The 72,089-nt window shown below is 42.8% G+C and overlaps 2 protein-coding genes and 1 non-coding gene across 4 annotated transcripts; all 3 read right to left on the reverse strand.

Moving 5' to 3' along the window:
• Positions 1-3,913: 3,913 nt before the first annotated feature.
• Dmp1 (dentin matrix acidic phosphoprotein 1) lies at positions 3,914-10,082 on the reverse strand. 2 transcript variants are annotated; one of them, XM_075943077.1, is made up of 5 exons: positions 10,029-10,082; positions 9,517-9,564; positions 7,537-7,569; positions 7,322-7,366; positions 3,914-5,991 (listed from the first exon to the last, which is right to left on the reverse strand). In XM_075943077.1, the coding sequence occupies exons 1-5, from the start codon at positions 10,080-10,082 to the stop codon at positions 4,657-4,659; spliced, it is 1,515 nt and encodes a 504-aa protein (XP_075799192.1). In that variant the 3' UTR covers positions 3,914-4,656. The 2 variants fall into 2 exon arrangements, with proteins under 2 accessions (XP_075799192.1, XP_075799193.1); XM_075943078.1 differs by lacking the exon at positions 7,322-7,366.
• A 25,237-nt stretch (positions 10,083-35,319) lies between these two features.
• On the reverse strand, positions 35,320-40,580 carry Dspp (dentin sialophosphoprotein). The gene is made up of 6 exons (XM_075943486.1): positions 40,524-40,580; positions 39,522-39,608; positions 38,411-39,364; positions 37,181-37,709; positions 35,648-36,904; positions 35,320-35,500 (listed from the first exon to the last, which is right to left on the reverse strand). Exons 1-6 carry the CDS (start codon positions 40,578-40,580, stop codon positions 35,439-35,441), a joined length of 2,946 nt encoding a protein of 981 aa, XP_075799601.1. The 3' UTR covers positions 35,320-35,438.
• Positions 40,581-56,481: 15,901 nt separating this feature from the next.
• Positions 56,482-56,611, reverse strand: LOC142833216 (small nucleolar RNA SNORA76). The gene has a single exon (XR_012907353.1). It is a non-coding gene; the product is annotated as a small nucleolar RNA SNORA76 (small nucleolar RNA).
• Positions 56,612-72,089: the final 15,478 nt, after the last annotated feature.

Consider the following 72,089-nt stretch of genomic DNA (forward strand, 5'->3'; position numbering starts at 1 on the left):
AGAAAAAAGAAGAAAGGTGCACAGATAATTTGGGTTACTTGTGACAACGTGAAAGCTATAAAACACGAAACGTGTGTACTTTGATGAGCCGATAAAAATGATTCCAACCGCTACTATAGGAAATGTACGTGCTTGCAGCGCATGGTGTGCGTGAACCGTGTCTGGGACCTTGTGCTCCGGGGCGAGTTGGCTGTGCCCTCTATGGCGCCCTGGATAGCCGCCTAATGTTTGAAAGCAGAGCAAGCACACTCTACTCTCAGAGAGAAACTCTCAGCAGTGCCCCTTAACTGTGCACACGGTTTCTAGAAAATGGTGGAAATAGGTCTTCATTTTTCCCCTTGAAAGACAATTATCATCCCATCTGGAATCCCCTTCTCAGGGGATCAGGAGGTTCTCGGCGTGGGCTTCTCTTACTTGCACGGTGGCCTTTTGAGACAGCACAGAAGACTGTACTTGGTACTGCCGGCCAGGAGCAGAGTAGAGCAGAGGTGGCCCCTGGAAGGAGATGCGGTGACACGATAAAGTGATGGTGACAAGCGGTTCACCTTCCCCTACGCTCACAGAGCCTTCTTCCCCACGAGGAACTCCCAGCAGTCTCCAGGCCTGCCCTCTGTAAAGGCCAGACTGTGTTATCCAAGGCAGGGCAACGTTCCCTGTGGTGTCAGCTCCACAGCCGGGCCTCTGAGCAGTCGCTTCGTGTATATTCAGTTGCTTCAAATAGCAGCCGTGATCTGTGCCAAAGGCAGGCAGGTTCCTCACCATGGGCCCCCTACTCTGAAGACCCTTCTCTGGCGCTGACTTCTGTCTGCTGTGTCGGGTACAAAGGCAGGGGGAAACCTTGTACTCATGTAGATCCTGACTTACCTTGACAATGAAGCCAACGCTGATAGAAAAACAGCGAGAAGAAAACTCAGAGAAGTCCCGGCTTTATCTAAACCAGAGAAAGTCAGTTTCTCAAATATCAAAACATCTTTGTTTGGGGGGGGGACGTTTGTTTTTCGTTTGTTTTCTGATGACTGGCTGTTTAATTATTATCATCTGGGGGCTAATGAGGTTCATATGCCTGGTACCAAACGCGGCACCGGCTTCTTGTCAGAGGAATCGAGCATACCTGTGACGCTGAGGGGTGGGGGTGCTGGGATCCAGTTCAGCAAATAAATCGGGGTTATAGCTTGTTTAGTGTGTTTTCTTCACCTCTACACAGGCCTAAGAGTAGTCAAAAGGTCCCAGAGTTGACTATTACAGCATAGTACAAGCTCGCTACACTGGCTACATTTTACAATGACCTGGTACTGTAAAACACCATCAAACCCAAAACTAATGCCAGGCTGATTTTAACCCCAGGACCTTTTTGATAGAGCCAGAGCAGGAGCTTTTTAAAGGCCCTGGGGGGAGCTGCAGGCCGGCCCGGGAACCGCCATCGTTAGAGGCATACAGTGGGGTAAAGGGGTTGTTTGCCACCTCCTCTCATTTTCCCACCTGCACCCAGATAGCAAAACCCGCTGCTGTACATGAATTTGCTGGATCTCAATGTAAAGTTCTGATGAATAACCACCGTTCTTATGCAGTAATTTACCAAGTGGTTTCAGGCCATCCTACAGAGCAGATTACATGCTGAGGAGTCCCTCCCTTGCCCACATTTTCAAAGGCCAACATTTTACTGATTTTAACTGAATTTTGTGCATTTTTAATGTCACTTTGATAATTCAGTCTAAAATCAATTTCATCTGAATAATATTAAATAATAAATAAATAAAATTAAAAGCTAGGAGGGTACAATAGTGTTAAAGCCCAGTAAATACTTTTCTCTTCTGCTAGTAAATAAGGAAAAGATACTCAATATTTGAGTTAAGAAACAGGATATTATGCAATTACAAATGTAGTCACATGTTCTCTGACTCTACATATACATATTATATTCATATATAAAATGCATATATATTAATAAGGATGAATATTAAACTGTGTCAATGAGTTTTCGAAATACTGTCAGGTATGCCTCAGGCACCTAAGAGGCCCCAAAATGGGACAATTATCTCTGAAAGAGCTCTGAGTTTGCAGGAAGCCTGACAGTCACTACAAAGAGCCTAGAACCCAGACACACGTGTATGAGCAGGCTATGGCAGAATAACTCCAGATCATGCTCCAGGCCCCCTAACTTATAATCTCAAAGGGAAGGATTAGAAAACACGCGTGCATAGTTAGGTATGTACATGCACGAATATATCCTCAAGGGAATGCAGCTTTGACCTTGAGAGGGAAGACAAAGGGATCAGACCTACCTCCGGACTCTTTTAACTCAGTGGCGGGAAATTCATAAGCACTGCACTGTCATCTGAAGGGAAACAGAGTCAGGAGCCCGAAGTGCTGAGGGGAAATGATTCTCCTCCAGGACACAAATGCTTAAGGATTTTGTTTTCCTGGACCTTCTAGAATACACAGATGGGCATTTGAAAACAGTATGAAGTAATACTGGTCTCAAACATCACAGGTTTCTGTGAAGGCCTCCGACCAAAGCTAAGAATCAAATCTCCTCTAATTAGTGAACTATCACAAATACATACATTTTTTATTTTCAGTTATGTGTATGTCTGTGGGGGAAGGGACAGGTGCCCATGAATGCAGGTGCCACTTGGAAGAGTACTGTGGAGAGGGAGTTACTGTTATAACCTGCTGGCCTGGTCTGTCACCTGGGGACAAGCACCACCCACTCCTAACCCTCACCCCCTTTTCTGCCGAAACAAGCAGATATCCTCCCACCAAGGCCCGGGGTGATGTGCAGTCCCTCGTGAGACCGGCCTTTGGTTCCCCATGTCTTTTTATTTATTTATTTATTTATTTTTGGTTTTTCGAGACAGGGTTTCTCTTGTGGTTTTGGAGCCTGTCCTGGAACTAGCTCTTGTAGACCAGGCTGGTCTCGAACTTACAGAGATCCGCCTGTCTCTGCCTCCTGAGTGCTGGGATTAAAGGCGTGCGCCACCACCGCCCGGCTCCCCATGTCTTTTTAAATGATAGCAGTTATGGGCAGTTGTGTGATGGAGGAAGGTCATTGGTTAAAAAATAAAGAAACTGCCTTGGCCCATTTTATTGGTTAGAACATAGGTGGGTGGAGTAAACAGAACAGAATGCTGGAAGGAAGAGGAAGTGAGCTCAGAGACGCCATGCTCCCCTCTCCCGGGGAAACGCGATAGCTCTGCTCTCTGAGGCAGATGGCGATGCAGCCAGCCACCAGGTCAGACATGCTGAATCTTTCCTGGTAAGCGCACCTCATGGTGCTACGTAGATTATTAGAAATGGGTTAAGAGGCTGAAACTAATGGGCCAGGCAGTGTTTAAAAGAATACAATCTGTGTGTTGTTATTTCGGGGCATAAGCTAGCCAGGGGGCCAGGGGGCCGGGACGCAGCCCCGCAGCCCCTACTACAGTTGTGAGCCACCAAAGGTGGGCATTGGGTCCACATTCAGGTCCTCTCCGTGAGCCAGATGAGCTCGACCCCAGTAAACCATCCCTCTGGCCCTCTGCAACATATCATTTGATCATCCTGCTAGCGTACTTCCAAAGACATTTTTCATGAAGTAATTTAAGGGAAAAAAAGATTTTTATATTAAAAGATTAAACAAAATAATTGGAAATGTTTCAAAAATAAGGATTGTCTACCTTGAATATATTCTAGTAAACAAAGGCACCATAATAAATAAGCACACAATTCCTTGGGGGTATTATTATCTTTATTACAAAACAAATACTTTTCCATGAGGTAATACTTCATTCAATAGCATTTGAGGAAAAAAAAACAAAGAAAAAGAGTCCAGCCCTATGTACAGAATTTTGCTATGTGCAACACATATAAAAGACTCGGGGTAGTTTGGAAAAAATAAAGCTATTTTTATTTTTAAATTATTTTTTTCCTCCTAACTCCCCACCAAATTTTCCATTTCATCATCAATAAGGCACTGTTTACAGAAGGCCCACAAAATCACTGAATGGGGTAAATTAATTGGGAAAAAATATTTATCCAAGATATCCCACTGGGCCTTGGTTTGAGAGTGCTTTTACAAACCAAACATTTCACTGGATACGATTTAATAATGGTTATCTCAAGAATAAATAGAATTATGTTGTCTTCAATGGAGAATCCTAGGTAACCCTGCAACTCCAGTCCTTGCGGCTGTGAAACCCTCTCATTCTCCTAAGCGAAGCTGGTCCCCCTTGCTGAGCCGCCATGCACTCTGCACAAGCCTCAGCCATGGCACGGGCTCCCTTCAGTGTTCCCCTTTAATGTTTTCATTTTGCATATCTCTCCGTAGGCTCCTCGGGAGCAAAACTCAGCCTGAAGCACCTTTCCGTCCCAGGGACCTAGTGCTGTGCCTAGTACTTAACAGAACCCCCAAAACGGTCGGGGCTAGTGAGTCGGGGCTACTGGGCGCACACATCCCTATGTTCGTGTTTACTGTGTGTGTTCATGCCACGTTACTCAAACTTCTAGGGAGTGGGTGACTCGCTAGGACAGTGTAGTATTAAACAGTTCCTCACGGAAAGAAATGGCCCTGGTTTTACTTCTGATCAAAACATCAATAAGTTATAGTTGCAGTGAACTCCCTACTCCTAGGCCCCCAAGACTCCTTCCTCTGAGAGCCATTTCTTACCCAAGCTAATGCTAGTAACCATCTTGGCAATCGTTGTCGTCTTGGTCCCCGATGGGTTTGTTGTGGTAAGCATCCACCATCAGTTTCCTGCTGTCCGCCTCCATGTTTTTGGGATGGCTGTATTCCTCGCTGCTTGAAGCATTCTCTACAGAGTTACTCTCTTCTTTGGATCTGCTACTGTCCCAAGAGTCGCTGTCCCCCTCTTCCTCAGAACGGCTGTCCTGCTCAGACTGGCTCTCCTGGCTCCTGCTCTCCCTGGAAGCGCTCTCAGACTGGAGGCCTTCCTGGCTGGAACTCTCCCCATCCTGTGCTGACTCCTGACTCTCCTCTGAGAGTCTGAGGCTCTCACTGGACTGACTGTCAGCTTGCTCCTCTGTGGACCGGCTTTCTGAGCTGGAGAACGTGTTCAGGATGTCCTCCTCGCTGGACTCGCTGTCTTCCTGGTCTCCCATCTGACTAGTGTTATCTGGGTTGTCGCCCCTGGACTCCCTGGCCACCCCCTCCTGAGACTCGCTACTGCTTTCCTGGGATGGCCCGTCAGCCTCCTCGCTGGACTCGCTGCTGGGGTCTTGTCCCTCTGCACTGTCTTCCTGGGACTGACTCTCGGCTGTGTCCTCCTGAGACTCGCTCCTGCTTTCCTCCTTGGACGCCGTGTCCTCTGTGGAGTCGCTCTGGGTTTCCCTGCTATTGCCATCAGCGAGCTCACCTCCGTCATCTTCCTCGGAGACCTGGGACCTTCTAAAGGACTTGCTGCTTGACAATTCCACAGATTGGCTGTCATCTGAACCCTGCGTGCTCCTGAGCTCATGGTCCGCTTTTGATTCTTTGGACCTGATACCGGCGCTGCTCATTCTGGAGTGGCCCCGATCGCTCCCGGTACTTTCAGGGTCATCGCTCAGCATCCCTGCATCATCGAACTCAGAACCGTCCCCGTGGCTACTCTCGCCCTCGCTGCCACCTCCTACCCAACGTTCCTCACTCGCACTGTCCTGAGTGGAGTCACCTGCCTCACGCTGGTTGTCTGCCTCCTCCTCACTGCTGTGGTCCCTGCTGTCACTGGGGGCATCTTGGGCATTGTTTTCCTGAGAGGTGCTGTCTTCACTGGATTGTGTGGTGTCTGCGGAGTCCTCATCACTGTCCAGTCTGGAGCGTCCTCTCCATTCAGGCCCTGGGCCATTGTCCTCGTCACCAAAGGTGTCATCTCCACTGTCATCTTCGTCATCTTCCTTATCAGCTTCTGTCCCCACACTCCTAGGGAGACCACCGGCAGGTCTAGAAGCAGACTGGTTACTGTCAGTGTCCATGTCCTCTTCAGACTCAGTGCTGTCACTGGGCTCGTCATTTGCCTGAAATGAAGGTAAACAGCTCTGGTCAGGGTCCAGGAGCTGATGGAGAGGGCACTCTCTAGAGCGGGTTCTGTCTGCCTTTCCTCGTATGTTCTCACATCACGGTCAGAACTTAAATGAGGAGGGAAGAACGAACTGACACTCAACTTCTCTGTCTGTCTATCTATCTATCTATCTATCTATCTATCTATCTATCTATCTACCTGTCTATCATCTATCTTTATCTACCTATTAACTATCTAGTATTATTTATCTATCATCTATCATTATCTACCTGTTATCTATCTATGTATTATCGTCTGTCTGTCTGTCTGTCTCAACAGTGTTTTATCCTGTAACCCATGCTGAACTTGGACTTGCTGTGTTGCCCAGGCTAGAGTTAAACTTAGGGTGATCCTCCTGCCTGAACAGGCATGAGCCACTGTACCTAGCTACTTTTTATTTGATATGACATATCCCTCAATGCTGCAACCCTACCCTGCCTCGTTAATTATACATCACACCTTTCTCAAGCAGCCTTTTCTTATCCTCCCTTGAGAAATGACAGAGCGCCAAGTCGATAAATCATGAATCCTCTCCTAAAGGGGCGTTTCCCCAAAGGCTATGGTATTGAATCTCTCTAACAATCTTTGGTGAATATTTAGTAGATAAGGATAAGCAGGCTTGGCCCTGTAGAGGGTACAAAGCGGGTCTGTACTGCAGAAAGAACCACAATCCTGCATCACATGACTGCTTGAGCATAGTGATGGGACAAAGCTTGGGAGAGCACTCAGTGGAAGAGCCCTCGCTTTCCTAGTATGAGATGCTGGCTTTGATCCCCAGTGCACACACATGATGCTTTTAAATAAAAGATATTAGCTTTCTGGCTCTCTTATCCCCCAGGATCACATTGGGACTGTCTTAAAGAGACAGGCACTCCTAAAGCAGTTGTTTTTATTAAGGTCATAACTTATGTAACATATTCTCTCTGTGTCTCTGTCTCTCTGTGTTTGTGTGTGTGTGTGTGTGTGTGTGTGCGTGCACACGCGCGCATGTGTTTTAGTTGTTGGTTTTTCCCCCTTATTTTGTCTCTCCCTCTTTTTTTTTTTTTTTTAACTAAGGGACATTTAGGGACACAATGTCCCCGGTGATAAAAAGGGAATGAACAGTATGTTCACATTTGAATTTTATTCTCTCACTTTTCCTTTTTTATTTTATGGGATTGTTTATCCCGCATAACCAATGGTTAGAAAATATTATATTTAGAACTGCTGCCAGGTAATTTAATCGCCCATGATTTTCCTTCAATTCCTAAGCAGCCAGAGAGGCCAAGGGAGCCTTGTTTAATTACCTGTTCCTCTGAGCTAACTTTACTCTCGTCTGATGACTCACTGTTCTGAAAGAGAAAAGAATAATGTTTATTTTTCTTTTGTAATTCCCAAGAGAAAATACGATACACATCACTGGCTCAACATTTATTTTTACTACTTTCAGAATGGCGAAGGGGAAGAGGGTATTAAAGTTACTTTATAAGACATGTATGACAGAAATAAGTAAAATAGTTACCGTAGGTGGTGGTGGTGACTGAGCCACATCACCCTGCGTAAAGGAAGAAAAGTCGGTTATTCTTCGGAAGTGGTTAGGCTACTGCAGATATTTAGAATAATCTCAGCTGATTTTTAAACTTGAAGGTATCATACTTTTGTATTATGATAAAATGTCTAACATCTGAGGTGAAATAAGTAATAACTTGAGATATATGTTGAAATAAAAATGACAGATTTCTGTATTTCTGACATTTCACCCAGTGCGGCTGCTCTGAAGTTGGCTGCCCCTACAACAGAAGGAAACGTAATATAGAACAACATTAGTCACAGTTAGCTTGCTGCTTCCTGACGCTGGCCTTAAAAAGAGCCATGCGGGCCTTGACAGTCATGTGTCCTGGGAACTCTTAAGGCTCCGGTGATCTGGAATGCTGCCTGGATACAGAAGGTGGGCAGCTCTCTTCGGCTGACTGACAGTTCCTTATTCATATATGAAGAACACACTGTGGCTGTGAGAATGGACCCCACCAATAGCATGGGAACATCCTTGCTGCTGTTCAGTATGACATAATAATCCGAAGAAATAATCCATTTTGAGTATTTCCACCTTGCAAAATTCAAGAATATATAAAAGTGAATAGAGAAAGCCGCTAAGCCCTTTGTGGAGTTTGCAGAGGAAAATGACATCAGAGGCAAACATTAAATGTCATTGAAACAGTCACCCTTGGGTTTCTTTCACTTTCTCCAGTCTCAGAAGCCTGAGAATTGGTGAACACATTCTGCCCTGTCCCCCGACCCCACCATCTCTGCTCTTCGCCTTTTCCTTAAACACAGAAAGGTCCTATGTGACCCAAGGCACTACATAGGAAAGGAGACAATTGCTAATGGCACGTCTTCCACCTGCCTCTCAACAGTGCTAGTCTGCGGAATCTCAGAGAAAGAGCTGCCAACAGTTGTCTTTGCTCCATAGTGCGACAAGCAGGCCCAGGTGCAAATTACCCCGGCCAGCAACTACTGGGAATTAGCAGCCAGAAGAGAGCAAAGCAATGGTGTTTTTCTCATGACGTCAGAGCAAGAAATAACCTGTACATCTCTGTTTAAATGAGAGAGATTTACAGCCAATGGACAGAAGTCCACAGTGTGTCCTGCGATGCCTATTCTCACCCTACGCAGGGGCAGGACCCAACTCCAGGCTTCCAACTTTGTTTAGTAAGTTCTAAGAGCGTTGGGCCTAAGCTGCATCCTATGAAAAAGCCACCAAGAAGCAAAGCAATGAGCACCGCTCTCTGAGGTAGTGTTTAACCTTGACCTGCAGTGCCAGTCGCGGGAACGGCAGACCTCCTGGCCCTGGCTCCTTTCTTGACCCGTCAGCCACAGTGTCAGAAACTTAAGGTCTCCCTCTACCGTTTAGTAAGCATATAACCTGGACAAACGACATGAATCCCTGTGCCTCCATTTCTGCTGAGTACATAGGAAGTAAAATATGCCTAGTTCATTGTGCCGATAGGAAAATGAGAAGTAGGGTTCATAAGAAATAGAACTCTGCCTGGCAGTGGTTCCTGAGTGACTGGCGGTTGGCCGCTAGAGTGACTGAGAGTTCAGCACCCAGTGGGCATCGCCATCGTAAGGCCTCTAGTATCTTTTCATTCTTCTTTCCTCACTTCTGGCTTCTCTTCTCCTTGCCTCCTAGACAGCTCTTGTTTGCAGACGTCAAGTTTCGGTCTCTCCAGAACAGCTGGCTCGCTGTTAGTCATCCCCCCGTACCACGGTACCCGTCGTTATAAGAATGAAACTAGAAAAGGTTCCCTCATCCAATTGCACTATGTGGGAATGAACATTGTTTTCTTATATGAATTAAAAGTCATAGTTCTTACTACTTAGAGCTTAGGTATTTATAAACTTTTCATTTATCAAAAATTTTATCATTTGCCATTGAGTCAACTAGGTTATACTAATCACTATTAAAATTGAAATATTTCAGAGCATTTTATTTTCTACTCACCATCCACTCTTTCGAGCTCTCGGTTTCAGTATTTTGATATCTGGCAACCTAGAAAGAAGAATATACACAATAAACCTGCAGGGAAATTCTCAAGGCAGCATTTATTAACCCTTTACATGCTGGGGCAATGAAAGGTGACTCTTAACCTATCTTAGGACCACGTGGGGGCCTTGCTGAACTTCTATGTCCATTCTTTGAGAATCTGGGTCGTGGGTCTGAGGTAGGATTGAAGAATGCGAATTTCTAACAGAGCCTAATTAGTGCTGATTCTGGGACTCAGGGTGTCTCTCTGAAGACCACTGCTAAAAGGATGAAGATGAGAACAGCAGTCGTAAGAATGGAAGTAACCTGAATAAGAAATAACTTGGCCAGTGTTTAAAGAAGACAGCCTCCCAAACAAACGACTATGACCCTTGTCTTACTGAAGCATGCACAACCAACTGGTTCAAAGTCACTGAAAGCAATGCTGTTTCCAGTACACACAAGGATAATATCTCTACCATTGTACTTACTGGGAGAGCACAGGATAATCCCCAGAGGAACATAAGTAGGATACCGGTCTTCATATTTGGATGTGATTCCTCTACCTGTAACGAAAGTCATGGATGTTTCACTTCAGAATACAGAAACCAGGGTGCTTTTGCTTTTACCTTGTTCTCTATCAGAAAAAAAACAAAAACAAAAAAAGAGCCTCTTAAATATGCTCCTCTTCTGATGAATGACTAGACAGAGAATGCATACTGTACCTCTATGGCAGAATAGCATTTGACCATAAAAGAGAACGCAGCCCTGATATGTGTTACAAAGCAGAGGAGCCTTGACCGCATTATACAGATTGAAAAGGAGGCCTCTAGAAAAGACCACAGTTGCATGACTCGTTTATATAAAGCGTCTAGAATGTGCACATCTTTAGACAAAGGAAACAGATTTGTGGTTCTCGGGGCTTGGAAAGGTAGGGTGTTGAGAGGTGATGGCTGGAAGGTGCAGATGTCTTTGGTAGGTGATGAAAATATCCGTAAAGGGGATAAATGTTCACATCTGGGAATGCACTGAAAACCACTCAGCTATGCGCGTCAAACAGAGGAAGTGCTATACAAATTACACCTCCATTTAAAACATCAACGAACACCTCACTCCTCAGAGACAAAAATACCTCAAAAAGGACACCTACAAACATTTCTGCATGAACTCATAAGATACAAATGAGAAAGTGCGTAGAGAATAGAGAAGCTTCCCGGTAAATCAAAACGCTTTATAGTAATTCTGTGCTGTAGAATTACAGAGCAGCTAGCCAGTTTATTCCCCTAAAATCAACACCCCCTCTGTCTCTCTGTCCCCACCGTGTGTGTGTGTGTGTGTGTGTGTGTGTGTGTGTGCGCGCGCGCGCGCGCGCGCACGCGCGCGCAGCACATATGCACACATTCACACACTCAGTCATCCTTATAGCTATATAATAAAGTCTAGACAAAACTAACTTGTTTTTTTTTCTTTTGATCTTCAAGCCACGCTCTGTGGCAGGCTTCATATTACAGCCCAGAAAGCTTTTAATGTCTACCCTAATGCATTCAGTCATACATTATACATGATTGTGCTGGATTCTCTTAGGTGCCATTCACAGCAAGAAAGGAGCCAGAGAAGACTAGAGATCTGGGATACACTTGTGAGTCACACTAAGAGGAACAGGCCAAATCAAGCTGCCCTTCATCGCAAACTTTGTAAGCCAGTAGCTGCAAAAATAATTTCTTCTTTACCTCAGCATAGACCTTCCCAACACTGACGAAAAACCCTATCAAGATACTTTGAAGGGAAATCATTTTCCTGCATCAGTAAAACCCTCACAGCTGCTCTGACAGACACACATGATTGACTTTCATGTGTTCCCAAAAGTTTTGCAATTTCATTTCAAACTCCCTACTCACTAGGTTCTTTCTTCATACATAAATACATTCTATAAACTGAAAAGACTTTTAAGCTGTAGATTCATGAGTTTGGCTATCAAACATCATGTTAGTATAAAATGAGAAATTGAAAATGTATTCTTTATTAGAATTTAGCACACTGAATATAAATTTATTCTTATACTCATTATCTAAGATTTTATTTATTTATATTTTCTAGAAAAAATATAAACATGTTCAGCTGCACCTAAAATAAGTCCAATTCAATAGATGTGGTTTCCTGCCACAAAAATATTTTTCCAAATTCTTAGATTCATTGTTTTAAAAAAGATTTTTTAAAAAGAAAAAGTCCCAAATGCAATTTTCTCAAAATAACTGCGCGTCAATAGCTTTGGCATCGTGGGTGAAGAAAAGCTATACAAATCTCCATTCTGATTTTCCTATTTGAGTAGAGTTATAACTTCATAACTCTTCAAAATATGCCTGAAAACACCAGTGACTACTGAGGTCTTTCCCTTTAATTTCTCTGTTACCTAAAAACAAAAGTGTGGAGGTGCGATATTCAGTGACTCTGAACCAATAAAGGTGGTGGCTCCACCAGGAAGGGTGTGGCGTTGTTGTTGAAGTCTCTTGGGAGTGGGGTGGTGTGCAGCATAAGGAAGACACACTAACTTGCTCGGGCTTCTAGAAACACTATTTACATCCCGACCTAAAACAGTAATTTCCCAAATGAAAGGTTGGGAACCCAAAACAAGACAACCCAGTGTCGCAGGAGAGCTGATGTTGGTTCCCAGAGAACATAGCCCCATTGAAGAAAAGCAAATCTTAAAGCCTATACTGAGTCTTCAGGAAGCCGTTCTTGCTGTGCTGTTGATGTTTTTGTAAAGTGTGTTTCCAAATGAAAACACCAAACCTCGGTGAACGTTTTAACTACTCTCCAAGGAAGAGTAGAAGATTCCGAATACCAGGTTAACAAGGGAGCTACAGGCCTGTCTGTAGATCACGAGGCCAGAGACACAAGCTCGCCTTCAATACCCGGTTATAGAATCTCTGCATTCAGTATGTGGTTATTTAGTAAGAGCACCCAAGTGAGGGAACCAACAGCTATGACATGAATCGCAGCTGTTTGGAAGTCACTGAACTAGAGACTTTAACACACTTCTGAACGGTCAGCCTGGAATGGAAAAGATCTAATAGTCAGGGTCTGGATAGCGACTGTCGTCTAGTTTCCAAGTGTGTCCGAAACTCTATATTAAGTGAAGCAACTTGTCTTAGAATTTCCTCAAAGCTAAGTTTCACTTGTATAGATCTTCTTTGATGGAAACTGAAATGAAGGAAAGAAATCCAAGAGTGGAAAGTCATAGGTTCTTTCTAAACCCTTGAAAAAGTAACTTAGGTGTATTGTCTTCTTGTCATTAGACTTGAGAACACTGATTAACAATTTATTTATTAACCATTGGGAAATATTCGTGGAGAACAGCCTATGCACCAGGCATTATTCTAGGTGCTAGGAAACAATACTAATACTATAAAAATAATAAGTGCTAATACTACAATCAACTAATCAGTGCCTACTTTAATTTCCTCACCATGACTCTGAAAGGAAAGTGGAATTTTGTCAGAATGTAAATTCTATTAGAAGTCAAAGAACTAAATGAACAAATAAGATTTCCCTATCTTTCTGTCATTGTGGTGGCCTCTAGGACATCTCCTATCAGCTCAATATTATATACCTGGATAACCATGAAGAGCCGCAAATATGGGTTGTAAAAAACCTCTAGACATCTAAGACACCCTGGTCCACATCATCCTCGGGTGAGCAGCAAATTGACTAAATAACCTTTAGAAAATTGTTTGTTTGCATGTTCTTCATCAACAAGATTAAGGTAGGATAGTCCACGAGAGTGTCAGTTAGGCAGAAACTTGAGGTAACCAGGAGCCATTGCTCTTGAGAACTACTTGCATATGCCATAGAGTATCCTCTAGATGCTGCAGGGAACACGTGACCTGACCACTCCTGCTGTGGAAACACATACTCCATTGATGAAGTGAATTAAGTGTACAGAGTTAAACCATGCCTGATGGGAATACACACACACACACACACACACACACGAGTTTCCTATCCTAGAAAATCTAAAAGGCAAAGACACTCAACATTTATTGAAGTCTATCTGTACACAAAGCCTTACACTAACATGAATGGCCAACTACCCCAATACACACTGTAACGGTCACATGCTTGGTTCTTTCCAGTGATGCTGACATCATCTGTCAATTGCATATGCAACTCCTAATGACTCCCATTGCTCTCTAAATGAACAAGGATGAGTGTTCCATTTCCACGACTGTGTTTTTGAGACTCTGCCACAGAGGTTTAGATTCTTTCACATCTGCACATCTAAGAAATGTCCATTTAACAAGCAGTTTTGTTTTATTATTGAAGCTAAACTCCAAGGGGACTTTGCCCTCAGTCCCTGTTTAGCAGACTTTCTCTGTCAGAGGTAATTACAGAAATCTAATTGGAGCATTACCAGGAGAACACCTGGCTTCTTTGACTTAACGAAAACTAAAATAAGAATCAGTGTCCCCAAAACTTAGCTCTCCGTACCTTCCTCTGAGAATCAATGCCTTGGAACAGGTACATATAAACACCAAAGCAAAAGTTACTTTAAAAATTGAATGATGAAAATGTCTTACCCTGGCAAGTTCACACGGTCTTTTCCCAAAAGGTCAAAAGCCAAGTTGAGGTTTTCACAGAGGACCCTCAAAGAAGCCCCTCTCCAGCTGCTGCTCTGAACACTTGCCTGACAGGGCAGAATTTAAACTCTGCTGCAGCGACTCAGAAGCCAATCAGCTCCGAGGTGGGGGCCACCTGACATCAGGGGTGTCACAGGGACCCCATCCACCCACACTTCCTCCAGCTGGCAAAAGTGGGTTTTCTCTAAAAAGCTCTGTGGTTCTCAAATGACTAGACTAGCTCCCATTAAATTGAAGATCTTCCTAAAGCTTCATTTTGCTTTCTAAATATATGTCATTCACATCCATGCAAGCTTGTGGACATTATAAACAATGACAATGTCTCCTGCCCACTCACCGACCCCAGCAGACCCAAGGACGGGAAACGGAGAGCCTGGGAGGGACAGAAAGCTTCCTGTTGATGTATATTTCCAGGTCGCGCATGTGGGAAGCTACTAAAAGTCTAGATTTTCTTAAGTTGTTAGTGCTGGGAATATGGGGTTTTATTTCCTCTTTTCTTCCAACCGTCTCTACCCACCCCTTACCTCATTTGTACACAGAGACTCCAAATTCTTACAGATCTAAGGAAGTACCATTTGCACAATTTCATGTTAATAGGAAATGTTAAAGTTCCAACTTGTATTTTTAACAACAACAGAAAAAGAATTTAATCTACCATTATCCTCTGAAACTACTTAGCACATTTTAGAAATTTTCGAAATCAGTGCTGGATTAGAGGAATACTAACTGGATGGACGGCATCCAGAGGCATCGCCAAGGGACCTGCTCCATCACCACAACTGAAATGGAGAGACAAACACCGTGGACTAGGTTTCGTTCTGAGGAGTGTACCGGAGCTCGTGGAGGGTTCTGGAAGTGGGTTTGGCACATCCTCAGGAGCACACTCCAATAACAATAGCATACCACTAAATAACCCTTAAATGATATAATACACACCACCAGGCTTTAATTTCCCCAAGAGTAAGGATGTTTGTTTTTTTAACTGAAGGATACACGATGCCACAATGCCTCTAATCCGTAGGGCAGTTCTTGGGTCATCGTAAGTTCTCAGTAAATATTTTTGGGGATGAATGGATGAATTGAGGTGTACAATTACTGACTGAAATGCCTGCACGACTCATTCACTTTTTTAGAAGCAACAACCTGGAAACTATTTTCAAATACATAGATCATTAGGCCTACTCAGTGTAAACTTAAACGTGGGAGAGAGGCAGGATCTGGGAGGGACCCTGGGCAGGGATGGGGGCAGGATGTGAGAGGGAGGGGTTTATTTTCACACAGAGTTGGTTAGAAGGACATCAGTGTTTGTGGGGAGAAACCCTAAAAGACACATGTTCTGCTCTGTTCTGAATGACACTCCCTGGTGGCTCACGGTCCTGCCTGAACTCTATCCTAGGTGAACTTTACAATCTTATGTGAAAGTGGCTTCCGGGAAGACTGGGGAGGAGGACATTTAGACTCCCCAAATCCCCACACCCAAACAGAGAGATAGCTAGATAAATAAAAATTATACGATAGTTAAAATTGGGTGTTTTATTATCTATTGTTTCATTTTTTTTTTAAATTATCCTAAGGCTTTGTAGTTTAAAACAGCTAGTAGTTTATCGCCTCTGACAGAGGAGTCTGAAGTTGTCTGGGAATTCGACGGGGGTGGGGGGGGCTCATTCAGTAGCTACAGGAAGAAGCTAATCACTGTGTCCATTGTCAGAAAACAGCATCAGTGAGGTCATCCTCACTCTTGGTTCCCCCAAGAACAAAATAACTTATTCAACCTTCCTTATGTTCCATTTTTACATTTATTTGTTATTATCGTGTCTGTACATGGTATGTGCATGTGTGTTTGTATACATGTATATGTGTGAGTGTGTCAAGCACATGTATGTGCGCCACAGTACTCATGTAGAGGTCAGAGGACAACTTTGTGAGGTAACCAAACACAACCTGAATACAGAATCCAAATCACACCCAGGCCACGAGAGAGCTAAGATCAGTTTCTCTTACCTGCAGGCACCAGAGCACAGCATCCCCCAACACGGTGTGCTCTCACTGAACAGAGAAAGGGGCGGGCCTCTTCTTTGGTAACCTTGTACATATTCACATGGAAAAGGCGTATGGGTGAGCATATTACTGCATATGCTCAGTTTAAGGTACATGCTCTGGAACATGCTCTGTCAGGGTAATAGTTCAAGAAGAAGGAAAGGCAGGAAGGAATGCCCCCATGAGTCATGTTTTGGGGTAATTATGGTCTATGGGGAAGAAGAGCCCTTGAATTCAGGCCCAGGCTGTATCACAGGATCAGAGCCAGGAACTAGAACCTGCTGGTGATTTCTGACTTATGCCCTTAACTACAGAGGCTAGGGAGAGAAAGCAGACACACGACAGTGAGTCTAGCCTCTCCCCCCTGGCTTCTTCCCTAGCTTGCTGTCTCCTAGTAATCAAATGCTCAGAGCATGCTTGACATCCACGTAAGCCAAAACAGTCTTTAAGTTTTCCTGCAACCAAAAGGAAGAACTCCCGTAAAGGAGAGTTCAGATAAATCTGTCCCTGGATTTTCCAAACCTTTGCAGCAGCTAACCCCTTTCTCCTTTTTTTTTCCATCTAGACCCCCAGTTTATGGAATGGTGCCACCCCACATTTAGAGTGGGCCTTTCTGAAATGTATTAAATAAAAAATGCTGCAGGATTTCCCAGAGGCTGCAGCATTTCTGGTCCCCAAGTGGCAGCAGGCAGCGGGTCCCAGGAGCAACCAGTCCCAGGCAGGGATGGTACAGTTCCTTGAGAGACTGCAGCAGGCCATGAGGAGAGACAGACAGATGGGTGTGCCACGAGACCATGCCACAGGTCTCCGAAGGTGGCTGGTCTCTGGCAGGGAGACACACAGCAGCCATGCAGAGTGATGTTGGACATTTATTTAATGGATTATAGAGGGGAAAGGGAGAAGGGGAGAAGAGCAGAGAGGCACAGAGAGGGAGAGATAAGAAAGAGAGAGAGAGAGGAGAGAGAAGGGAGATACAGAAGCTGCCTCTTTGAGAGGGAGATGGAAAAGAAGAGACTCAGGCTGCAAGCAGGAAGGAAGATCTGCCTGCTCAGTGGATAGGGGAGGGAGTAGGCATGGCTTGTCTCTTAAAGAGACAGAACAGAAATTACACTTTCCATGTAGACTAGCAAATCTCCCACTGGCACTCCCAGAGATCTGATTGCATGACTCGTCTACCAAACTGACAAGCAAAACTAAGCACCACAGATACATGTTCACTCACCAGGGGTCATCTAGTAGGTGAGGCTGACTGACCTGCCTCCTGTCTCTACTTCACTGACAGAGTGTAAGAGCATGGGCCTCTATGGCTGGCTCTTTTGTACAGGGGTCATGGGGACACAGAGCTTGTCTTCATGTTTATTCAATAATTACTTTACAGACTTATCTCCCCAGCCCACCAAGACATGGAATGATAAAGTCTCTGCTTCAATAGTAAAGAAAGAAACTCAAAACTACTTTCTTCAGGTGACTGAGGGATCAACACAGACATGTGGAAATCACTGAACCTGGCCCTGATAGGTATGTGTGGCCCTGCTGGTTCTCCAGGAAGCCCTCCCTATAGATTTATAAACCTTCGGAGCCTGATTTGTTGTGTGTCGTGCCATGTCTGTGCCTTGATGATCAGGTTCTTGTATCTCCCCCACAAGAGGTCACCTGTACCCCAGGCTAGACATCAATTCAATACATAGCAGAGGATGACCCTGGACTAGCTCCTCCCAGGCCTCCTGCCTCGATCTCCACAAGGCTGATTACAGGCCTATACTACAGCACTCTTTTCTTCTGAGGCATGTTCTCACACTGTAGCACAGGCTAGCCTGGAGTCTGAAGAGGGAATTGTGCCTCAGCATCCCTGGTACTGAGATCACTGGCCTTGCACCGCTAGCTTTGTGGCTTTTTGCTTTTTCTTTTTTTTCCTTTTATTGAAAACATTTTTTTCACATAATATGCCTTGATCCCCACCCCCCATTACTCCCAGTTCTTCCCCTGCCTGCTCTCCCATCCAGGTCCATCCCTCTTTTTACTCTCATTAGAAAACAAACATGCTCGAGGGGGATAATCACAAAATTAAATTGAACAAAAACTAACACATAGAGCCAGGCAGTGGTGGCACATGCCTTTAATCCCAGCACATAGGAGGCAGAAGCAGGCAGATCTGTGAGTTCAAGGCCAGCCTGATCTAGAGAGTGAGTTCCAGGACAGTCAGGGCTACACAGAGAAACCCTACCTTGAAAAACAAACAAATAAAAATCCCCAAACCAATAAAACAAGAAACTAACACATTAGAAAAGGACAAAACAAGCAAACAGAAGGAAAAGTGCCCAGGGAAAGGCATAAGAAATAGATACAGACGCAGAGACAGCCACTCCTTCGCATGTTCAGGAGTCCCATGAAGATACTAAACTGGAAGTCATAATATATACACATCAAAAGATCTGTAGGGCAAGAAAGGGATATATCTTTTATCGTGTGTGTGTGTGTGTGTGTGTGTGAGAGAGAGAGAGAGAGAGAGAGAAGAAGAAGAAGAAGAAGAAGAAGAAGAAGAAGAAGAAGAAGAAGAAGAAGAAGAAGAAGAAGAAGAAGAAGAAGAAGAAGAAGAAGCAAACAAAACAAAAGTCCTGACATGGCATTATGAGACAAGGAACCTCCAAAGAAACCCTTGAGTTTCCTTCCTGCCTACTGTCTGCTGCTAAGCTTGCAGCCTAACCCTAAAGAGTGGTTTGCTTCCCCAGTGAGACTCCCTTGGAGAAAACTCATTTTTCATTGACAGTGGTTATCAATTGGAGTTAGCTTCTGGGTTAGCGATGGGGGCATTAGTCCACTTCTTCTCTAGAGCCCCATCTGGTGCAGACCTGTGCACGCCCTGTGCACACTGCCGCAGTCTCTGTGAGAATGTGTAAGACAAGGACTTCATACTCATTCAGACTTGCAAAAGTAAAGGATTGAAACAAACTGGTATTGGCATCCTAGAGATAAGTGAGTGTCAACTCTACCTTTTCCTGACATTGGAAGAACAAAAGAGTACACAGCCGCAATGACACAAAACTGTCATGGAAGGAAGGCATGGCAAGCAGTAACACATGTATATCTGTAGAAATGAAAGAAGAAGAGGTTAAAGGGGAAGATTACAGCATATAATAGTTCCTCACATAACGTATATGAAGTACAACTCTTCAGAAGAAGGTGGAAACCAGTTGAAGGTCGCTCAGGCTACTTCCATAGTTAAACATTTGTTGCTAGAACAAAACAAGTCAAGCTCACACCCTAGACCAAAACATTCTATAGGCAAACCACTCCCTGAGTAGAATCCAATGTTATCTCCTTAAAGGAACTGGAACCTTAGTTGGATCCTTAGACTTTTGTTTGAAGTAGAAACAGGCCTACTTCTCTATTCCTGAAATACAAGGTCTGGCTATTAGCCACACCTGTTGACCATAACCTTGAGAGAGCAGAACCCTCTGGTCTGAATCTAGGTGAGACCTTTCTTTGAGGTAGAAACACAGTAACCTTGAAGGAATAGGGGTAAATTCCAATTCTCTGACCTTCAGTCAACTGGAAATATGCTCACATTTTTGGGCCTCCACACAGAACACTGGAAGCCAGTAAATAATTCAATAATGATATTTTTTCTTTGATTCTATAATGCCCTTACCAAAAAAAAAACCCAGAGCATTAATTGGCCATCTTAAGGTGATGGTAATCAACTAATTAACTCAAAGACTTGCAAATAAATGGAAAGCATGTAGTATTCATCCAATCCTGTATGAACTGAACCAAATTAGAGACAAGGGTAGTCTATCTTTATCAAAGTATTGTGTTGCCACGAAAACAAACTGGAACTGAGGCTGGAAAGGTCCTCTGCACTGGTGATGTCCACAGTGTCAGGAGTTGACAAACAGTGCAGTGGGGAGAAAAGACACCAACGACCACACCCAACAATAGACATTGAGTCTAGGTTGCCGGCAAGACGCCGCCACAATAGTGTGATAGTGGCATGAACCTCAGCGTTTAAAGCATTTCCTTTTCTCTGTAGTGTGCTCAGATTGGATTTGCTCTTGTGGTGGTGGTGGTTTTGAGGCTTGGGAGTATATAAAAATAACTTTGCCAATTTTCTTTTAAACATCTAAAAACTGCAGCTACCTAGAGTCTATTCTCAAATTTACAATACCACAACTTGGTTGTTTGAAAATGTTGAGTTTCAATATACACAAAAATTGATTCCATTCCAATCTAGAGACCTCAGAATGTTCTGATCTTGAGAAAATTGCTAGCAGAATAAAAGCAGATGATGTTGTTTGCCGCCCACCCACGAGTTTCCTTTGCCAGCCTTAAATAATACGTAGACTAGAAGATAATAGCTGCAACCCTAGTTCCTACCCTTCCTGGAGCTGATGAATGGGCTTCAAGAGGCAGATTAAATATGTGAGTAAGGACAGGCTCAGCCTGTTTGTCTGCGCTGGCAGCAATAGAGCAACACAGACAGACACAGGGACAAGCTGAGGTAGAACCTCGGAGCCCATTGAATGTCAAGTATTGGTGTGCAGATGAATCTGGTGGAATATATTTCTCCTAATTTCTTTATTCACATCTTCACTCACAAGTTTTGTAAAAAAAAATATGATATTTATCTGTTAATAAAAGTCTATCATTTTGAAAACTCAAATTGTGCATATATTTATATTACCATAAATCTAATTTGTATCGCTAAAAAAAATTCAGCAACTGCATCGTCAACATGCCAGAGGAATATAAGAAATTCCTTGATAAAATGGGCTTGCAACTCACCTGGCAGCTGAGTCAGCTGGGTAGCATGCCACAGTGTGGTAGCTCTCACATTCATCAATGAGCAGAATCATAATCACCAATGGCACCTCTGACAACAGCAATTATTGCACAGACAGGCACACGTTTCACACAGCTCACATTCATTTTCATGACTATTACTGTGTCCTAAGTCCTTAGCTTGATCTGTGTTTGAGAGTCTGTGTGTATTAAATTAGATCTGTCATCTTTAAATACAGATATATACATATATATATATAACAATTTATATATATATATATATATATATATATATATATATATATATATATAATTGTTAACCTTTTCAAAGCTTTCAATAGGCATATGTTAATCACCAGTCAGACCCACTCCTTGTAGGTTCTTTGTAGAAAGGTCAAATAATTTCTTGCAAAATTTTAAAAGAACAAATAGTTTTGTCTGAGATCATATTTATCATTGCTTTATATCATACTACATGATATTTCTATTGAGTTAAAAATATAACACATGAGATGTAGCAATTGCAGTATGTTACTTTCTTCGTATTTCCCTAGCTCTTCTTTTTCTCAGTTTCTCTGTGAATTTGCCCTGTGGGTACGTTAATCTGGACATCTTACTCTCAATAGAATCTCCTTCTAACCAGGAGTCCGCCATATTGGAAGTGCTTGTACCCATCAGCAACCTATATATCTTTCAAAGCCTCTTCTTCAAATCTATGGTTGCCACTCATAAAAACTACCGCCCACCATTTATCCTTCCTTCAGTGTGTAGTGTGTGTTTATAGATCTAACTGATTTCCAGACACTGTCGTGGGAACACAAAGCAGAATCAATCGTACTGTCTGTTCTTCCAAAAGTTAGGCAGGGACATAAACTGCTTACCATAACAAAATATAGCATGTCAGCAGCACAAAGCCTTGGGGTACTTTGGGCATTGAAACAGAAGAGCTGATTCAAGTATTCCATGTATTTATTGCTTTTTAATGGACCGTCTGTTGCCGCGCACCGCGTCCCCGTGTCTGCACTCTGTGCACTGGCACCCAGTTCACGAGCTTCGCGCAAGGGGGCTGGAAGTTAAAATACACAGACAGAGAGACAGCAACACGGGTCATCCTTGAATTCCCCAAGACTGCCCTCTTTATTGCGTTCAGGGGCGGATTATATAGAGATAGCCACGCCCCAGCCAAACCCACCAGAAACCACTCTCCTGCCATCAGGAACTCCTGAAGGTCTCGCTCAGAGCAGCTGTAGGCACTCAGATAAGGGGATTACAAGAAATTCGGGATCTGGGGTCTCACTGCTCCCAACAATCTGTCCTAGCTTCCATTGCTAGTAAACTATCATAGATGGACTGAATTATAAACAACAGAGATTAATTTCTCACAGTTCTGAAAGCTAGAAGTCAAAGATTGGTTGCTACTTTGCTGGCATCTGCAGAGGGCCTTCCTGCAGGCTATGGTCCATCAAGCCCTCACCCCCATAACCTGCATCTCTAGAAACTGCCTCCCCTGCTCCCATCATATACATTGAATAGTGGTAAATGAAGTTTAAAGAAGCACAGTATCAGCTTCCCAAAGTTAATGTCTAAAAACATCTATTTGTAGTCTCTTAGACTCAGGCAGGTGGTTCTAGAGGAGGATGCCTCTCAGATGCTGGCTAGAACTCGAGTCATCTGAGGTTTCTTCCCACGTTTATGTTGCCTACAAAATAGCCTTGTGAAAGCTGCAGAGGGAAGTGTTCCCACGAGGCAGGTGCTGAGACATAAGATGCAGGTGGGCCAGCTCAGGAAGAGGAGAAATGAGAGCAGAGGGATGGATGTAAATTTTAGAGCAAAAGAAAGTGGCATTACAAAAATATCAATTCTTAAAACTAGTCTGAATTCCCTTGGTGGTTAGTATGGAATATACAGCAGGGATGGAATATTCTGTTATCCATTTTATTTGAAAACTTTTCATCTAAAAATATATATTAATTTACCGGTGCTGCCCAGAACTGCCTCTTTTGACTGTCACCTTTCAGAGTAACAAGTGCTATAGGGATTCATCCTCTGTCAAGTGGCAGGAAGGTGGCCAGGGTATAAAAAGGTGGTAAGAGACAAAGAGTGAGATTTGTTTTAAGGACTTGGCTGACTCAATTCCTCCGGACAAGCTAACAGAATAGAGAGTCCCAGGAAAGAATTGCAACTTGTGCATGAGGTCTGCCTATGTCCCATCCATCACCTGTAGGTTGTACTGATCTCACCACATAGAGACAGAATTAGTAAGTACCTGATGTGGGAGGTGATGTATACTGTGAATATGTTTTATTGCCATTGGTTTAAAAAGAAGTTGCTTTAATTCAGCAGCTTAACAGAGTAAATCCAGACAGGAAATCCAAATAGAAATATAGAGAGAGAGAGAGTAGGAGGAGTGAGGGAGACGCCATGTAGCCAGCAAAGGAGACAGATGCCCAGGAACCTTACAGGTAAACAATGAGTCTAGTGGTAAAATTCAAAATAATAAGACTGGGTTAATTTCAGATATAGGAGCTAGCTAGTAATATGTGTAAGCTACTAGCAAAACAGTATTGTAATTAATATAGTTTCTGTGTGATTATTTTGGGTCTGAATGACTGGTAAATGAATCAAAAGTCCCCACTTACAAAATGACATCCAACGAACATTTGGTGGTGGCCGATGCCCACCACCCTCGGGGTCAGGAGGAGAGTAGCTGAGACCATGACCCCGGCTCAGAGTTCCCCGCCTGGGCAGGTTGCAGGATTGGGTCTGCTAAGTGTGCACAGGCAGGAGAGCATGGTCCAGTCACACCGCCATACACAAAAACATGTCCATGTTTATAAATGTTTGTTTACATTTAAAGGGGAATATGCTATAGAGATGGATTCTTTGCATTTATATGAATCTTGGTCTATTGATTAAAAAATCAAGGTCAATTTTGTTATATGTATATTTCTGTTCTTTATTAAGGTATTGTGCTTGTGCACCTCATGTAAAGATGTAATGAATAATTAAGAAATACAGGTTAATAGATAGTCATCTATAATATTCAAACCTGTAGCCATGTTAGTTAGGTTTTCTAGATGTACAAAGATTTATTTCAGATGGATAGATATTCTTTAAACCTTTCAAACACTAACAGAATATGGCATTTAAAATGTTTAAGAACTTAGGACTTTTCATGACAATGAGACATATCTGCTCCTGTCAGCACCATTTATTTCAAGAGGGGGATGGGCACTGAAGAGGTTCCTTACAGAGTTGATTAGCCATTTAGGTAAGAAACTGCTCTGGACTGGACTGTTTGATGTTATGCTGTATGAACTGGACATGCAGGATTCATAGAAAAATGACCGCTGAACTTAAAGAAGGTGAGACAGTCCTTCAAGATTCCTGCTTCATGAGAGAACTGCCAGACATTTTCCAAGACACAGAAAAATGCAACTGATGAACTTTGCCAGTTCAAGACATAAGAGATTTTCAAATTCCTGCTCCATGGACAAGTCTGCCAGATACTATGGGCTGAAGATGGGTGTTGCAATGATACATAAGAACTGTGGGTGACTGTCCAGGCAACAAGATGTCTCTGTCAATTCTAGAATTTTGGAAATTGCTTACAATGCACTTCCTGTTAACTTAGGTAACATTATATCCTTCTGGGGTCTTTGAAGAAAGATAGTTTTAGTTTTCCTTAGTTATTATAAAAAATAAATTAGATATAAAACTTTAGATTCACGGAGATAGGATAGATGATAGATTATTTTCCTTAATTTGCTAAATGTAAATAAACTAAGTATTGTAACTATAGTTCTTTCTTGATAACTGTTTTTTTTATATGTAGGTTTACTATTTAAAGTTAAAACCTTCCTTTTTATTTAAACAGAAAAAGGGAGGTGATGTGGGAGGTGATGTATGGTGTAAGTATGTTTTATTGCTATTGGTTAATAAAGAAACTGCATTCGTCAATGGTTTAACAGAGTAAAGTTGGGCAGGAAATTAGAACAGAGATGTAGAGAGAGAGTAGGTGGAGTGAGGGAGACGCCATGTAACCACCAAAGGAGACAGATGCCCGGGAATGTTACCAGTAAACCACAAGTCTCATGGTAAAATACAAAATAATATGAAAGGTTTAATTTAAGATGTAAGAGCTAGCTAGAAATATGCTTAAGCTATTAGCCAAACAATGTTGTGATTATTATAGTTTCTGTCTGATTATCCCAGGTCTGGGCAGCTAGAAGAAGAACCACCCATCTCCACCTACAGGAACCAACAATGATTCAGTGGCTTTAGCTGAGGAAAGTACAGTGAATATGGAGCTGGAGCCATCATGCTGAAACCAGAACCCAGAACTCAGTTCTGTGAAGCTCAAGGCATCCTCCCCAGTGTCTTAAGTTTTGTGAAGGGCAAAAGGCTAAGGGTGGCAAGAAGGAAACAGGGTTAAAAAAAGGGGGGGGGGGGTTAAAGCCAAAGCCCAAAATAATGTGCCTGGAAGTGAGAGAAGCATCCCAAGAGAAGGCTGTCAACCCTGCTTTCCCACTAGAGATCGGATTGTGTGAACACATGCAAAACATTCAGAGGAAAACTTTTTAGACTTTGAACCAGTGGTCTCGGGTATGTGACTGCAGACTGTAGCTCTTTCTCCTCCTCTCCCTGCCCCCTCTGGGCATTGGAAGTTTAGAATTGGAAGCTGTTGGTGGTGGAGGGTGGAAACATCATGTAGCCATTTGTCTCATTCTCCAGAGGAGTTGCTCCCGAACAGCAGTGAGCAGATCCCTGTGAGAACGCGGTGGTATTTTCATCCATGACTGTTCAAGGCTCTACTGTGTCCCTGCTCCTTTTAGGGAGAGGAAAATTGTTCCTGGCTATTTTGGTCAGTGGCCTTTCAAAACTTCCATGACAAACCGTAAAGCAGGGCTGGGGCTTCTGGGAAATTCCATGGCAGTTAATAGTTTTAGATGTATTTAGATGGTGACATATGGCTTCCAAAATGCTAGGGTGCTGTGTGAGCACTAGGCTTGGACGTAAAAGCCTCAACTGCCATGACAGAAGACTGTCACTGTTTCCTAACTGGTGTTCTGATCAGGTGTGTAAGGAATTTCCAGATCAGGTGGGAGGGACAAACTGAGAGGGCCTGGTATATGATTTTGTCTTTAGTCACACAAAGAGAAGCCCATAGGTGCAGCTGAGAAGACAGCTTAAGTTCCCAATATTCCCCAGCACAGCTTAGAGACCTGAAGAGCAATGTTAACAATGGCCCTTCCTCCATGACCAATGTAAACCCAGGGAATATATGCCCCCCCCCCGCTCTCTCTCTCTGTCTCTCTCTGTCTCTCTCTCTCTTTCTCCATCTTTCTCCATCCTCCACCCCATGTCCAAGATCTTGAGAATGCTATGCTGCCCACACTACCCTGGAACCCACTATGTAGCTGAGTATGACCTTGAACTTCTGGTTCTTCTGCCATACTATGTATGGTTTTAGGTTGCTTGTGGTGCTGGGGATTGAACAGAGGCTTCTAGACACACAGTCCAATCCCTCAGTTACATGCCCAGACCTCTTTTGATTTCTTTTAAATGTCTGTCTTCAAAATGGGGAAGAACATTTAGAGGTTTGGAGCACTGAAAGCCAAATTAATTCAAGTGCAGTGATATGGGGTTCCCCTCTATATGCTGTGAATATGTTTTATTGCCATTATTTAATAAAGAAGTGACTTAACAGAGTAAACCCAGGTAGATGTAGAGAGAAAGTAGGAGGAGTTGGAGAGACACCATGTAGCTGCCAAAGGAAAAAGACACCCATCCATAAAAACTTTAACAGTAGACTGTGAGCTTCATGGTAAAAATATAAAATAATAGGAATGGGTTAATTTAAGATGTAAGAGTTAGTTAACAAGAAGCCTGAGCTAATAGACCAAGCCGTGTTTTAATTAATATAGTTTCTGTGTGATTATTTGGGGTCTGAGAAGCCGGGAAATGAACAGATAGTCTCCATCTAAAAATTGGTGCCCAACATGGGGCAACTACATCCACATAAAACCTGGGGGAGCTTGAAAAGGAATTCTAGACACAACAAAGCAGAGTATAGCACAGTTTCTTGATAGGTGCATTTTTTTCAGATGGGCTGTGTTCACTGGTGGCAGGCAGGATCACCATGGCTCCTTTAAGAGAGGTCTTTCTGACTCGGCATTGACAGCAAAGGCTGCAGGACTTCTTTAGTGAAAGGCTTCCTGGTTAGTGCTAGTTGCACAAACAATTCTGTTTCTTTCTGGAGGCTAAGCACTTAAATGGGATCTGTGAGCAGCATGTTACAAATTGCTTAATGGAGATATAGACCCACTGAGTCTATGGAGTTGGGGCAGAGAAAATGGCTCACAGAGCTGGTGGTGGACATTTCTCTGCCATGTTGGACTGAGTAGAGCAAGCAGGCAGGGCCAGGGAGTTGGTCCTAGCTACACCCACTTATCATTTTTTAAAAAGGCACTCCTGGTCAAAAAATAATTACACATACACAATAAAGGCATATTCAAATAAAAAACACATCTAAATGGGCCACAGTGTTGGATAAATGTACCTAAAATTCACAAATATTGTTTATAAATAATTGTTTTCATTTAAAAGGGGTTGATTGTAAGTAATTAATGGTCACAGTCAATTTTTATTTAAAAAAGGAGGATATGCTGTAGAGATAAATACTTTGCATTGGTATGGATCTTGATTTATTGATGCAAATTTAGGTCAATTTTGTTATATGTATATTTCTACTCTTGATTAAGGTATTGTGTTTGTGTGGCTCATTTAAAAATCTAATATATAATTAAGAAATCCAGATTAATAGATAGTCATCTATAATAGTCAAACTTGTAGTCATGTTAGTTTTCTAGATGTACAGAGATTTACATCTAGGTATTCGTCAAACCTTTCAAATGTAGGTGGGGGATATTCATATATTCCCGGCCCCTCAGACCTGAAAAAATTACATAGAAACTATATTATTTGCAATATTGTTTGGCCAATAACTTAAGATAGCTCTTATATCCTAAATTAATCCATCTCCATTAATCTGTGTATCGCCACGTGATTGTGGCCTACCAGCAAAGTTTCAGTGGGCTCAGGTGGGATGTCTGTCTCCTGTGGTGGCTACATGGCTTCTCATTGACTCTGCCTTCTTTCTTTTAGTATTCAATGTAGTTTTCCAACCCAGCTCTGTTCTACCAATCCACTGGCCAAAACAGCTTTATTCACTAAACGACAAAAGCAACACATATACAAAAGGATTTCCCATATCACTTCCCCTTTCTGTTTAAATAAAAGAAAAGGTTTTAAATTTAATATAGTAAAAATACATATAAAACAACAGGTATCAAGCAAGAACTATAGTTACAATACTTATACATACTTTAATTTTTATCATGACTAAGGAAAACTATAATTATAACTATTTTTTAAATCCATTAAACACCCTAAAAGGATATATAATATTACCTAAGTAAACAGGAAGTGCATTGTAAGCAACTTCCAAAATTCTAGAATTGACAGAGACATCATACTGCCTAGATAGTCAACCAAAGTCTTTTTTATAACGTTGGGACACAAATCTTCAGTATACAGGCCCATGGTATCAGCAGACTTTCCATGAAACAGGCAATTTTAAAGACAGTTTCACCTATATTGACAGTTTGTCAATCACTTTCTTCTGTGTCCTGCAGGATGTCTAACAGATTCTTTTTGTTCTTTTATGAAGCAGGAACCCCAAAAGACTGTCTCACTTTCTTTAGGCAAGTTTAGCAGTCATTTTTCTATGAATCCTGCATGTCCAGTTTGTACAGCATAATATTAAGCAGTCCAGGCAAGAGTAGTTTCTTGCACAAATGGCTAACAAACTCCATAAGAAGCCTCTTTGATGCCCATATCCTCTTGAAGTAGATGGTGCTGCCAGGATCTGATGTGTCTCATTGTCATTGAAAGTCCTAAGTTTTAAATGACATATTCTGTTAGTCTTTGAAAGCTTTGAAGAATATCTATACATCTGAAATATATTGCTATACATCTAGAGAGCCTAACTAACATGACTACAAGCTTGAATATTATAGATGACTAGCTATTAACCTTTATTTTTTTTAATTATACATTACATTTTTAAACGAGGTACACAAAACAATACCTTAATAAAGAGCAGAAATATACATATAAGAAAATTGACCTTAAACTTGTATCAATAGATCAACATACATACCAGTGCAAATCTCTATAGCATATCCCCTTTAAATGTAAACAAACATTTATAAAATATTTAGAAGTTTGAGCACAGTTCTCTCCAAACTGCTTCCTGCTTTTTGTTTGATGAAGTAATTTGGGGATTTGTGGAGACCTTTCAGGGGCTCTTGGTCCATCAAACCACATTAGTCTAGAAGGAATTCACAGGTTCTCATTCTCTGTGAAAACAAAAGCATAACCTCTTTTCCAAAGCAACAAATCCTTAGACCCAAATTTTGGAATCAAGATACCTTTAAAAAATATAGGTTGGTTGAGCTTAGTAGCCCCCACAATGAAATGTCTCTCTGTACTTAGCTCATTCACAGCCTAAAAATTAAAGAAAAGACAATAATATTCATAATCTAGACTCTCTGTTTATATTTCATCTTTACATGGCTTTTTTTTACTCCTTTAATCTATGACTATCTGTACTCTGTCTCTTTAAGGACTTCGTTTTATTTTTTTAAGCTATTTATTTTTATTTATAACTGTCTATACTCTTTTTTTCTTCTCTCTCCCAAGCCTACATACATTTATCCAACACTGACCCATTTAGAGGTCTTTTTTTATCTGAATCTGTCTTTATTGCACATTTGCAATTATCTTTTGACCAGGAGCACTTTTAAAATGATAAGCAAGCAGCTTGGTGGCAGTGACTCTGGATGCTGGCACCACCTTTCTCTGCCCAATATGATGGAGGGACCAATACCACCAGTTCTGGAACTGCCAGGTAGGAGCTGTGCTCACCACTTTAACTCTAAGAAATAGTGTGCAGCACATAAACCCTTTTTTATCTGAGTAATAGCTAAATCTGCCATGCTGTGTACTTTGTGTCCTGGAAATAACTCTGTGTATGGCAGTGGGAATCTGCCATGCTCTCCTGCCTGTGTATTCCTAATAGACCCCATCCCACTGCCTGCCCAGGTGGGGAACACTGAGTCTTGGGCATGGTCTCAGCTACTTTCTCTGGACCCTGAGTGGACACAAAAGCATCCAGACCTGAAGTTGGTGGTGGGCATCAGCACCAAACATTTTGGACCACGTTGACATGCCAATTTGTTGGATGAGACTGCTCATTTTTTCCTGGATGCTCAGACCTGAAATAATCACACAGAAACTATATTATTTATTGTTCAGACACTAGCTTAAGTGTATTACTAGCTAGCTCTTATATCCTAAACTAACTCATCTCCATTAATCTGTGTATCACCAAGAAGTTATGGCCTACCGGCAACATTTTGGTGGGCTCCAGTGGAGCTGTCTATTGTCTGTGGTGGCTATATGGCTTCTCATTGACTTCAACTTCTTTCTCCTAGAATTTAGTTTTGTTTTCTCACCTAGTTCTATTCTGCTAAACTACTGGCCAAATATCTTTATTCATTAACCAATAAAAGCAACACTGGTCAGGTGGTGGGACTGCAGCTTTTTGGTACCCAAAGCCATGCCCCAACCTGGTCCAGCCTTTCAAAGACCATTGGCTGAAGGAGGTTTTCCATCACCCATAGACTTACAGCATTTAAAATGTTTAAGAACTTAGGACTTTTCTCAATATGACTTGTCTCCTCCTGGCAGCATCAATTACTTCAAAAAGAAGATGGGCATCGAAGAGTCTCCTTATGGAGTTGGTTAGCCATTTGGGCAAAAAACTGCTCTTGCCTGGACTGCTTGGTGGTATGCTGTATAAACTGGACATTCAGGACCCACCAAAAAAATGACTGCTAAACTTTCCTAAAGGTGAGACAGTCCTTCAGGATTTCTGCTTCATGAAAGAGTCTACCAGACATTTTACAAAACACAGAAAAAAACTGATGAACCTTGCCAATACAGGGTATAAAAGATCTTCAAATTTCCTGTTTCATGAAAAAGTATGCCAGATATTTTGGGCCTACAGGCTAAAGATGAATACCCCAACATTACAAAAAAACTTTGGGTGACTATCCATGCATTGCAATGTCTCTGTCAATTCTAGAATTTTGTAATTTGCTTACAATAAACTTCCTGTTAACTTAGGTAATATTATGTCCTTCTGGGGTCTTTAATGGAGTTAAAAATAAATAGTTATAATTATAGTTTTCCTTAGTTATGATAAAAAATAAGGTAGATATAAATGTTGTAATTATAATTCTTGCTTGATAACTGTCATTTTGTATGTGATCTTGCTATGTTAAAATTAAAACCTTCTTTTTGAATTAGACAGAAAAGGGGAGGTGATGTGGGATTCCTTTCTGTATGCTGTGAATATGTTTTATTGCCACTGATTAATAAAGAAGATACTTTGGGCCAATGTGTTGTAATAGGAGCGGCGGGGCTGCGTCCCCAGCACCCCGGCCGCCTGGCTAGCTTATGCCCCAAAATAATAACACACAAATTGTATTTATTAAAACACTGCATGGCCCATTATATCTATCCCCTTCTCAGCTAACTCTTGCACCTGGACTAGCCCATTTCTAATAATCTGTGTAGCATCAGTCTTACCGGGAAAGATTCTAGCCTATGTCCATCCTGGGTTGGAGCTTCATCGTGTGTGCCTCAGAGAGCAGAGCTCTCGCGTCTGCCCAGGAGAGGAGAGCATGGCGTTTCTCTGAGCTCACTTCCTCTTCCTCCCAGCATTCTGTTCTGTTTACTCCTCCCACCTATGTTTTAACCTATAAGGGCCAAGCAGCTTCTTTATTGCTTAACCAATGAAATCAACAGATTGATATATGACACTCCCACATCACCAATGGCTTAACAGAGTAAAGCCAGGCAGAAAATCCAAACAGAGATATAGAGATAGAGTAGATGGAGTTGGGGAAATGCCATGTAACTGCTGAAGGAAAAAGACACCTGCCTGCAAAAACCTTACTGGTAAACCATGAGCCTCATGGTAAAACATAAAATAGGAATGGGTTAATTTAAGATGCAAGAGTTAGTTAACAAGAAGCCTGAGCTAATAGGCCAAGCAGTGTTTTAATCAATATAGTTTCTATGTGATTATTTCAGGTCTGGGCAGCTGGGAAATGAACAAGCAGCCTCTGAATACAGAGCAGTAATGCCTTTCTAAACCAATGGCTTTCTACCTTTTTTAACAGCAACAGACAGTAAGAAAGACATTGCACACATGTCCTAGTGTATGGATACATAGTCAGTCATATTTGTATATATGTGTATAGAAAGTCTCATGGCACACTGCCTGTCTTGCATTATGATTTTTCTTTACTCTTTCATCTGTAAGTATTTTTGTAACTCATTAAATTGATATAATGAGTTACTGTGAATAACAACATGGGGTTTAGGAAATACCCCTCTGAGAGGCTGAAGAGATGACTCATCAATTAAGAGTATAGACTGCTCTTAGAAAAGTCCCAAGTTCGATTCCAGCACCCACATTGGGCAACTTTCAACTGCCTGTCACTTTGACTCCAGGAGATCGTATGCCCTCTTCTGGTCTCCATGAACACCTGCATACACACGTGAATGCTTTCTTTCTCCCCCCCCCTCTCTCTCTCACACACACACACACTCACACACACACATACACAATTATAAATTAAAAAAAAAACTTTAAAAAGTTAACCTCATGAGTAATATGAGGCGATTGCTTATTAATCTTTACTCTGGAAAGTAAAATAAGACCTTCCTCAACACTACACTTCTGAGTATTGATACAGAGAAGCAAACCTTGAGACAATTTTAGATGCATCTCTCACATTCTTGCTTTGAAATTCCAAATGCAGGTGTGTTTATATAAGAAAGTCAAGGCTATAATCTTCCTTCAAGTTCTTCGAGTTCCAATATAAGTCTTGATCACAAATGTCCAACTTTAGGGAGGAAGCGTTCTGAGATCTGGCTACATGTGTATCTGACTTCCTAGTGTCAATAAGACTGGGAGTGGCACTACTTGAGAAGAATTAGTGGGTGTGGCCTTGTTGGAGGACTGTGTCACTGTGGGGTGGGCTTTTGAAACTTCAAAAGTTGCAAGCCCAGTGTCCCTCTTCCTGCTGCCTATGGATCCAAATGTAAAACTCTCAGCTATTTCTCCAGCTCCACATTGCCTGTGAGCCATCATACTCCCCACCATGATGACAATGAACTAAACCTCTGAACCTGCAAGCAAGCTCTAAATAAGTGCTTTCCTTTATAAGAGTTTCCATGGTCATGGCGTCCCTTCACAGCATTAGAACACTGGCTAAGACAGTGACTTAGGTGATTATCTAGATGATAATATAACAAGCACAGGATAAATACCTTATATGGACTAATGAATTGCACAGAGCTACAAGAAACAAGTTGACCTACATCCTATGAGCCAGTAGTCATGGCATATCACTAAGTCGAAGTGTAAGATGAGTTCATCATATGTCGTAGATGAGTGCAGAATTTTTAATGGTGAATAGCACAGAGTCATTTGAACATCCATACAATATGTTTGGAATGTTTGTAAGACATTAGTAAGAGGAACTGTCTCTGGGGAAAATAAATAGAATGGTGAACTGTGAAGATTTAGTACCGTGCATGCTTTTGTGTAGTATTCAAAGCAAAGTTTGTATTTTGTGTTTACAAACGCTGATTTTTTTAATAAGAATGGCTAATATATGTAAGAAATATAATCTTATATACCAGCTTTTATAATATGGAGGGCAAGTGTTTTCAAACTAAGTAGAATGAAGAATTTTTCCTGTAAGCAATTTTATAAATAGATGTTTATTATAATACTGAAATTCATATCTCTTCATTTACATTTCTTGTCCAGTTTACAATGAGTTTCCTATCCATAGCTTAGTCATCATCACAACTTTGGTGAGTAGGTGTGGCAGGTACCAGAGACATAAGTTAAACCACGCAAATACAGCCACGTTTGCAGTTTAATAGAAGTCAAAGCCTAAAATGCTATTTTCTGGCAAGAGGTCTGGAGTTGTGTCATGGCCATGGCAAAGCAGAAGCCTGGTGCCATACAGGCTTAGGAGTAACAAATGGGTTTAGAGACAGCAGCATCTCAAAGCCTCACAATATTCCTTAGCTTAGAAACTCTTGCAGAAGGAAGCGAGCCCAGGAAAAAGCTAGAATTCTGGGTAAAACCTGTCTAAAACAATAGTAGAGTGAACTAAAGTCTTTATGTACTTAGTAGCTTTGTTATGACTCAAATCTGACATAACAGCTCATGTGGAAAAATAGATAAATTGAAAAGCACAACACCAAATCTTGAAAGATATACTTTAGGCTTTGGGCTTATGGTTCCCTTAGTGCGATCCTAATTCACACCTCCTGTCTTGGTGTGGTTCATTCCCATCACCTCTCTTACTTTCAAAACTGCCCTAGTGACCACAAAAGGTCACTCTGTTTTGGGACACCTTTGCAATTCTTGATTGAACTGACAACCTAGTTTGACCTATGAGGCTGACTGAAGATAACAAATAACAGAGTGGTTCACGTAGAACTCGGAAAATGATCCCGCCTCTTAAAATCGCCCATCTATGTTGCTCGTTTACAGAAGATATGAGAGAGGCGGGTGGAAGAGAGAGAGGTGCTGATCAAAGCACTGCAGGGGGCTAGGACTTTGTACTGCATTTCCACCCCTTGCAGAAATGTGATGGCGTGTGTCAGATCTTGTTTGAGTTTGGTGATTCATTCTTCAGAATTTTCATAATCCATAGCTATTTTAACATCACAAAGATTATCACAGTGCCTTGGACAGGGTCAATAGTTGCTGCAGCATTGCGCTCATGTCACAGATGTCTTTCCCTAGAACATGTAAAGGAAACGGTAGTTGAACTGAATGTCACAGGTCAGCATCTCTCATCTCCACAGTATGAAGACTAGCTCTCTGGTACTGAGGCCACCGGAGGAAAAAGACAATGTCGCAGGCTGACTGTAACTTTGCTTGCTCTGCTCCCTAAGGCACCCGCTATTCAAATCCAAGTTACGTATCACAGTGATTGCTTCAGTTTCTGTTTAATTATTTTATGTTTAGATTTATACTCTTAAAAAATGTTTTCTGAAAACGAATACATTTTCACACACATGTACCAAAGTTGGTACACCCAGACTGTCTCTGAGAGAGCTGGAGCTTGGCTCTGTATCCAAGTTGAACTTGATTCCCTGTGATCTCCGTGGATTCTACATAATCTGTGTTTCTCACCTGTCTCTAGTGGGTTAGGAGTCATTGCTGTCTTGTGATTACTCACCAAATGTTCACGCACAGGATCTCATGGAACTTCCTCTGCCCTAATCATCGCTGGTTGAGTGGTTGCTGTCACTGCCTTCACTGTCACTGTCACTGTCACTGTCATTCTGACCATTTCCAGCCTTGTTATCACTGTCATCACTGCTGTCAGACGTGCTATCCTGGCTGTCACTGCCATCGCCGCTCTTGCCACTGTCACTGCTGTCACTGCTGTCACTGCTGTCACTGCTGCTATCGTCACTGCTGTCACTGCTGTCACTGCTATCGTCACTGCTATCGTCACTGCTGTCACTGCTATCGTCACTGCTATCGTCACTGCTGTCACTGCTATCGTCACTGCTGTCACTGCTGTCACTGCTGTCACTGCTATCGTCACTGCTGTCACTGCTGTCACTGCTGTCACTGCTATCGTCACTGCTGTCACTGCTGTCACTGCTGTCACTGCTGTCACTGCTGTCACTGCTATCGTCACTGCTATCGTCACTGCTGTCACTGCTGTCACTGCTGTCACTGCTGTCACTGCTATCACTGCTGTCACTGCTATCGTCACTGCTGTCACTGCTGTCACTGCTGTCACTGCTATCACTGCTATTGTCACTGCTGTCACTGCTGTCACTGCTGTCACTGCTATCACTGCTATCACTGCTATCACTGCTGTCACTGCTGTCACTGCTGTCACTGCTATCGTCACTGCTGTCACTGCTGTCACTGCTGTCACTGCTATCGTCACTGCTATCGTCACTGCTATCGTCACTGCTATCGTCACTGCTGTCACTGCTGTCACTGCTGTCACTGCTGTCACTGCTATCACTGCTATCGTCACTGCTATCACTGCTGTCACTGCTGTCACTGCTGTCACTGCTATCGTCACTGCTGTCACTGCTGTCACTGCTGTCACTGCTGCTATCGTCACTGCTATCACTGCTGTCACTGCTGTCACTGCTGCTATCGTCACTGCTGTCACTGCTATCACTGCTGTCACTGCTATCACTGCTGTCACTGCTGTCACTGCTATCACTGCTGTCACTGCTGTCACTGCTATCACTGCTGTCACTGCTGTCACTGCTGTCACTGCTGCTATCGTCACTGCTGTCACTGCTGTCACTGCTATCACTGCTGTCACTGCTGTCACTGCTGTCACTGCTGTCACTGCTGTCACTGCTGTCACTGCTGTCACTGCCGTCACTGCTGTCACTGCTGTCACTGCTGTCACTGCTGTCACTGCTATCGTCACTGCTATCACTGCTGTCACTGCTATCGTCACTGCTGTCACTGCTGTCACTGCTATCGTCACTGCTGTCACTGCTGCTATCATCACTGCTGTCACTGCTGTCACTGCTATCACTGCTGTCACTGCTGTCACTGCTGTCACTGCTGTCACTGCTGCTATCGTCACTGCTGTCACTGCTGTCACTGCTGTCACTGCTGTCACTGCTGTCACTGCTATCATCACTGCTGTCACTGCTATCACTGCTGCTGTCACTGCTGTCACTGCCGTCACTGCTGCCTGATTTGCTCTCACTGTCACTGCCGTCACTGCTGCCTGATTTGCTCTCACTGTCACTGCCGTCACTGCTGCCTGATTTGCTCTCACTGTCACTGCTGTCACTGCCGTCACTGCCATCACTGCTGTCACTGCTGCCTGATTTGCTCTCACTGTCACTGCTCTCACTGCCGTCACTGCCGTCACTGCTGTCACTGCTGCCTGATTTGCTCTCACTGTCACTGCTGTCACTGCCGTCACTGCCATCACTGCTGTCACTGCTGCCTGATTTGCTCTCACTGTCACTGCCGTTGTCGTTGTCACTGCTTTCTGACTCATCCTCGCCATTGCTCTCGCTGTTACCATCACTGTCACTATCGCCATCATCAGCATCGGATGTATCGTCACTCCTGTCATCATCCCCATTTGAGTCACTGCCATTGCCGTTATCACTTGAGTCCGCAGACTCATGAGAAGCATCTCCGTGGCCGCCACTCTGGTTCTCACTCTCCGAGTCAGCATCGTCACTGCCATTAGACTCGTCGCTGCTGTTGGGATCATCTCCTTGCATGGACTCATCATCAAAATCGTAGCTGTCGTGCACATTGCTGTTGCTGCCACTGCCTAGCTTGCTGTGTCCCATCTTGTTGTGGGCGTCTGACTTCTCAGCAGGCCCTTGAGGCTGGCCAGACTGCCCTTGCCTTGGGCTATTCCTCTTGTCCTCCTCCATTCCCTGGTGTCCATTGTTGCCTTTATTGTCCCCGAGTTTCCCAGATTCTTTGGTAATGTTACTTTTGTTGCCTGTGCTGGGACCTTCAGTTTCTGTTCCCTATGGAATAGAGAAAAGAATAGGTAGTTAGTAAATATTTGCTGTGAAATTCCATGGTCCGAAGATAACTCTCTGGGGAAATGGCCTTAAGACCAGGACTCTGGCTGCCAGTGCAATGGTAATCGGAAAATGTGCTCATCTAATACTCGAGGATGTTCAGTATTAGGGTTCGAATCCTGCAATAAACCATCGGGGTTTCTACCTTATGGGAACTTGGATTAAACAGGTGCATGATAATGAAAGTGTCACAGTGAAACTCATTATTTTGTGTAATGAATGTAACGATAATAAAATGGTTTACACAAACATGATTGAATTATTATTTAACTTGACTTCTAGCTTTGGAGCCTCTCCTGGAACTAACGCTTATGGGCCAGGCTAGCCTCTAATTCAAAAAGATCTGCCTGATTCTGCCTCACTAGTGCTGGGATTAAGGGTGTGTGTTACCACCACCTGGCCTAACTTCCAAATTTTTAAAAATTGTTCTACATCGAAGTCTATAAGGACTCTAGCTTTCTCATTAAAATACTCAATGTTGGTTAAAAAAAATGTACCCAGACACTTATTGTGACATTTCTTATGTTAGTTTGGGGTTTTATTTTGGATTTTTCTGGATTTGTTGTTTGTTGTCTTGCACACCCATTGGAGGGTGGAGAAGAGAATGTTAGCCGCCATAGAAAGGGATCAGTTTCAAAGCTGACCTGGTCTTGACTCTTCCACAGAGGACATGTTTCTGACTGGCAAGTGATTCCACCTTCTGGATCTCCGTTGCCTTTGTGACTGAGCTTCTGGTTTTCCTGCAATGCTTGGCTGCCATTGCCTTCTTCAATGTTCTTGTTCTCCTCGCTGCTAGTGGTGCCATCTGCTCCACATCCGTTTGGGGAGCCTTCTTTCTCTTTAGAGTCACCATCTTCACCACTGACTGAACTCTGACCTCTGTTGTCATCTTTCCCCTGATGAGACTGCTCCTCCTGGCCCTCACTGTCATCATGGCCTCCCTTTCTACCTCCTGTTTCTGTAGCCTCATCATCACCAGAGCCCATGTCCTCATCCCCATTCTCCCCGTTCCCACTGGGACTGCCATCAGAATTATCCAAACCAGCCTCTCCCTCAGTGCTTGCTGTTACCTCAACCCCCTTGTTCCCACCTCCCTCCCCTTCTCTCTGAGGCGTGGTTTCGTCCATAGCAACCCTATCCACATGTGTTCCAACCTCATGGTTTGTATTATTCTTGCTGCCAACTTCTTGAGGTCCATTTCCCTGGACAGTGGTGGGATCTCCATCTGGACTCGCATCACCAGCACCCCCGATTTTTTTACCCTGATCAGATTGCCCATTTACACTACCCTCCTTTGCTTCTCCCGCATTTTCAGTGACGCTTGCTTGGCCCCTGATGTCATTGGCTGTGCTGTTCTCTCCTTTTGCGTGTATCTCATCATGACCATATGTTTCTATGCCTTCATTTTCATATGCAATGTTCCCCGGTTCATTTGCTAAAATGGTCTGTGTAGAAGAATTTGTCCCTCCTACATCTGTTGACTCAGAACCATTCCCTTCTCTTTTGTAAGTGTCCTTGGTATACACTTGTCTTCCTAATTCACTGTCATTAGGGGGGCCACTGCTGTTTTTAGTGGTGTTATTGACATGTAACTCATTCTGAAAAAGAGACACAATTCAAAATCAATTGTGAGCATCATTTTCAAATAAAGTCAAAGGAAAAAAGAATGGGTGGAAATTTTAGGGAAGGTCACAGAGTATAAAAGTTATTTGAAAGAAGAAAACGAAAGGGACATTTATATTTACATCTCTTTACCTGTGCTGGAGTTCCTGAGTGTGCTAAAAATGATACATTCACGGATTTTTCAACAACGTGTTTTTCCAATGGTATGATTTGAGGAAGCTGCCGAGGTTAAAAAACATAAGCATTACATAGGTTCTTGTTTTATGATGAAGAAAATATGTAACGCAAAGGTCAGAGCATAATCTGACATGTAGGAAAAGCAGCCCATTACGGTGCTTATTCAGAATTTCAAGCTGAGCAAATTGAGGATTTTTATAATGTTGTCATCATTTTAACTGAGTATTACAAGCCCGCTTATCTCATATGTATAAAGACAAGATGAGTCATTGTTCTGTTACCGACCCCAAAGACAATGTCAGACCCCAGCCTCTAAGACAATAGTGGGTGTGAGCTGCTGGAGCAGCATCAAGCAATCTCTGCTTAGCTCTGCAAGTCAGCCTGAAGTGCTTGCGAAAATCCTCAGCCGCAGAAACAATACCATATCTGATTATGTGAAATCATACAAAAATGCTAGGCATGGCGGCTGGCTAATAAAATTACAAATGGGTTGACTTTCTTCTTCATCTGCCGAGATTTTCCACAGTGGACATGTAAAGGGCACACGTGAAACACTGATGTGATCATATGTTGAAAAGTCTGACCTTTACCTCCTGGTCTCACTTCAGTTTTTCTCAAATGGTATAAGTTGTGGTGACATTGAAATGAAATCTGCGTGGAACGAAGCAGAAGTAGACAAAGCCTCCATGACTTCTGGGCATTGAATTAATATGACTAAATTTTTAAAGGTATGTCATCTTCTGATGGGATGTGTTTCAACGGGAAGAAAGGAAGCAGGAATTGGTTCACATGTTTGCCTTTCGTTGAGACCCCAAACCATATCACATAATAGTTTTGATGCAAATCTAAGCATTTGGACTCAACTTCTCTGTAAAACCTTGAGGAAATATGTACATTTCAATATCATGTTAAAAGATACCGCAAAGTAAGAAGGCTCGATTATGGAGATGTACTTACTGGAATGGCCCATGCAGCTGCCCAAATGCAAATATATATAATTATCTTCATTTTCATTATGAATAGTCAGTGTCTGTTTAGAACAAAGAATACCACAAAAAAATAAAGTGAAAGATGATAAGCACAGTAGTTGGTTATTTCAGTCTTTACATTGGCCGTTTCCTGGGACAAGGAGAGAGAACTAAGGTGAGAAGACATCCCAGGTGGCAGAGTAAGCCTGGTGGCTGTGGAGACGTGTGGGGGTCTCGGCATGCTCAACACTGTCGTGACTTCCAACATTTTATGCCAGTGAGTGCTGTCAGACAATGGTCTTGTATTGCTTTAATAAACCACTGATGGGCCAGTAGCCAGACAGGAAGTATAGGTAGGGCGTCCAGAACAGGAGAATTCTGGGAAGAGGAAAAAGTCAATCTGCAGTTATCATTCAGACACAGAGGAAGCAAGATGAGAATGCCTTGTTGATAAAAGGTACCAAGCCACATGGCTGACACAGACAAGAATTATGGGTTAATGTAGGATGAAAGGGTTATTAAGAAGCCTGAGCTAATAGGCCAACAAGTTTATGATTAATGTAGACCTCTGTTTGTTTCTTTGCAACTGAAAGGCTGCAGGACTGGGAAGGACAGAAACCTCTGTCAACAAGTGGGGACAACAGCCATAGAGGTGTGAGTCCATAGCTGTGACGTTAGCCCTGTGCTGCTACCATGAGGGCAACAGCACTCTTCTTCGGAATTAACTTTAAGCAATGTTAACTAATTCTCCCACGAGTGGACTTGAACGACAAAGCACTTGTGATCCCCCACCTGACTATAGAGAGTTGGGCTATCAATATTGTAAGAGGAAGAAATACCTGAGTTGAAGGAGCTTGGGCAAGGAGAAAGAACACAGGGTTTGGTTTTAGACTCCCTGAATTCAAATTCTTCCCCTGCTATCTGCTGAAAGAGCTTGGGAACTTTAAATAACTTTATTGGGCTTCTGTTTCTTCAGTCTGGAATAATAACACTGCACCTCAGAATATCCCCGGGGCTGGCAGAAGAATCAGCACTGAGCTTTGCAAGGGTGCCGCTAGCTCTCGCTGCACAGAGCCAGCAGCTTCTGCACGCTCGCTGGCAGCACAGTACTGTTTGGAAGTTGCCTGGCTACCCCTCTGTTCCTCTTCTCTGGCATAAGATCCTGGAGCTCAGGGAAGTGCCCTGATTATCATCATCTCCCGATGCAAAGTACGGGAATGACACCCGCAGATGTTCCTGGGAAAGACGTACTTGAGTACAAACAGTGCCCGGCACCTCCCTGGTCACTTTGCCATCCCCACTGAACAAGAGGACTTCTAAGTGCAAAATCTTTCACCCCTGTTACAACACAAATTCACAAAGAGTCAATCCATATTTTATATATGTAGAATAGAGGCTATAAAAATACAAAAATCTTTGTGAGTTGAAAATTTAGGTTCATATTTTCTAAAAGTTATCTTCTTTGCATCATGATATTGTTACTATAGAAAGGATCATTTTCTTCTGTTTCATGATCTTCCACAAGATTTAATGAGTGCAATCTTGCATGTCATAAAATAGCCTTGATTAAATTCAAGGTTCTTAGTGAATGACAATAAAACCTCAATGAATATATATATTATGAATTATTGGTACTGCTTCAAAGGAGCAAGAACACAATTCCAGGGCCTCTGCAAAAAGGTGCTAAGAACTGGGGTTCATTCAATTATTCCAGAGACTGAAATGAGGCTAAGATGCCTCGAGACAGAGCTTGCAGGGGGTGAAGGGAGGTGAAGGTCTTCTGATCAACCAAGCTTAGACTGCCCTAGACAAGTCCAAACCTAGTTATGCCTTTGCAGAGGTCCTGTCTTCCCATGACCCAGGGTCCCTGGTCCAAGAAAGGTAGTAAGTTCATCAATACATCCATCTGAGACTTGCTGCCCCCCCCCTCACCTTTCTACTCCAGTATGTGATACTTGTACCCGATGGCAAGCAAGGCCAGCAATGAAGACCCAATGGAAATGACCAATTCATTAAGATTGAGGAACTTCTTTTATGTTATTGCATTTATGGTCACATCAAATGGGATGTAGAGATTAGCAAGTTTATGTGACTATGTCAATAAGAAGATGAGGGAAAGACATAATTATCAGGGCCTTGTTGGAATGCCTGAAAGCAGGCTTGAGCTATCCTCCCAGCAGTGTGATGACCTGCATGAACCGGACCTGACTAGCCTGACCAAATCCAGCATGGGGAGGGAAGCAGGGCATGGAGTTCCTAGCTAAGGAACTGTTGGCAATTGATAGGTGTTGGAAAACAAAATAGTGATTTTTTTTTCTAAGATTGTAGGCCTGGTAGGTGCCCATGCTCCAATGGGAGTGTGCATCTAAGAATATCTGGTCATCAAAGACTGGTCTTGATGTTTTCTGTCTGTTTACAGAAAGGGCACACATCTGTGCGAGTAAAGAAAGGAGGTTGATCTGGGAAGAGTAGAGGAGGGCGGAATATAATCAAAACAGACAACACAGATTTCTCAAGGATAAATAAAAACATGTCTAAGGCTATCTAAAACTTGAGTTAGCTAACTTTTTTATCAAAACCATTCAAAGTGACCACACGACTATCAAATTTCCACCTCTGTTTTTGCCACCTCCTGGCAACACATCTTTGTTTTTCTAAACCTATCAGCATGAAGTCTGAAGCAGAAAAATCAGTTGGACAGAAGTCAGATCTGTGGGTATGCTACAAAGAATTATAGCAGAGTCTGCTTTTAGGATCTTTGTATCAAGTGCCAGAAAATTACTTTCTCAGGCACTAAGTTGATTTTGATTCGAGATATTAAATTTCAACTGAGAATCATTTATTCGGTCTAGTTAGCAAGCGTCTGAAGACTAATATCGGCTAGAGACTGAGCCCTGGGAAAGCATAGCCCTCCTCGCTGTAGAGCTTAACTGTGCGCTAGACAGACCTGGAGCCAAAGACCAGCGGTTAAATCAAATCCCCAGTTCAGCTTTTCTTTCGGGAAGAGTTGTTGTTTGGACAGAGCCATCATCCCGCTCTCAAAGAGAAAGACAGATGTGGTTGTTCTGTGTACAATTCCATCACTCACTACATTCCAATGCTGAGGCTGAAAAATGCCTTTCACTTGACCTAAAGCTCTTAAGTATATGTTTCTGGATAAAAGTAGCAGTCATAGAGCTATAGTGAATTATACATAAAGCATTACAGTTGTTGATTTTTAAGATTATTACAGTTACAATATCTCTTTCATCTTAAGTTTTTTTTGATTAAGCAATAATATCTCAAACACTGTCTGGAGGCAAAAATCAGATCTGCTCTCCAGCGATTCTGTGTCTCATCAGATGGGTGAGCATCCTTCCCCCAAGTAATCCACTCTCTTCCCAAACATGCCCTAAACTTGAAGAGTTAAGAGACAAAAAATTTGAACCCAAGTCGCTCTCATCCCTGAACCCGAAAGCGCTTTCTACAAGAGACAGTTGGCTCCTGCCAAGGGGATGCCATCTTACCTTGACAGCCTTCAAGGGGACTTTAGAAATCCAGATTCCCTGATTTCTCTTTCCAGGCTGGGAGGGCTACACTGCCCTGGACTTTTGCATGGCAATTCTGTACCTGCCGAAGTTTAAATTCAGTTTGATAATTTTCTCCTCCAATCAGTGTTTAGGATCCCTGATGTGGGGGTTTAAAGTGGGTCACGGGGCCTACGAGCTCGTAATAATGCCCCACTCCCTGGCTCGCTGGTGTCTGTTTGCTCGCTGAACCGTTTGGTTCCACAAGGACTAACTTTCACTTAATTAAATAGCTCCTGGAAGACTGTTTTGCATCTTAAATATAGATAATCAGCGTGATATATCTGAAAAGAGCCACTTAGACTCTGTCACCCTGCAGTTCTCGTCCTGCTAAGGTTGGCAATCTAAGAAAACTCTAGGTTTCTCTCGTAAATACGACCGGCTATTTAAGACCCCTATCATTCCTGAGGTACGTATTAAAGTTGATGCGCTGTAATTCAAGCAGCTGTCCATACGCAACAGGCTTGACATTGCCTACGGGATCTTTAAAAGGCTCTATAAACAGTAATGCCAGGAAACTTTTCTCATCTGAGCTAAACAGTGACATAAAGTTTTTCTTTTTAAAAAAATGTAACAATTTAGCATTCACACTAAATTTTATTAACAACTGTTCAAAAAGCGAAGCATGTTGTATCTACCCCGATGTGCAAAGATGCATACACACACACACACACACACACACACACACACACACACACACATCCCAGACTCAGTCCCCACTCCATTGTTGTGTAAACTAAGGAGTACAAAACAGAAAAAAACAGGCTACTCTTCTCGAAAAGAAAAAGTACGTGCCTGAACTCATCCTTCCGTGAGCCCTGGATGGACAGGATAAGCCCTGAACCATTTCTGCAGCTTATGAGCTCCACATTTGGTTTCTTTCAGTGTAGTAGCTCATGGATGTGCCCGTGTTTTTATGTGGTACTATTGAGGGGTGCGAAACACATAAGATCAGAGACACCATGTCACTATCCAACAACAGTGTCCTCAGAATTATATACAAAGAGAAAGTGAGTCAGGGGGAGGGGCACGTGCACGCACACACACACACACACACACAGCCTTCATGTTACTCACACTGGAGACCATCCTGCATTGGAAGACAACAGTAGCAACAAAGCTCTGGTTGGTGGATACATTTTAAAGTCATTGATCAAACAAGGAGAGTCACGAAGAGCTATTGACTTTGAGCAGATTCCTTATCAGTGTTAATGCTGATATTGAGAGTTCATCTTCATTAGTGCATACTCAATAGACGAAAGAATTGGCTGTGATACTGCTGAAAGCACGCTATACTACAAATTAAATACACTTTGTGACTGCCAGGGATTTTTCTAAGAGAATTATGCAAAAGCAATAACTGCACGGGGAGCCAAATCATTAGGGAAATAGAGCTGACGGGAAACCTGCATAACTCAGTCTTTATAGTTTATTTCACACAAACAATTGTTTAAAAGTAAATACGCTTATTTTACTTCAGTGTTCATAAGCATAGGCAATTAGAAGCCACTCACATTGCCTGACATTTTGTCTTTTTACTTGCTATATTTGGTGGTTGAGGACTGGGTTCTGTCATCAGGCACAGGCTGCTTTTAGGTGGTCATTGAGTGGTTATTCTCTGCAGAAATGACAGCGCCATATCTACAGAGAGTCAGAGGTCCCACACTCAGGCAGCTACTCGAGATTGTAGAGGAACTCCCTTGAGATTGGCTATGCCACACTTTGCAAACCATCATTAAGTCAGCAAATCCATGGCCAAAAATTATGCTAGGCTCCATGAAGGGCAAAGGTTAAGGTTAAATCCACCTTGTCTTTGCCCTTACATAAAGTCCATCTGGGACTCATTGTTGGCACTTCTTCACCACACATGCAATCTTCGTAGTTATAAAATTGAACCCAGGGTCTTATGTAAGCTCTCTACCATGGAGCTGCATCCCTACCGTCTCCCTGACATTTGTAGCGATAACCTATCATTTGACAGACTTTACACAGTGTACAGAATTTTTTCTTTCCTTAACTGTCACTGTACATATTAGCTAAAAGCCACAAATCATTCTGCTTTTAGCAATGACAACATCTCAGTCTCCAACATGTTTGATATGAAAGATATTAGAAGAAAATAACCTCGTATTCTTGCTAATTCTCGACTGGCACTAACAAGGTATGTGATCTAAACACAAACATGAAATCAGGTCTGATGCAACAATTAGGAAATTTATCTTAATCCTTCTTCCAAAACAAGGAAAAGAGATTTTATTATCAGCCTCACACACACAAAGAAAAACATTAATACATAATGGATTTTAAACAAAGAAAATGACTTATCAAGGTAGGATAAATACTGAAACACTAAAGCTGTGTCTTTCCAACTTCCTTTTTAAAAACAAAGCAAAAGCCCAGGGTAGGCTGGAGATGTAGCTCAACCGGGGCTCAGGGCTGGGGTCAAGAGGGGATGCATGGACCTCCTGGGAAGGGGAAATCAAACAGATATAGATGGTAGCCTGGGGGCAGATGGGGATGGAACCAGGAAGGACCGTACAGGGGGAGGATGGAGGGAGAGAGTACTGGCAGAGATTACTGGAATTGGGGAACCTTTCAGAGGTAAGGGAGAAACCTAGCACAATGGAAACTCCAGGAATCTATGAGGGTGACCCTAGCTATGACTCCTAGCAATAGGAGATATTGAACTTGAACCAGCCATCTTCTGAAACCAGGCAAGACTTCTAGTCGATGGACTGGAACACCAACCCAGCCATAAAACCTTCGACCTACAATTTGTCCTTCCTGCAAGATGCTCTGGGGTAAAAGGGAAGCAGACCTTGTATGAGTGACCAAACAATGACTGGTCCAGCTTGAGACCTGTGCCACAAGAGGGAGCCCACCCCTGATACTGCTTGGAGGGCCAGGACCCAGATGCTAGATAGCCCAGAAACCCAAGATAGAACCAAACACATTGGAAAAAATAAAGACAATGAAATAATTCTAATGATATTCTGCTATACTCATAGATTGGTACCTAGCCCAATTATCATCAGAAAGGCTTCATCCAGAAGCAGATGGAAGCAGATACAGACACCCACAGACAAATATTAGGTAGAGCTCAGAGAATTCTGCAGAAAAGGGGGAGAAAGGGTTGTAGAAGCCAGAGGGGTCAAGGACACCACAAGATAACTCGCAGAATCAACTAACCTGGGCTCACAGGGCCTCACAGTCTGAACAGACAAGCAGGGAGCCTGCATGGGACTGACCTAGGCTCTCTGCATGTATGTCACAGCTGTGTAGCTTGGTCTCCTTATGGGACTCCTAAGAGTGAACTTTTGTCTGCTTTTAGAACCCTATTGCTCCAAAAGGGTTCCTCCATCCAACTTTAGTAAGAGGGGAGGTGCCTAGTCTTATGCAACTTAATATGCCAAGTTTGGTTGATATCCCTGGGAGGCCTGCCCTTTTCTGAAGGGAAACAGAGGGGTGGATCTGGGGGACAGAAAAGGTGGAGGAGGAACTTGGAGGAGAAGAGGGAGGGGAAACTGTGGTGTTAAGGTGTGATACATGAGAGGATAAAGTTTTTTAAAATATCATAAGCCTGGGGTGAGCTAATCAGCTCGATTGGAACAGAACTTTCCCAGCATGCATCAAAATCATAACTGCAATAGGAAATGGGATTTTGCTTTGTTTTGTTTTTAAGGCAGGGTTTTATACCACAATCTGATACTACATGTATATGGACATGCTGTCTACACATTTCTATGCAACCCTCGTTATCACTATGTTTTGAACACTTACATTTTTAGGGAAACCTCTGAGTATAGGCTGTGATCTTACCACTGATCAAGAGTGTACTTACGAACACAGCAGCCAGACATTGGCTTACCCAAAACTGATGGTCCCAGTTCAAGAGGAAAACCTCAGCCTTACTTCAGACTTCCTGCGTGGATACTTTCCTTACCTAATACAGCTGTTTCTCCACAGGACTCGTTACAATCTTGAATAGCACTTCGTTCAGCTTTGTGGCTGGGGGCCGCTGTCCCTTTGTTCTGTCTGTTCAGTACCATTTTTGCGTGTGTGGGTAGGTAGGTGTGGATGTTTAACTTATTTGGTGAGTTGACTGTCTAAAAGGATCCATGCATAGGGCTAGAGTATTGTCCCCTGGCTCAAAACATAAGAAGGTTGTGATGTGCCGTACAAAGCAGTGTGTGTATCAGGTAATATTCATAAATGAGTTACAGAGTTCCTGGTGTGAGTTCAGTGTCGGTGGATCAACCATACATATCAAACAGAAAGACATGTGAACAAGTGTACATTTTGATTGGTTAACGAGTAATGTCACAAGCAGAGACTAGCATGAACCTAATTGTACTTTCTCTGCATGCGATGATTCAGAGTCCACTGAACTCTGTAGAACATGATTATTCCAACAACTGGAAAGAACTATGGATATTTGTGCATCAGAAATAGCATCCACTTTGTTCACTTTGACAGTGTCTACTTCATCTGTTCAATTCTGGCTGTGATGTTTTCACCTCCTAATACTGGTCTTATGACCCACAAATCGGTCATGGCAGGCAGTTGGGAAACACTGAAATAATCTACTCCATAATACATAGAGAAGAAATCAGGCTTCATCGTGGTGGCAGACAAAGCCAGAACTAGATACTCATGGGAAAGAAGACCAGAGGACAGTTAAATGGTTACCTTCTTAAAAAATTTTAAAAATGGCACCCACAGATTCTTAGGTTTTTTTCATCATTGTTCGTCCATTTCATCCTATGCATTCTGTTTCCCATTGAATGCGCAGTGGTTGTGCATATATGAATCATTTAATTCATGGACATCATTTCTCTTTCTAACATTGAGAAAGTTCATAACCTAGAAGTTTAAAATTTTGATTTGTGATTAAGTTTGAGTCAACAAATCCAGAAACCATTTTTAGATTTAAAAAAGGAAGGTAGCTGGTTCGTTGCATGTTAAATACCACAGACTTTTTTGGTTGTTGGTTTAAAGAGTCAAAGGCCTGATTTTCCATATTTCATCCTGTTATGCTGTTGGTTACAGCTGGGATTAAGTGACAATTCATCTCTCCTACTACAGTAAATGAAAACTTCCCATCACAATAATAATATAACATTTATTTATGGACATAGGATAGACTTTGTAGCCAAAATAAACAATCCCTCCATTTTTAGTGGCTTAGCACCAACAGGCTTATTGTTGCTCATGTCAACATTTAATGCAAGCCAAGCAGCTCCCGTCTAGGCAGCGACTCAAGTGCCCAGCTGTTTCCATCTTGTTCCATCATCTTCCAGCTTCGCGGCCACCTGGCATCATCTGTCTAGGAGATGGAGAGAGGAAGACCCAGCTTATGGAAGGCTATAATAAGGATTTTAGCAATCAGTCCAGAAGTGCTTTTGCCACATTTCATTGATCTGAACCTAGTCACGGATCAACCATCTCCAGAGGAAGTTAAGAAACACAAAGGAGCCCTCAGCATGAGAGAACACCATTCCTTCTCGTTGAATCTTCTCCTAAGGTTATTATATTAGCTTTCTTCTTCAAGATAAAGTTTCCACTATGCACCCCAGGCTGACCAAGAAGTCAGTACATATCCCAGGCTGGGAGTCATCTCAAGGTTCTTGTGTTTCGGCTTCCTAAGTATGTGTCTGGTTGGAAGCATCACCTCAGCTCCCTAACACCCCTTTATACAAAGAGTCTGGAATGTTTAGTTGAGGGCTTCACCCATTTTGGAATGTTGGGTGGAAAGTTCCACGTCAAAGCTCCCTCTCCTGGGAATTGCCTCAGTCCAAACTCTGAGAAAGCCCTCCAAATGGTGACCACTCCCCAGGGAGGATCAAGACCACTCCCACAGGCTATTTAAACTGCCCCCAGAGATTGAACACATGGTCATTCAGGTTCTCCTTTCCCCCTCTCCGTGTTTTTCCAGGGGCCACCCAGGAGCCCTGGTGTCCATTAAAACTGGGCTTCTTCTAATTTGGTCTGATTTAGTCTAATTTTGATTATTGCATTGGTAGAGAGGCTAACCAGGTCAGAAAATACTTAACAGTATGGACATCTGTGGGCCAAAATACAGGTTACTTTTCCATATACCTTATAAAACCTTCAGTTAGCATTTTTATAGTATGACTTACTTGAATTCAAACCATTATGTCTAAAATATGTTAAAAAGATAACTTCAGGGCAAGGTATGGCATCAAACACCTGTAATATCGGCCCTTAGGAGGCTGAACTAGGAAGGTCACGAGTTCAAGACCAACCTCTTGATGTATTAAATAGTCCTGATGCCCAGATAATTTCATTTTGAAATGATTAGGTGGTGTGTGTGTGTGTGTGTGTGTGTGTGTGTGTGTGTACTATCCATCAGAACCACTGCCCTACAAGAAAGAAAGTACTTTCCACTGGAAAGATGAGTCATCCTGTGATTACAGAATAAGTTCATATCTCAGACACAAACTCAATCATATTTTGAAAGGAGCAAAGCAAAGACAAAGTTTTACCACTTACAGTTGTCATAATTTGGGCTACAACAGAGCCAAGATGACCAAATCCTAAAAGACGAAAGCAGGGCAGCCTTGACTTGGACACTGAAACTCTGTGTGTGTGTGTGTGTGTGTGTGTGTGTGTGTGTGTGAGAGAGAGAGAGAGAGAGAGAGAGAGAGAGAGACAGAGACAGAGAGAGAGAGAGACAGAGACAGAGAGAGAGACAGAGAGACAGAGACAGAGATAGAAAGAGAGACAGAGAGATAGTCAGAGAGTTAGAGTCAGAGACAGAGAGAAAATTTCATCTCTACCACGTCTTTTCTTCTCATTCTAATTCCCATACCCTTCAAAGAACCTACTGAACAAAAACCTCCTGCAAGCCAGCCAAGGCTTTAGTTGAATGGAAAATGAAGTATTAGCAATGGCATCGTCAGGGCTACTGTGAGCATTCAATAAGATAATACATGTGACACCATTAACCTAATAAGCTAAGTCAATGCCTCCAATGAGCAGAAGCGACACTAACAGACCTGGGGGATGTCTGAGATTGAGAAGTAATGCCACTGTGGACCAGGAACTTGTGTACTTATATACCACTGCCCGAGGAAGACTGTGGATGAATGACACAGATGGTCTCTATGGGAACGACATGACATCCACCAGGAAATGAGTTAGGAATGGCAGGCCACCCAAGCTCACTCTGTCTGGTGAAGCACTGCCAGGATAAATGATACAGAGTTCAACTCCACCACTTCTCCCACACAGCAACCCACCCAGGGAAGGTTTTTAAGCCAAATGCAAATCAGTGACCGCTTGTCTACATTTGCCTCTTATAGACATGGCCTTGGAGTCTTGTCAACCGAAAAACTACCCATCAGCTCAGAAAATGACAGGGTTCCATTTGAAGGGTCTGTCTGCCCCCTCCTGGGAATGTGGGCAGGAAGAAAGAGGGAGAGAAGAGAGGGGAAGGGGACCTTGAATGACTTAAGGCCACAGGAGAAATCAGGTTAGAGTCTTCTGTTTACTCCATTATAAATTTAAATAAGCAAAGCTAACCAGGACAATGTTTCCTTTAGTTTGGCATGCAAGGTCTTGGCAGAACAAGGAGGGGGACTTTTGGACAGCACTGAAAAGAAAGTCTCCTCCAAAGCATTACCAAGAGAAACAAAGTAAAGGGGAAAATAACATCCTGAGTTTTTCTAACTGAGTCACAAGCCATGAATAAACTATCAAATCAAGTTCCGTGGATTTTTAAGAATAAAATGGAGTGGGAGAGGCTGATCTCCCTAAGAAGGAGAATAGATTAGTTATAGATCGATTAGGGAGAAGAACTGGAAAAGGAAGATCAAACAAGGAGGGAGGAGGAAGAATGGGCCAAGGGAGAGAATACAGGGAGGGATAGTCAAAACCAATGACCATTTTGTAGGGTCATTTGGAAATCTGATACAGTAAAAGCTTCCTAAATATACACATATTTGAAGTTGTTCTAAGTGAAATTGCCAAATAATGGAAGAAACAGAGCCCCAACTGGATATATCTCATCACCAAATGAAGCTTCCAGTACTGGAAATAGATTAACTCAAATCAGGTTATTGGCTAAAGGAGTCCCATTGGAAACCCCACATAACCCAAGCTATTGCCAAGGCTCTCCACAAACTGATGACAAGATCCTAGCACTGAAGACAACACCTACACAGCTCATTGAACACAAAGAAGTCAGCTGGGATGATGCCTAAGTAGAACCTTCACTCCTAGGAACTAGTGTTCATGGTACTGAAGGTGTTCTACAAGATATAAAGGAAACCGCCAGCCAGCCACAAACATTTCTATCTACAACAGCATCCTGCCTGCAGGCTATGCTAGGGCAATCGCGGCACAGAGCCTGTGGGAGTAACTAACCAAGATCTGAGATGACTTAAGGCGCACTCCACAAAATGGAACCAACAATCAACACTGCTTGGGCGATCAAGAACCTGAGACTAGTTAGCCCATGGACCTAGGGAAAAACAAAATACTTCTATTCTGCTAAAGGAATGTACCAACAAAGTGACTCCTAATGACATTCTGTTACATTCATAGTTCCATGCAGTGCACAGCCATCACCAGAGAGCCTTCCTTCTGAAGTACACAGGAACTAATACAGAGTCCCAAAGCCAGACAACATACAGAGAGTGAGAAACCGTGAAATACTCAACCCTAAATGGCATGTCTCCATCCAATTTCTGTCCTCAGGAGTCAGGGAACTCTGCAGAAGAGCAAGTGGAAAGAATGTAAGTACCAGAGGTAATGGAGGATGTCAAAGAAGCAAGGCTTACTAATCAACAACGCTAGCACACTCTGAGTCTCTGAGCACACAGAGACTGAGGCAGCACGCACAAGGTCTGGACAGGTCTGCACCAGATGGCCCCTAGGGTTGAAAGGACAAATGGACTCATGCCCGCATCCCTAACCCAGAAGCTATTTCCAGTTGATAACCACTGCCAATGAAAAATTAGTTTTCTCTAAGGGAGTCTCACTAGAAAAACAAGCTACTCTCAAGAGTAGGCCCCATGCCCAGAAGTAGAAGGCCACAACAAAACAAACTCAATGACAATTTTGAAGGCCCCTGTGTTATAATGTTGTCTCAGGACGTTCTTTAGTTTTCACCTTACAGGTCCTTTGACAATATAATATGGCCTCTGATTTTGTGTTTCCATAGGAATCTTGTCTGTGCAAACATGTGTGTCTCTGTATCTATATGTGTTTCTTGTGTTTTTTCTTTGGCTCTTTTTTCTGTTTGTTTAGACTTATTCCAGTTTGTTTTTCTGTTGTATCTTCTTCTATACTATTTTGTTTTATTATTTTTCCTTATATGCCTGTTTGTTTTCTAAGGAGAGATAAAAATGGTGTGGATCAGGAAGGCAGAAAGGTGGGAAAGAACTGGAAGAGTTGGGGAATAGAAATTACAATCAGAATATACTGCACGAAAGAAATCTATTTTCAATAAAAAGAAAAACATTAAAATTAAAGAATAGAATAGAACCAAAGACTATGGCAGAACATCACACATAATGAGGACATTTTAAAAGGTTTGTTTAAATCTGGGTGTGCTTGGAGGTGGTGGTAGAATACTAATTCTGAATAAAGGATTGATGTGGGCATAGCTTGAAAGTTGGTATAGTACAGAGAACTTTGACTTGATCACTAGTCAGCTTGGTGACTTGACATGAATTTCTCCAATTGTAAAGTAACAATAAAACTATTGAGAATTCTAAACAAGCAAAACCAACCCACATGTGAAGGTTTCCTTTTCTGCTACTTAAGATGATTTATATATGATATATGTAGCCATGGTGTGTGATAGCTATATATGTGTGTATGTATTTATATAATAGTATATTTATATATATGTCATATATATATATGTATATATATATATTTCCCCCTTGATTTTGTATCCCCATTTTAAAATAAAAGATGTGGACCATATAACCCAATATTTTAGGTACTCCAATATCCTTTGGTTTAGTGAAATGGCCCCGCTAAGAATACATCGGGGAGCTCCTAATTCAACTGCATCCCAGTTCCAGTTGACAGAATTACTTTTTAATGCTACGCTGTGCTTTGAGAGAATTACAGAGTCACAAGCAGTTGTGAGAACCAATTTTGGGGAGACCTAAATACCCTTTGCTCAGTTTCCCCCAGTGATAATGTTTACACTCTCCCTGTTGCCAGTCACGGTCTTACCCAGCAAATATTAGGCTTTTTTGTAGGAATCAACACAAGGGACAGCTGACGAGGCTGTAAGCTTGCTTTAGAGGAAGTGAGCGTTTTAAGCAATTAGCAGTGAGCCACTTAGGAGTGTGGTGGCATGGTGCCGTGATGAGCTCATTCTGAGGGAAGGAAAACCAAGAATCTCGGCTTTAAATGAAGAGGTCATTGGCTCTTCTTTTAATTCTTTAACTACAGTAGCCAGTCCTTCCCAGTCTATGTCTGCATGTCCCACAGATTGCACCAATCACAGGTTTCAAATTTGTGCTGTATTTGTACTGAACACGTGCAGGATTTTCTTCCTGTTATTACTTTTTAAGCAATTCAGTACAAATTTTTACCTACTCTAAATATTCTAAAGTAGGTACAATGATACGTAGGTTGTATGCGAACACTATGCCATTATTATATAGGGAACTTAAGCGACACAGAAATCTATGTGTGTGTGAAATTCTGGGCCTGATCCCCTGTGGACACCAAGAGAGAAGGTTAAATGCTTTAACCTGTGTGGACACCAAGTGTTAGAAATGCTTTGACCTGCTGTGGAATAATCCTTTTGTGCACCACAGAGATTTTTCACTTGGATTGGTTTCATTAAAAGCTGGACGAAGATTCTAAGATGATAGTTAAGATAATCATCAGTCTGACTACAGGGTAAGGCCAGTTCAGACACCCTCTCCTCTATTGCTTAGGGTCTTAGCTGGGGTCATCCTTGTAGATTCCTAAGCATTTTTCTGGAGCCAGGTTTCTTGCTAGCCCCATAATGGTTCCCTCAATCAAGATATCTCTTTCCTTGCTCTCATATCTCTCCTTCCTCCATCTTGACTATCCCATTCCCTCAAATTCTCCTCAACCCTCCCCATCTCCCCTTCCTTGTACCCCCTGCCCCCATGCTCCCAAATTTTGTCAAGCAATCTTGTCTGTTTCCAATTTCCAGGTGTGTCTACATAAGTTTTTCTTCGGATTCACCTTATTACTTAGCTTCTCTAGGCTCAATGTCCTTTGTTTATGGCTAGAATCCACTAATGGGTGAGTACATACCATATTTGGTTTTTTTTGGGTCAGGTTACCTCACTCAGGATAGTGTTTTCTAATTCCATCCGTTTGCATGCAAAATTCAAGATGTCATTGTTTTTTACTGCTGAATAATACTCTAATGTGTAGATGTGACAGACTTTCTTTATCCATTCTTCACTTGAGGGGCATCTAGGTTGTTTCCATGTTCTGGCTATTACAAATATTGCTGCTATGAACATAGTTGGACAAATGCTTTTGTAGTATTATTGAGCATCTTTTGGATATATTCCCAAGAGTGGTATTGCTGGATCCTGAGGTAGGTTGATTCCCAGTTTTCTGAGAAACCAAATCACTGATTTCCAAAGTGGTTGCACAAGTTTGCATTCCCACCAGCAATGGATGTATGTTCCCCTTACTCCACATACTCTCCAGCATAGGCTATCATTAGTGTTTTTGATCTTAGCCATTCTGACAGGTGTAAGATGGTATCTCAGAGTTGTTTTGATTTCCAATTCCCTGATAGTTTAGGGAGTTGAACATGTCCTTAAGTATTTTTTGGCCATTTGAAAGTCTTCTCTTGAGAAATCTCTATTTAGTTCAGTACACCAAGGACCCACATCAGAGCACTGGACTGAGCTCCCAAGATCCAGTTGAAGAGCGGAATGAGTGAGAGTATGAGCAAGGAAGTCAAGACCATGAGGGGTTCATCCACTGAGACAGTTTACCTGAACTGGGAGTGAACGAGCATGGGAACAAACCAGCCCTCTGAATGTGGTTGGCAGTTGGCTTGCTCAACCTGCCTTCAAGGTTTTACTAAACAGGTCAACACTGTACCTGTACTCCAGAAGTTCTGTTCTTGCACCTCCAGCAGCAAGTCAGTTCCAAACAATGCCAGCCGCTACAGGCCTAACGCCAAGTCCTCCCTCCCCGCCATTCCACTTTGACTCTAAGTCTGAACTCATCATAGACCATACAACGAAGGATGGCTGGTTTCTTGAGCAAGGACTACAAACCAAGCACGTGGGACCCTAACTGTACACCTGAGTCCATGGTTCCCTAGACCTAAGGCTTTGGTGTCTGGGCTGAAAACTGCCTGCCTTTCACCCCACAAAGTCAGGCTCTAACACGTGTAACTAGTGTTTAAAAGGACCGCCTGTGATAGCCAGGCTGCCCTAGTTAAGTTTGAGCATGTGTGCCATTGTTGAGCTAATGCCCAGAAACACAAGCAGGCACAATGGGAGATCAAGGGCAGCGCATCCCCCAAAGATTTTATATTGTGTGTTTGCATTGCCTTTGTGTGTGCGTGTCCATGTGCACACATGTGTGCACAAGTGTACATGTGTGTAGGTGCTTGTGGCGCCTAGAAGTCAGCATCAGAAGTGTTCCTCTCTCACTCTCCACCTTGTATTTGAGATAAGCTCTCTGTCTGAACTTGACTGACTCACAAGCCCCAAGGATCCCCCTACAAACACCTTCCCAGCACTGGAGAGATAAACACACACTGTCAAGCCCGAATTTTTATGTGAGTACTGAGCGTCCAAACTCGGGTATCTATGCTTGCCAGACAAGCCCTTTCCCAACTGAGCTATTTCTTCAACCATGCCAAAGACTGTTTGACATGGCATATAAGACTGGTTGTGGGATTGTGTTTTGGTTTGAATATGAAAATTCCTCTTTCCCCATAAGCCAAGATATTTGATCACCTGGTCCCTAGCTGGTATCACTGTCCTGGGAGACTATGAGACCACTGAGATTTGGGACTGGCTGACCTGTCTTGGGATTTGGGACTGGCTGGCAAAGGGGCCGATGGAAGTGAGTCTTGAGAGCTGTTCCCACTTCCAGTTCCAGCCAGTTTTCTCCCCAATGGGGTCCTCTGTCACGAGCTCAGCTATATACTCGCACTTATAAGAACAGGATGACATGTTCCTATCGCTGGCACTTCCCAGCTGGGCTGGACCGAGCCCTTCTGATGCTGTGAGTGCAGACATAAGCCCTTTGTCCCTGTAAACTCTTTCTGTCGGATTACTACAGCACTGATATAACTAATACAGAGTCATACTTTTAGGGTGAGTAATTTTTGAATTAGAACTCCTGACATCAAATAAACTAAATAATTGCTTTTGAGTGTCTTAGATTCACTGATGGGGAAAGAAAGGAGGTTTGGTGTCATGAAAATGACACCAAACTTTAGCTGTTTTTGTCTTTTCTCTTTGCAACCTGACAACTTAAAAGAATTGCTTATATAAAGTACCTGGTGGGAAACCCAATAAACAGGTAAGTTCTAGAGAAAAATCAGCTGTGATGACAATTATTATGATAATTGCCCTTCTCAGCTCAACACCGAGTCATTTGACCCTTGTGAACCTCAGGACCTCTGCTGACAGCAGAGGCAACTAATAATGCCTTCATGACTGTTTCAAGGAGCTACCATGAGAGTCAGTAAATACAGTAGTAGGTGTGTTAGTGTTGACATTTAATGTTTTTATCCTACAGAATAGGCAATTGTATAAAAATGCCCAATAGTCCAGCACTGACATGGTTCACAAGTCAGATACCGCCTTGTGAGAACTTACCGTAAATATCTTCACTGATGGTGCCCGTGCAAGAGCTTACCATAAATATCTGTATTGATGGCTTTGTGTGCCTTCTCCTGTTGCCCTGGTTCTCCTGCCACCCAGTGCCATCCCAATGGGACCAGCGCTCACCACTGCTCTCACACAGAGCTCTGCCACAGCAGCCTGGATGAGGAGGTAGATGTCTCCATTTCACTCATAAACATAGGGCGTGTTTAGAAGTGACTATTAGATCAAAAAATATACTTTGCAAGTAAAACACTTTTTGGTTTTGTTTTGGCTTTGGGGGAAGGTTGCTTTGGTTTGTTTTTTAGCTTTCCTGAGGCAAGCACTCTTTGTGGATTAGCTTGTTTCATTCTTATAATTCTATAATAAGATAGTTCCTTTTTTTCTTGTTTTTCCAATGAGGAAACAAGCAGGGAATATTTAAGTGTCTTGCCCAGGCAGAACCTGACCTGGTTAGTAGTGGAATTAAGATTCAAACCAAGCAAAATGGATTAGAAATTGTACTATGTTTTATGGCTGCATCTCAAGAAACCTAGGAAATGCACTTCCACTGGCACCCAGTGATGAACGGCTCTTTGCTGAGGCTTCGGCCCATTCCCTGCTCCCGCCTTGGTCCTCCTCTTCCCTGCTCTCACCTTGGTCCTCCTCTTTCACCTGATCTTTCCAAATACCTTGAATATACTAACTTTCTATGTTGCCTTAATTCTTCCTCAATAACAGCAGTCGGTAGAAGCTCCAACTGGAGCTCTCTCCATAAATATTCCTATCAGTGATTAACCACAATTATAATTATCAATAATAAAAATGAGTATGTGTTCATTAATATCCTGAACTAACTGAAAAATATCAGTTTTGTCAATGGCAATTGATTGAGATTGAGCCAAACTGGGACTCAGTAAAAGTGGTGTCTTTAAATGAAGTATAAAGGCAGTGTCTTGCCTGCACATCTGTTTGCTTGTTTGTTTTTCCCCCAAATAGAGGGAGGTCAGTAGGGTTGAGACTAGAATCCTAAAATTCCCTTCACAGAAACATTGCCACCATGCTAACTCTTGTACTAGGCCCTGCCACTTCAAGACCCTACTATCTCCCAAGAGCATCAATCACATGGTCTTTTGAGGGTATTTAAGATTAAAACAACTGGAACAGAGATGGCTCAGTGGGTAAAAGCTGCTTGCTGTGCAAACTGAGTTCAGTCCCCCAGAATCCACAAAAAGGTTGGGGTAGAGAAAAGGCGCCCAGACTTGTCTTCTGATCCCCTACCATATGCACACTCATAAACACACATACACATACATTAATAAATAAGAAATTAAAATATTTTGAAGGTTCAAAGTATACATTTGCCAAGAACACAGCTCCATATGGAGTAGGCAGGCTTTGGGATGAGGAAATGACTGGTGTTATCTAGGAACTTATTCACATCAAACAAATGAGAAATCACATATTGGGGGAAATAGGATCTTGCTGCCAAAAAGGAATTTAAGATGTGGGTAAGAAAAAGCTGAGAAGAAAATTGAGAAAAGGAACTGAAATTGGAGGCAAACATGTGAATATGTACATATGAGATATATATATATCATATATATATATATATATATATATATACAAATAGAAACAGTGGTGTGTGTGTACATATATGTGGATGTGTGTGTGTGTCTGTGTTTATAGATATTAATGTACCCTTGCTCTGGCAACTAAGAAAGCCTCTATATGATGGCATCCCCTGAGGGATGTGTACACCAAACACTTGGATCCCAGTGCTCCAGTAAGAAGCAGATGTCCCCAGAGTAAGTTGATCCCATGTATATAACAAAAAAAAACTCAAAGTGAGCCGAAAGTGACTTTTTATGTCAGACAGAATTATAAGCAGAATTACAGGGACAGACGAGGGAGCCATAGGGATCAGCATGAAGGTCTCCCATGGACCAGCCTGAGAACAGTTAAGGATTAAGATCAATAATAGCAGTAACCAATTACAGCACACAATAAAAGAAAACAATCAGATTTCATACTGATAATTAACTAATTAATGCAAAAAAACACCAGGAAAGAGAAAACAAGCTATGCAAGCTGTTCCCAGGAGACCAATCAAGACAGAAGTAGGCCACTGACACCCAATTCGGTGAGCAAAGACTGGGTCAATACAAAGTATTGACACAACACACTCTTGCCACATACACCCCAAATACACACAAAGCACACAAAGAGAAAACACTGCGCAAGAGGTTGCGAGCAGAGAGCAAGAGCCTGAGGGTGGAGCACTGGCAGGAGTCAGTGGATTAACCTTTCATCCACCCCACACAAAATGCCTGAGATGAACGGACAGAAAGCAGGATTTGTCCTGCCTCGGGCCCTGGGTTCAGCTTTTGTAATCCGAGGTCATCTGGCTTCACTGGGCCTGACACAAAGCTAAGCTGCAGGAAAGAGCAAAGCCAGTGATTCATGGTACCCAGGAACAATAAGCATCAGAGAGGAAGGGGCCCAGGACGGGATAGACCCTTGGAAGTCACACCCCACAGTGACCTTCCTCCTCCAGCCAGGCCTTGCTTCCTCAAAGCCCATTCAGTAGGAAACTCCTCAACAAATTCATCCATTGAAGCGGGTGAGCTCACAGTTGAATCACTTCATAACACCACAAAGGTTTCAGCACGGGAGTCTTTGGGGGAACACCCATGTTTAGAACCTAACAGATGCTAAGCTCCTCTGCCTTCTCATAAGATGTGTGGGAAGCCGCTCAAACATCATTTTGGCAATATCTACATTGACAGTATGGGGCTTGCATCTAATTGTGAGAACACTTGGAAGGCCCAGAGCTCAGGATCATTCTCTTGGGTTTTGGTTTTTATTCTCAAAAATGGTCAAGCCCAGAAGAGGCAGATACCAGGTAGGGGTTGTCCATATGGAGAGTCTTAGCATGTAAGACAGCTCTGTGCCGCATGTTTTCCTGTTAGAATACTGAATCAAAAGCAGGAAGGACACTGTTGGAAAATTGATGGCTGTGTTGTACCATCAGACGCATTTATTTGGATAACTGTAAGTTGTTTGTAACCAAGGCTATAGTTATATTTAGCTACACACTGGCCATATCTAGGTACGATGGAATGCCATTTTATTTAACCTGTTCTTGGGAGGCCTAGAAACAGACGAATCATACAGGAGACTAGGAGAGGAAGCACCTAGCTGAGGTGATGAGCTGTCAGCCGGGGAGGGATGAGTGGGCTGAGGAGGCTTCAGCTGCTTTCATACGCACATTCTGTTGCTGAAATTGTCTCAGCGCAAGCTGAATGAAAGAGAAAAAAAGTCTTTATTGATAGACTTGAAACAGTCTGAGGAAACACCAACAAACCCCCTCTAGTAACAAATTGCCACTGGCAATTGTTGAACAGATTCTTTGCTGCTGTTTGGCTGGGCAGTGCAGAGACACAGACATCCAGCCACAGGAAGCAACCGGGTTAGAGTCCATTGTCTGTGTTTACCTAAAAACATAAGCCTCTAACTTTGAGTCAAATAGTGTGTCTGGTTCTAAAAGATGATGCAAAAATGATAATTATCATCTTCGGAAACCCTTTTTTGAAGTGAGCACTGTTCTCATAGGAAGCCGTTTACAGACACCATCTGAAAACATAGACACTAGTGACATGGAACACACATGAGATATCTCAACACAAAACCATGCTGAAATGCAGACATAACAAGAGAAACCGCCATTAAAATACACACTATGAGGCCGTCCCCTCCAACAACAATGTTTAGTTATGTACCCTGGGCTCTTTAGATGATCTGCCTCTTCTTGTTTCATTTGTTGGCAGTGATACAGTAGTTGGATAACAATTATTTCTAATTATATTAACTTACTAATTTACTCACCCATCCTTTCATTCAACAAGATGTTAGTCGTTGCTATTATGTTCTGAAGGAAATAAAACTGTACTATCCCAAAGTACGCCATTCTGCCATGTTGGTTTCCTAAGGGGAGGGGCCTTTCTACTCATTTAACAGGCTATGCACCTCAAGTCCTTGTTCATGGCGGCCAAAGCTTTCTGCTCTATGTCCAAGGCAGAGTGCAAGTGGCCAACTCTGACTCATTCCTTGTTGATCCTAGACTTCACCACACTTTCTGGCTGTTTGCACACTTAGGATGGAACTATGGATCTGATTTCTGGTCACAGGTAGAAGGATGGGAAGGTAAGTGCACTCATAGTTCTTGCTAGGAATTTTTCCAAGCCACCATCTCTCTCTCTCTCTCTCTCTCTCTCTCTCTCTCTCTCTCTCTCTCTCCATATATATATATATATATATATATATATATATATATATATATATATATATATGCGTGTGTGTGTATGATCACTATCTCCTTCTCAATGGGATAAAAGTTTACGTCCATTCAAAATTCACACATTGGGGTTTGGAAATTGGCAAATCATGATGGTAAATCAACAATGAGATTGGTATCTTCATAATAAGGACTCCAGAGAGCCCTGCCATCCTCTTTGGGTCTGAAATCAAGTCATCAGGCTACATTCCTGATCTGGAGTTCCAGTCTCTGTAACTGAGGGATACACTTCTCTTTACCAGCCACCGGAGCTCCGTGCCCCTTTAGAGCATCCCACACAGATGAACCTGCTGAAGGTAGTCCTCGGCAGACCAAAGACAGCCTTACGGAATCTGCAGGTGTGGTGGGACCAGAATAAGCAAGCTTTCTTTTTATTTTCTGTTATTGCTGACTCTGCAAATAAGGAAAGTTAGGTTGACACTGAGTCAATGGGGATGTCACTTAAAAGTGTTATTCCCTCTTAGAGCGTGTGTCATGTGTATGTTATTCCACCCTTATAATTTTCATTTCACTTCATCTTATGTTATTGAAATTCACATCATAAACTGAAGCTGATTTAGAGACATGCATAAGGGCATAAGGGGATGTTATTCAGGCAGACTTTACAAATGGTCACTTGTCCTGTGAGGACAGAGTTCATGAATATTTAACCAGAGTTAGGTTTCCATAAAGTGATGAAGAATATGACCCGTGGCCCTTCTCTCCCCTGACCCCTTCTAAAGCCCTGGCAACCCTGAGCATCATACCGAAAGGATCATATGTATTTTCAAGGTGTATTAACCCCAGTCAGCTAAGACTGCTAGTGGTCTCCAATCAGACGTCATCTCTGCTGATGCTGGGGTGGCCAGGGGCACTTCTGTGGTATAGTAAGTGTGAACCGTGTCAGTTTGAGTGGAATGTGTTTATGTGGTTCACACTCCTTTTATGTTTGCCGTCCCAGTGGAGAAACAGCTTGTAAAAATGTCTTCGCCATCTCCAGCCAGACACTGGTCATGGTGAAGTTACAAGGACAGTCAGTTTGAGCAATGAGCGCTGTGTGGCTCTTGAGCTGCATCTAATGTAGAGACAGACTTAGCCTGCAAAAATGATTCCAAAACAGCATTCAAAATGCCGTGTGCACCGGGTTCTCATCCATACCATGTCAAAGCTCAGGCTCTTGCCTGTCAATCATATACTCACTAATACAGCATTTTATTTTGAACACCAGGGGCATCTTTTTTGTTTTCTTTATGAAAATTGCATAATAAAATTTGACAGCAATGTTTCCCAAGAAGTTCAAGAACACTTTGAAAACAATAAAAAGTTGCAGACATCTGTTTTAGTCTTGCATAAAACTTGGCTTTCTTGTCATTCAACTTTCTTTATTAGATATCTGATGAGAAGTTAAAATATAAACTAATTAAATATAAAATGAAAAAATACATATTAGACTAAGATAAATTGGAATTGTTATCATTGAGAGGATGACTATGAAGTCCTTTTCAGATCCTATGAAAGGCAGCAATGCATTGAGAGGCAGGAACACATCTTCCCATGGCATCAACTAACACATCACAGGTTGTCTGAAACCCTAAACAGTGAGGAAGAATCATTAGGAAACATTCCCTGTTTTTCTCTTTACTGATAATGGCATCAGCAAAGCTGTAGCAATAAGCCAATATAATGAGGACAGGAACACCTAACTAGGTAATTATGTAAAGTATCTCAGATCCATCACTGCACGAGGAAAATGTTCAGATTGTGGGCATCAAACATGCAGGAAGTCCTTTTCCAAATCTGATGTCATGACTGAATGAATTATCCCTCTGACCTTCCCATGTGGAAGTCCTCACCCCATGGACTCCCGGGGCCTGCATTTGGAAGAACTTCACATAGATGAGTCAGTTAAAATGGGATTGTGAGAGGAGGGTGTGATCTAGTGTGACAGCTGTCCTCTCCAAGAGAGGAAGGACACACAGAGCAGGACAGAAGGAAGACCATATGACAACCACCAGAGGATCCACCTGCAAGCCAAGAAGACGCTAGAAACAGCTGCCATCAGAGACCTGCGGCATGTAAGAGGGGAACACACTTGAACATATCCCCAACTTCCAGGGCTTTATTTTCGCACAAATTCTATTCTTAATCTTTAATTTTATTTGCTTATTGTCCTCACAGTAAGATACCTCATCATATAAACCTTCTGCAATTTATCTGCTCTCTTGTCACTCTTGGATTCATTTTTTTTCAAAATTGTTGCTATTTCAAACAAGAAAGAATATGTCATGGTTTAAGAAAATGCTGAAGATTCCCGAGTGTCTGCAGCAGGCAGTGGGTCCCAAGACCACACCACAGGTCCCCGAAGTGGCTGCAGGCATCAGGCTACTGCTCCCAAGAGCAGCCAGTCCCAGGCAGGGAGCCACGTGGTGGGTGAGAGGCCTCGACAGGGCAGCCAGTCCCACAAGGAGAGACAGATGGATGGGCACACCATGAGACCATGCCGCAGGTCTTTGATGGCAGCTGTTTCTAGGCAGGGAGCCACATGGCAGGTGAGAGATAGAGACATGGATAGGCACACCATGCAGAGTGAGGTTGGATATTTATTTAGTGGGTTATAGAGGGGAAAAGGGAGAAGGGGAGAAAAGCTGAGAGAGAAAGATAAACAGAAGGAAGAGACAGAAGCTGCCTCTTAGAGAGGGAGATGGAAAAGGAAGGGGCTCAGGCTGGAAGCTGAAGATCAGCTTGCCTCAGTGGGTGGGAGAAGGAGTGGGTGTGGTCTGCCTCTTAAAGGGACAGAGCAGACCATCACAGAATGTCTCTATGGGATTAACATAAAGGTACATGAACAGTGCAAGGTTTTCTTTTCTTTTGTCTCTGTCTTCTTTATATTAATTCTCTCCTCCTCTCTCTCTGTCCCTCTCCCTCTCCCCTCTATCACAGAATAAGCCTGAACATAGAATTACTTCTCATAAAGTAAATCAATGAACTTTCAGTTTAGGAGATAACGCCAAGTTATTTTCCAAATGCTTGAACCTACCATAATATGTTAATCCATCCGTCTACAATCTTTTTGATATTTCATGGTAAGAAATGCTTTTTTAATTTTCAGATGTATTTATTTTATGTGTATAAGCATTCTGCCTAAATGTATGTACATAAGCCATGGATGTACACAAGATCAATAGAGGTCAAGAGAGGGTGTTGGATTCCCTAGAAATGGAGTTATGGATGGATGTGAGCTGCTATGTGGAAAGGTTCTCTGCAAGAGTGACAGGTGCTTTTAAGGGCTGAACTGTCTCTCCAGTCACTGGCAGGACTAGACATTTACAACTTGGAGTTGGGTTTGAAATTGTTTTTCACTGTGGTGTGATTGCAGCATCCTTTCCTTGCTCCTAGTGACATCAAACGTCTCTGGTAGGAGCCCAGAGAAGTGGGTGGGTCCATTCCATTTTGACTGGAGGCCAGAGTTCATGCCTATTCTTGCTCCTTCAAGGCTATTGAAAAGAGGTTTGGGCCGGGCAGTGGTAGCGCACGCCTTTAATCCCAGCACTCGGGAGGCAGAGGCAGGCGGATCTCTGTGAGTTCGAGACCAGCCTGGTCTACAGAGCTAGTTCCAGGACAAGCTCCATAGTGAAACCCTGTCTCGAAAAACCAAAAAAATAAAAAATAAAAATGAAAAGAGGTTTGGTTTAAGGTGCACCACTAGCAAGATATCTTGACCTAGGGTGTGGTTACTTGGTGTTTTGGGTATTAAGATGACCCACAGAGGGGGATCCGTTCCACCTCAACCAAAGGTCAGAGAGTTCAGACCTATTTCTTCTTCTTCAAGGTTGTGAAAGGAGGTTTGACCCAGGGAGTGGCTGCCTACAGGAAACTCGGCCTAAGGTGTGGTCGCCTCCTGTCCTGTCTAAACAACAGAATACTTAACTAACTCAGGGAATAGCTGCTTGATGCTTCAGGTATTGAAGAGGTAATTGCCCTGTTTGTTCTTTTTATCATGTTAAAGAAGTCTTTTGGCCTCCCCCCACCCCACACACACACCTTTTTTTTGGATTGGGTTACATAATCATATGGAAAATAAACACAGGTGAATTTAGTATTCACTGGATTGCCCTTCCAGTTCTATTCTTTGTCTCTATTTCCTTTGTATCTCTGTTGTCTGCTTGGCATTTCTAATCCACATTCCTCTACCCTGGAACATGCAAACCCCATTGAGGCTGGACCCTGTCTTCTTACCTCTTCTATGAAACAGCTCTGTCCATGGCTTCTGGCCATGTTTTAATTTGTCTTTATAGCCTTTCCTGATTAGTCTACAGATGAACTCAATCTCACCTCTCTCGGTTGCTAAGTGGGGTGGGCCTGGTTAGCACATAGATGGACATGAGATTTAACTATAAACTTAGAGCCGCCTGTTGTCACCCACATTCCGGGGAACCTTAAAGAGTAATTACCGAGTGTGGTCCCTCAGGGTGGATGTCTGATAGCCACAAGAGAAGGGACCATAGCTGGAATATGCACAAACAAATGGACAATAGCAAACTGTCAGCCAGCTGGGCAGAGACCATTTCCAAGAGACACCACATAGATGGCCACTAGGTGTATGGCCTGGATTTTACCAGCTTGATGTCCTGGAACCGAGAAGTCTGGAACAAAGGGGAGCAGCAGCACAGTCATCTCTCACTGTAGCCTGAGGTTGGTGCATCCCAGGTCTCCAGCAGCTCTTGGGGATCTTGTGTTGTGGGCTCATCTCTTTCTCTGCCACCACGTCTCTCCCCAGGGTACTTCTGTGTCCTCGGCTCATCCCCAAGAGCAGTTTCAGTCCCTTCCTGAATAGGTCTCTAGATATTGGACAATTGCACCTACAAAGGTACCATCTCCAAATATGACCACATCCTAAGGTTCTGGTACACAGTACCTGAGGTGAGGGGAAGGAGCTGGCATAAAAGAAAAATGTTTCAATTATCAGGAAAAAACGGCATATCAGAAAACAGAGAATGAGAAGCAGCAGGAGGCCTTGGGTCATAAGGGTCAACATCAAACCCAGCTGTGCCAAGCAACCAGCCTGACAAAATGACCTGACAAGCTGCCATCAGCCAGCCTCTGCCGCCAGTGACTCCACTAGCATGTGACCAAGGGATCAGAGTAGCCACTGGGGCAGGTGGAGGGAATGTATGTGATATGCGCTCTCATTCGCCAGGGCTGAGTTAGTTTATGAACCGATGTTCAGTGCTCGGTACGGTAGACGCTGTCTGCCTTTCCCCGTCCCCATTTGACATTCATTTACCAAAACCCCCCAAAAATCACTGGGATGAGCTCTAACTCAGAGTTTTTAATGGTCACATAATGCTCCGCGGCTAAAGCTGCCTTCACATTTTAACCAAGTTCCACTTAGAAACAGAGAAAACGGAACAGGGAGCCAAGAGAAACAGAGAAAACAGAACAGGGAGCTGGGAGACACAGATGCGATGACATCAGAGAAGACCCTGTTCCTCCCACCCCTACTTCCGCTCCTCTCCTTCTGCTTTCATGTTACACAGCAGAATTTAATACATAGAGAAGAGTTGAATTTCTGCAATCAGTAAGCTTAATTCTAGATATTGTGTTATAGTTTTAGAGATCCTTTCTGGCAGGAAGCTAACAAAACTACTGTTCTCTCAAATAAATTGTAAACGCAGAGACTCTCTCTCTTAAGAAGGAGTTCAGAGGAACTGAAGAAGCACTTCCGGGGTCAGAGTACGGCATTAGCAGGAGTCCAAACCATAGGTACATGCTGGATCCAGTCTGGCCTCACCACAGTGATGCACACGTCTCTCCCAACCTTGAGCTTCCAGAGGACTTAGGGGGCAGTAGAAGCGCTAAGCAGGAACCTGTCTAGCTTGTTCTTATTCCAGGACACTAGCAGCTGCTTCCTGATGTCCTTATTTGGCATCTGTTTCCTGTTGTCCCTTAATAGCTGGAACACACTAGGGCAAGCAGTACTTGGCACTTCCTGGAAAAAGACCACAGGCCAATGCTGTAATTACCCAGAGGCCCTAACTAGACACCACAGAGACCCAGGCCTCAGTCACCGGAAGAGGAGATATATTGTGCTCTGGTAAAGAGGCTGGACGTGAGCAGTAAGGGATCTACACTGCTTGTCTATGAACACAGATCCCATCAGAAAAGTATTTGCAAAAGAAAAATGTCTACACAGGGTGAATGATGACCACCAAAAATCATTCAACAGTTCAGAATATCAGAATAGGGCAGAATCTCGAGGAAGAAGGAACAGGCATGAGTATTCGGAAAAGTGCTGCATTTGCCCGCTGATCTGGAGCTGGGGTAGACCTATTTTGTTTATCAGAGTCCTGGGTAAAATAATAATAATAATAAATAATAATAATAAAATTACTTAGGCATACATGTAATTCTATGTCTTGTGTGGCCTAGGATGTACAAAGTCCTCAGCATATAAAAGATTCCCTGATCCCTGAGCAAATTGCTCCTTCTAAGTGACTTCTAAGGCAAACCCAACAACTCCGTTCTGCCTCAGTGGAATGAGCTATACTAGCATTGCAACTTCATAACAAAGAAAGCAATTCTGATACCATATCTCTATGATGTGACTTTAGTCAGGCATGGTGACAGACCCCTGTAATCCCAGCACTCAATGAGGCAAGAGAATCATGAAGTTAAGGCCAGCCTGCTCTACATACTAAGATTCTTTCTCTAAGTATAGATAGATGATAGGTAGAGAGATAGATTCTAGACAGACAGACAGGTAGATAGGCAGGCAGACAGATAGGGAGACAGATTTTTTAATTATAAATAAGTAACCATCTATAATGACTTCCCTTGGATGCTATAACTCTTCATCAAAATAGGTAAGTCACTAGAATTACATTGTATAAATTAGCCACAGTTATTCACCGTGTGAGAGAATTGGGTTGTTACAGATAAAGCTGCCCGGATGTTTCTATGTAGTTTCTCTGTGAGCACAAGTTTTCCTTTCTCCAGGGTAAGTGGTCAAAGGTTTTCTTGCTATGCCATCTGGAATTATGCTATTGATTTCCTTAGAAGATGCCGCCATACCCAGAAACCCAGAATGCGCTTTTCCAGCATTTATAGTTCTCAGTGAGGGGTAATCATGAGTAGGATAACTATCTTCCTTCATTTGCGTGTCCTGTATAAGACCGAGAAGTGTTTAAACAATTTTAAAGGTGCTGACTAGGTCTGCTCTGTATCCAGTTGAGGAAAAGAGGTCCTCTGGAGCTTCCCCTGCGTCTGCCCTAGGAGACACAGAGTGCAGGAACTTGGGGTGGAGGCCGAGGGTCTGCGACAGTGCCTGGCGTACCCTTCCATTCCCCAGGGTAACTGCTGCCTGGGAGAACAAAGGCCACCCCCTCCCTGACCCCTCCCACTGCCTTCTGTGGTTTGAATTCAGGATTTCTTCCTAGTACACTAGACTTAATAATAACCTTTAGGGAAATGATGTTTACCAACAAATACTGGTGGAACAAATAAAGCTTTTGATGACGAGCTTCAAAACTATGAAGACAATGAGAAGAGAAAGAAAACCGAACCCCTCCGACAAGTGTCATCTGAGTAGAGTCAAATAGGTACTGAGTGCCTGCTGAAGATTGCTGACGACCACTGCGAGGCAGAGAGCGTGCAGACGGAGCTGTAATTTAAGTTTACCCTAGAGATGGAATTCCTCAGCTTGGTCCCTTGGAACCTGTGATCTGCGCAATGACTTCCCAGACTATCGTGCCTCTAAAACATGCTCGGCAGGGCAGAGACTACCTTCCCCACCCCACATGAACTACCTTGGGACATCACTGGGCTCCAACAGCAAACCGTTCAGACAGTGACGTTCACCCCTGCTAGCATTCCCATTTCTTAGCTGTGTCTCTGTGTCTCCGAATACAGGTCAAGAATTCTACTCCAGCAGGAAGGTTTCTACCATGCTGATGGATTCTGTCCATGGGGCTCATCCCCAGAGTGCCAAACAGACAGACAGTAGCTTAGGAAATAATCTAAATCACCCATATATCACAGAATGACTGGATCACCTGTGTCCAATGAAGCAAAAGAGTCGAGTCTAAGCTGGAGAGGCAGGGTTGGTGGGGGAAGACAAGCCCACCATCAGGCAATTCTTGTCGTAGGTTAGACACAGAATTAATCTCGCCAAGGTAGTTCTTCCAACGACTATTCCTGTCATGCCCTTGTAGAAAGGCAAGCAACATCTGGAGTCTGCACATCTGGCTTGTTGAGCATTGGTGACCAGAAGCATCCTGGGAACCAAACGGTTTTGTTTGTAGCATGGTACCTCTCAGTCTGTTATGCAGGAAGGAAAGGATCAACAGCCAAAAAGCCGTAAGCCCCATTTGGGGCTTACTGGACATCACCCAATGATACAAGGAAGAAGAACGCAGCAAGCCTAGGAAGTCTTGGGTCCCTGTGTTCCCACAAACAGTAGCATTGTGCTTGAGGGGGTTTCCCACCATCAATATGTAACAACAATAGTTTCCTGGATGGGGTTTTCTCCACCCTCCTATTCTTAAAGTCACTTATATAATAACTACTCTGAGGCTTAATATTAATTACCTACTTTTTGGTCTATTAGCTCTGGATTCTTATTAACTAACTCTTACATCTCAAATTAACCCCTTCCTATTATGTTATATTTTATTATTATAAGTTATGGTCCCTTAGAACTTTGGAAATTAGTACAATGTATCAATTGAGTCAAATGTTAGGAAATTTCATAGTTTTACCTACGGTAACTTATTTTGAATTATCTATCAGTTTGAAAATAAACTTGGATTACAATTATATGTTGTGTTTCTTCAAAAAGTAGTGCTGATTGGGCCGAGGGGCTGGCTCGGTCAATAAAACACTTGCATTGAAAGTTTGAAGACCTAGCCCCAGTCCCAAGAAGTCACATAAAGAGACAGGAGTGGTGTGACGGGCTTGCAACTCCAGTGCTATGGAGGCAGAGGCAGGAGAATTCATCAGCTCCAGGTCAATAAAAGATCCTATCCCAAGCTTCCTGAATTTGGTGTCATCCAAAGTTGTCCTTCTGCTCATGTACATACACAGGCTGGCATACATGTACACACATGTGCCCCTGAGCATATATACATGAGCATACATAGGGATTAAAATCAGTACTTATAAAACAGAATTCACAGAGAACTCACATGAATCCAGGGATAGTGTACTTCAGACTGAATCTCCCCCATGGCTTACGTGATAGTCAATGATCTGATCGCAGATCTGATCTCAACTTTAGCAATTCAGAAACTATTTTATATATTAATCTAGAAACCAAAGGATGCATGGGCATTCACCCTGCCAAGCTCCCAAGAGACTGCTCTGTAAGCTAGAACATCAAGTATAGCAATGTGGGACACAGCTTCCCACAGAAGAACCTATTTCTCCTGACTTCCTGGGTCTTTTCAGCAACCCTAGCATCAGGGCGAGTGTTTACCAAAGAAAAGTGCAGGGCATGTGGTTTCTCATGGAATCTTTATGAAGCCAAGCTGGCCGGATGAGAACATCCTTTCTCTACATAGACCTTGATGAGTCAAAGTCCTAGTTCAGAAGATTAGATCATTCTTGGGCTATGACTATGCTGGGGGAAAAAAGACTCACCTTTAATTCCCTTCCTTTGGGGCATAGAATTGCAACCCAAACCTTCATCTTTCAAGTTCTATTACCATGCTAACCCCCAAATGTACTAATATCCCTTAACTGCATTTTAAACCAACAAAGGGTAATTTGGATCCACTGCTATGGGGTTGAATATGATCTAATAACTTGTAAATAACTAACTACTGCCATAGCCTCATAGCCAG

The sequence above is a fragment of the Microtus pennsylvanicus genome, chromosome 12, assembly GCF_037038515.1.
Source record: "Microtus pennsylvanicus isolate mMicPen1 chromosome 12, mMicPen1.hap1, whole genome shotgun sequence".
Lineage (NCBI taxonomy): Eukaryota > Metazoa > Chordata > Mammalia > Rodentia > Cricetidae > Microtus > Microtus pennsylvanicus.

Coding starts and splice junctions, on each gene's coding strand:
- Dmp1 (XM_075943077.1), bottom strand. CDS start 10,082: ATGAAGACCGGTATCCTACTTATGTTCCTCTGGGGATTATCCTGTGCT. Junction 7,367..7,536: donor AGTCACCACCACCACCTACG/GTAACTATTTTA, acceptor TTTCTCTTTCAG/AACAGTGAGTCATCAGACGA. Junction 5,992..7,321: donor AAGTTAGCTCAGAGGAACAG/GTAATTAAACAA, acceptor CCTTCATTTCAG/GCAAATGACGAGCCCAGTGA.
- Dspp (XM_075943486.1), bottom strand. CDS start 40,580: ATGAAAATGAAGATAATTATATATATTTGCATTTGGGCAGCTGCATGG. Junction 37,710..38,410: donor TGTGGAAGAGTCAAGACCAG/GTCAGCTTTGAA, acceptor TCTATTCCATAG/GGAACAGAAACTGAAGGTCC. Junction 36,905..37,180: donor CAACGACAACGGCAGTGACA/GTGAGAGCAAAT, acceptor AGAGCAAATCAG/GCAGCAGTGACGGCAGTGAC.